We start from the raw sequence: 72,089 nt of genomic DNA, 5'->3' as shown, positions 1-72,089 counted from the left end.
TGTAACTGAATCACTTTGCTGCACATCTGAAATGAACATTTGTAATTAACTATACTCCAATATAAAATAAAATAAAAAATAGCATGACTTCTAGCATAGTTTTGTGCTTGTTTCATGCTAGGACATCTGTACTTTTCCCACCATTGTTTACATACATACTATCAGTACAAATTTTAACTCTTTGAAAGGACAAGAAGTAAAGCTTAGTATTATTATAAAAACAAATTCTGACCTCATCTACACCCTGAGAGGAAACCTTTCCTCTGCCTCACTTCACAGAGGTATCCTGGGGCTGAACTTTAAAAAGTGTTGCTTTAGTTCATGGCAGACGAACCAGAGAGCAAATTTCCAACATGCAAGGATCATGGGGAAAGCAAGGGAATTCCAGAAAAACGTCTGAATCATTGACTATGCTAAAGTCTTTGACTATGTGGATAACAACCAGCTGTGGACAATTCTTAAAAAAATGGAAGTAGTAGACCACCTTATCTGTCTCCTAAGAAACTTGTACGAGGGTCAAGAAGCAACAGTTAGAACTGGACATGGAACAACTAACTGGTTCAAAATCCGGAAAGGAGTATGACAAAGTTGTATACTGTCACCCTGGTTATTTAATTTATATGCAGAGAACATCATGTGAAATACAGGGCTGGTTGAGTAACAAGCTGGAATCAAGATTGCTGGGAGAAATATCAACAACCTCAGATATGCATATTTGTTGTTACTGTTCAGTAGCTCAGTCATGTCTGGCTCTTTGTGACCCCATGGACTGCAGCACCCCAGGCTTCCCTGTCCTTCACCATCTCCTGGAGTGTGCTCAAACTCTTGCCCATTGAGTTGGTGAAATCCAATGGTGAGGTCCATTGAGTCGATGAGATCCAATCATCTTCCTCTGTTGTCCACTTCACCTCCTGCCTTTAATCTTTCCCAGAATCAAGGTCTTTTCCAATGAATGGGCTTTTTGTATCATGTGGCCAAAGTATTGGAGCTTCAGCTTTAGTATCAGTCCTTCCAAAGAATAGTCAGGATTGATTTCCTTTAGGATGGACTGGTTTAATCTCCTCACTGTCCAAGGGACTCTAAAGAGTCTTCTCCAGTGCCACAGTTCGAAAGCATCAGTTCTTCAGCAATCAGCCTTTTTTATTGTCCAGCTCTCACACCTGTACTTGAGTACTGAAAAAACCATAGCTTTGATTATATGGACCTTTGTAGGCAAAGTAATGTCTTTGCTTTCAATACACTGTCTAGGTTTGTCATTGCTTTTCTTTCAAGAAGCAAGCATCTTATAATTTCATGGCTGCAGTCACCATTGACAGTGATTTTTGGGGCCCAAGAAAATAAAGTCCGTCACTGTTTCCATTTTTTCCCCTTCTATTTGCCATGAAGTTCTGGGACTAGATGCTATGATATTAGTTTTTTGAATGTTGAGTTTTAAGCCAGCTTTTTCACTCTCATCTTTACCTTCAACAAGAGGGTCTTTAGCTCCTCTTCACTTTATGCCATAAAAGTGGTGTCATTTGCATATATGAGGTTATTGATATTTCTACCTGTAATCTGGATTCCAGCTTGTGCTTCATCCAGCCTAGCATTTCACATGATGTACTCTGCATATAACTTAAATAAGCAAGGTGACAATATACAGCTTTGATGTATCCTTTCCCAATTTTGAATCAGTTCATTCTTCCATGTCCAGTTCTAACTGCTGCTTCTTGTTCTACATACAGGTTTCTCAGGAGGCAGGTAAGGCGGCCTGAATTCCCATCTCTTTAAGAATTTTCCACAGTTTGCTGTGATGAGTCAAGGGCCTCAGTGTAGTCAATGAAGTAGATATTTTTTTTGGAATTCTCTAGCTTTTCTATCAGAGAAGGCAATGGCACCCCACTCCAGTACTCTTGCCTGGAAAATCCCATGGATGGAGAAGCCTGGAAAGCTGCAGTCCATGGGGTCGCAGAGGGTCGGACGCAACTAAGCGACTTCACTTTCACTTTTCACTTTCACGCATTGGAAAAGGAAATGGCAACCCACTCCAGTGTTCTTTCCTGGAGAATCCCAGGGACAGGGGAGCCTGGTGAGCTGCTGTCTATGGGGTCACACAGAGACGGACACGACTGAAGTGACTTAGCAGCAGCAGCAGCAGCATCTTTTCTATGATCAAATGGGTGTTCACAGTTGGATCTCTGTTCCTCTGTCTTTTCTAAATCCGACTTATACATCTGAAAGTTCTCAGTTAACATACTGTTGAAGCCTAACTTAAAGGATTTTGAGCATTACTTTCTCGCATGTGAGATGAGTGCATTTGATGAGTGCACATGAGTGCATGTGTGGTTGTTTGAACATTCTTGGGCTTCCCTGATAGCTCAGTTGGTAAAGAATTGCCTGCAATGCAGGAGACCCCAGTTTGATTCCTGGGTCAGGAAGATCCACTGGAGAAGGGATAGGCTACCCACTCCAGTATTCTTGGGCTTCCCTTGTGACTCAGCTGGTAAAGAATATGCCTGCAATACAAGAGACCTGGGTTTTATCCCTGGGTTGGGAAGACCTCCTTGAGAAGGGAAAGGCTACCCACTCTAGTACTCTAGCCTAAAGAATTCCAAAGGCTGGATAGTCCATGGGGTCGCAGAGTCAGACACAACGGAGCAACTTTCACTTTCACATTCTTTGGCATTGCCTTTCTTTGGGACTGGAATGACAACTGACCTTTTCCAGTCCTGTGGCCACTGCTGACTTTTCCAAATTTGCTGTCATGTTCAGTACAACACTTTAACAGCATCATCTTTTAGGATTTGAAATAGCTCAGCTTCAATTCCACCACTTCTACCAACTTGTTGATAGTGATGCTTCCTAAGGCCCACTTGACTTCACACTCCAGGATGTCTGCCTCTAGGTGAGTGATCACATCATCATGGTTATTTGGGTCATTAAGATCTTTTCTTTTTCTTGTATAGATATGCAGATGATACCACTCTAATGGCAGGAAATAAGGAGGAACTAAAGAGACTCTTGATGAGGGTGAAAGAGGAGAGTGGAAAAGCTACCGTGAAGCTTAACATTAAAAAAACTAAGATCTTGGCTCTTGTCCTATCACTTCATGGCAAATAGAAGGGAAAATGGAAGCAGTGACAGATTTTACTTTCTTGGGCTCCCAGATCACTGCAGATGGTGACTGCAGTCATGAAATTAAAAGATGCTTGCTCCTTGAAAGGAAAGCTATGAGAAACCTAGACAGATGTCTAACAGAGACATCACTGACAAAGTTCTGTATAGTCAAAGCCATGGTTTTTCCAGTCATGTAAAAATATGAGCGTTTGACCATAAAAAAGGCTGAGAGCCAAATAATTGATGCTTTTGAATTGTGGTGCTGGAGAAGTCTCCTGAGAGTCTTGGATTGCAAGGAGACCAAATAGACAATCCTAAAGGTAATCAATCCTGAATATTCATTGGAAGGACTGATGCTGAACCAAAGCTTCAGTACTTTAGACACCTGATACAAAGAGCCGACTCATTTAAAAAGACCCTGATGTTGGGAAAGATTGAAGGCAAAAGGAGAAGGGGGCAGTAGAGAACAAGATGGTTAGATAGCATCATTTAAAAACTTGCACCATTTTATATGTAAGCATGTAGTGGTGACTGAAGTACTTTCTCATAGCTTGATATATCTAGTACTTTGAAATAATATATAGATATATTTTTAAATTAATTTATTTTTTATTGAAGGATAATTGCTTTACAGAACTTTGCTGTTTTCTGTCAAACCTCAGCATCAATCAGCCATAAGTATACATGTATCCCCTGCCTTTTGAAACTCCTTCCCATCTCCCTCCCCTTTCTACCCCTCTAGGTTGATACAAGCCCCTGTTTGAATTTCCTGAGCCACACAACAAATTCCTGTTGGCTATCTATTTTACATATGCTAACGTCAGTTTCTATGTTACTCTTTCCATACATTTCACTCTCTCCTCTCCTCTCCCCATGTTCATAAGTCTATTCTCTATGTCTGTTTCTCCAATGTTGCCCTGTACATAAATTCTTCAATATCATTTGTCTAGATTCCGTATATATGTGTTAGAATATGGTATTTATCTTTCTCTTTCTGACTCACTTCACTCTGTATAATAGGTTCTAGGTTCATCCACCTCATCCACCTACAGAATGACTCAAATGGGTTCCTTTTTGTGGCTGAGTGTGTATATACCACAACTTCTTTATCCATTCATCTGTCAATGGACATCTAGGTTGCTTCCATGTTCTAGTGTTGCAATGAACAATGGGATACATGTGTCTTTTTCAATTTTGGTTTCCTAGGAGTGGGATTTCTGGGTTATATGGTGGTTTTATTACTAGATTTTCAAGGAATCTCCATACCATCTTCCATAGTGGCTGTACCAATCTACATTCCCACCAACAGTGCAAGAGTGTTCCCTTTTCTCCACACCCTCTCCAGCATTTATTATTTGTAGACTTTTTGATGTAGACCATTCTGATCAGTGTGAGGTGATATCACATTGTAGTTTTGATTTGCATTTCTCTAATAAGTGATGTTGAGCACCTTTTCATGTGTTTGTTAGCTACATGTATGTTTTCTTTGGAGAAATGTCTGTTTAGGTCTTTTCCCCACTTTTTTATTTGGTTGTTTGTTTTTCTGGCATTGAGTTGTGTGAGCTGCTTGTATATTTTGGAAATGAATCCTTTGTCAGTTGTTTCATTTGCTATTATTTTCTCCCATTCTGAAGGTTTTCTTTTCACTTTGCTTATTGTTTCCTTTGCCGTGCAAAAGCTTTTAAGTTTAATTAGGTCCCACTTGTTTACTTTTGTTTTTGTTTCCGTTACTCTAGGAGGTGGGTTATAGAGGATCTTGCTTTGACTTATGTCATTGAGTGTTCTGCCAATGCTTTCCTCTAAGAGTTTTATAGTTTCTGGTCTTACATTTAGGTCTTTAATTCATTTTGAGTTTATCTTTGTGTATGGTGTTAGAAAGTATTCTAATTTCATTCTTTCACATGTAGCTGTCCAGTTTTCCCAGAACCATTCACTGAAGAGGCTGTCTTTGCCCCATTGTATATTCTTGCCTCCTTTGTCAAAAATAAGGTACCCATAGGTGCATGGGTTTATTTCTGGGCTTTCTATCTTATTCCATTGGTAAATTATATATAATTTATGCACTATGCAAAATAGCAATCTCCAATTTTGGAACAACTGGGCAGCTTTTTCCATAATTCTAGATTATGGGACCAGTAGGGCTTACATGTTGTACTATTATTCTTTTGGAAAGACATGGCAATTAGGTGAAACTTCTTTGGTCTTGAGGTAATCTTTCACTATATTAACATTCATAATGAATGTCACTTGTTTATTTTTAAAATATCGGTTGTACAAATTTTTTAATTTAATGTTTTCCAAGTGTGGCTGCATATTTGAATCACTTATATAAAATGACAGTAGTGAGCCCTTACCCTAGGCCAGGGTAAGGGAGACAGGGTTTCAGCATTGGTACTTTTTGTATTAAGGTACATTAACCGATTCTAATGTGCTGACAAGGTTGAGCATTGTTTTAGTTTCTAAGCTACTTTCTGGTAGTATTTTAGGCCTTTGAGGAGCTGCATAAACCTTTTAAGCCTTCATGATTCCATCTAGTGTATCACAGAGGGATTAATAATCGATAAATTAAATTTCAAAAACAATGAAATTAATCAATCTGTAAATGAACAAGGCTGAAAAGAACAGTGTGTCTCTTTGAGAATACCGTAGCCAGGCTGCATAAGGCCACTATCTTAACAATAATATTTACTGTGAAGTATTTTTTCAAAAACAATTTTCTTGATGAAACATTATCCATTTCATTTTTGTCTCCCAGGTAGTTGTCTATAATCAAATCCAAGGGTTCAGTTTCCTTCTTTAAGTAACAGTAATAATCTATATTTTGTTTCCACTTAGCAATAAGAAATGAGGAAAGTATGTTCTGTAAATTATCATTTACTGTACCAAGATTTCCCAGTGGTGACATGGGTTGAAGTATTAAAGCATTAGTAAGCTTGAATAGCCTCTGTTTGTTGTTTTTTTCTACTTCAGGGAGATTTTATGGAAAGTAATTAAGCCCGAACTGTCAAAAGCTTCTCACAAGGATTATTTTCAGCAGGGACTTTAGATATGACAACAGCCTGAAAATTAAACTCACCTTAAACTGGAAATTAAACCCACTAAAATCAATTACACCCAACAGCACTGAACAAACATGTCAAACTTTGTTAGTTTGTCAAATGAGATTTCTTGCAAAGTGAGTGACATTCGAAATAAGGGGACATCAAAATCTCTCCTTGGTAAGTATTTTCCATGCTTGTGGCCATTGGCACCCTGTACTAGATGCCTGATTTGGGTCAGAAGGAGGAGCTCCAGCCTTTAAATGTTTTGATTTTATTCCCCATACACTTTCCAAAATGTGTATCTTAAGTTCCAGTACTGCCTTAGATTTTATTTTGAAATCTGTTGTTTACCCAAATGTTGATCCTAGATGGGCTTCCCAAATGTTGCCCAACTATAAGTAGATGGGTTGGCATACCTTTGCCTCTAGACTCCACCTCACCCAATCTCCCACCCACCCTGCCCACACGCTTCAATACCCCCATTATGAATTTTACTCTTAAAAAAATTGAAGAACAGCATAGACGTCTAATGCCTGCTGTGTTTGAAGTAGTAAGATAGGAATTTTATACAGCTAAGCACTTAAAATCTTCCTAAGAAACATTTAGGTATTGTTTTCTTGCCCCAAATTTCCCATGCAGGGCAGCCGCTAAAAATCTCTACCTTTGCCTTTCTTTCTGCAATATCCTTACCATTTTGCTGCTTCTGCCTCTTCTTTATTTTATTCTTTCTTTTTTTTTTTTTTTAAAGACTTGTTTTTTTAATCGAAGTATGATTAATTTACAAGTTTCAAGTGTACTGCAAGGCGAGTCACATATATTCCTTTTCAGATTCTTTCCCATTAAAGGTTACTACAAGATATTGAATATAGTTCCCCTTGTTAAGAATGCTTATGCCCCACACTCCTGACAATTGTCCCTTTCTATCCCACAGCTCCCTTGTAATCATGGTTTATCACTTGTTTTCCCTGTTCAAACTGAGCCCCCCGACTCTCTGGAATTCTGTTACGTGCATGCAGTTCTCTATCTCATTACATTTTTTCCCTTAACAAAAAAATCTATGTGGTGCTCCACAGAGAGGCACACTGTATATATATTTGCCTCCTAGATCTCTTCCCTTTCACAGTTCAGTATCCCTTTCTTTCTCTTCTCTGAGGTAAATGAGATTTTTCTCAATTTCATCTGAAAGCATTACTAGGCTCAATCTGGTTGCACCAATCAGTTTTTCCTGGCAAGTCTGGGAATCAATATATTCATACTGGGATGTAATTTTCCCTTCCTTTAGGGGTTCTACTTCTATAATTAGGATTCAGTCAGTCAGTCACTTCAGTCACTCAGTCGTGTCCGACTCTTTGCGACCCCATGAATCGCAGCACGCCAGGCCTCCCTGTCCATCACCAACTCCCGGAGTTCACTCAGACTCAAGCTCATCGAATCAGTGATGCCATCCAGTCATCTCATCCTCTGTCGTCCCCTTCTCCTCCTGCCCCCAATCATCAAAATGCAGTTTCCCATGAAATGTCTTTCTGTCACAACCAGAGCCAGTGTACAGCGATCTTCATCCTTGCAGGGGATAATAACATGGCTATAAAATGGCAAGAAAGTATGTGTTGGTTGCTCAGTTGTGTCTGACTCTTTGTGACCTCACCAAGCTCCTCTGTTCATGGAATTCTCCAGGAAAAAATACTGGAGTAGGTAGCCACTCCCTTCTCCAGAGGCTCTTCTTGACCCAGGGGATGAACATGGGCCTCTTGCATTGCAGGAAGATTCTTTACTGTCTGACCCACCAGGATATGGCATATCTGGGTACTAAAAGCCTTGGTCTACCTGCCATAGAGAAAGAACACCAGGGAGTCCCATTTCAAGTTGACCCTCCATCGATTCAGAGAACATGCCAACCACTTTAGCTGAAATCTATGTATTGACTTATCCCTTTCCACTGATGAGCTTCCCTGGTGGCTCAGATGGTAAAGAATCCGCCTGCAATGCAAGAAACCCATGTTTGATCTCTGGAATGGGAAGATCCCCTGGAGAAAGGAATGGCTACCCAGTTCAGTATTCTTACCTGGAGAATTCCATGGACAGAAGAGCTTTGGTGGTTATATAGTCCATTGGGTCGCAGAGTCAAACATGGCTGAGAAACTAACACTTTCACTTTTCCAATGATATCTTTCCTCACGTGGATTTAGCTTTAAGATGATGAGGCATATCTGTGGCACTCTTTTGCTTAGCATCACTGTCATTTTTACTTTTCATTAGTTTAACCAATAGTGAACATATAGGGAACACTTTAGGGCTCAATATGCTTTTTAGTTTCTTAAACAACTCTAACAAATTTTTTACAAATATGCCTGATTTTCCAGGCTGCACTTCATTCAACTGCTTACCAGGTAAGTGGTTCTAATTTGTACATATAGTGGACCATATCTTTCTCTTTGATTCTGGATTATAGGTTTGATGTACAAATCCAGACTACCCCTCTCATTATTATTTAATCTCCCCAAAGAAGTGAGGCTCTCTCCTACCAATGTTGAGGTTCTGAATCCACTCATAGTCACTATTAGTAAACCCTAAAAATCAGAAGGTTTTACACTACAGTGTTTTGTTTTGTTTTTTTTGGATTGCATATCATTTTAAAATAGAAATATTTTACACTCATCCAGAGTTTTAGCTTCACTTGACAAAGTAGTAACAACCAGCACTCCTGGACCTGTCTTCCCACTGAGCAGCAGTTGGTCAATGTAGAGTAATGGTGGCTTCCTTCACATGGAGCATATACTTTCCTGATAGTGACAATCCTTACCATGACTTATTCTTTGACATTTGGCCTCTCTCATTCATTTTTGTTACTGATTAGCCCATGGAAATGTTAGCATTTACCACATATGGTAGAGACTCTTATATAGTCTGCACCATTTCCCTTTAATTTTTTAAATGCAATTCAAGTTTTATCAACATCTTAAAAAATTTTTTCTTAATATTTATTTCATATTATAGTTGATTTACATTGTGATAGTTTCAGATGTATAGCGAAATGATTTAGTTACACATTTATAGACATATGCTCTTTTGCAGATTCTTTTCTGAAAAGATCTGTAATAAGTTATTAAAGAGTATTGAATAGAGTTCTCTGCACTATACAGTAGGTCCTTGTTGATTATCTATTTTATATATAGTGGTGTGTACATATTAATGCTAGCTTCCTAGTTTATCCCTCACCCAACTTTCCCCTTTGGTATCCATAGTGGCTGTGTCAATATAAATTCCCACAGACAATGCAGGAGTGTTTGCTCTTCACACTTCCTCAAGTGTTTACTGTTTGTGGACATTTTGATGATGGCCATTTTGACCAGTGTGAAGTGATATCTCATTGTAGTTTTGATTTGTATTCCTTAATAATTAGTGATGTTGAACATCTTTTCATATGTGTGTTGGCCATCTGTATGATTTCTTTGGAGAAATGTGTATTGGGACCTGCTATCCATTATTTTGATTGGTTTGTTTGTTTGTTTTTTGTTATTGAGCTTAATGAATTGTTTGTATTATTTTGGAGAGTAATCCATTGTTGTTCACATCATTTGATAATATTTTCTCCCATTCTGTGGGTTGTCTTTTGTTTTGTTATGGTTTCCTTTGTTGTGCAAAATCTTTTGAGTTTAACCACGTTCCATTTGTTTGTTTTTGTTTTTATTTTCTTTAGGAGATGGCTCAGAAAAGGTATTTCTGTGATTTATGTCAAAGAGTGTTCTGTCTATGTTTTCCTCTAAAAGTTTTATAGTATGTGTATTACATTTAGGTTCTTTAATTCATTTTGAGTTTATTTACGTACATGGTGTTAAAGAATTTTCTAATTGCATTTTTAATGTGTATCTGTCCAGTTTTCCCAGCACTGTTTATTGAAGAGACTGTTTTTCCTCACCTGTATATTCTTGCCTACTTTCTCACAGATTAATTGAGCATAGGGGCATGGGTTTATTTCTGGACTTTCTATTCTGTTCCATTGATATTTCTGTTTTTGTATCAGTACTGTTCTGTTTTGATGATTGCAGCTTTGTAGTATAGTCTGACGTCAAGAAGCCTGATTCCTCCAACTCTGTTTTTCTTTATTAAGATTGATTTGGCTACTTGGGGTATTCTATATTTCCATAAAAATTTTGAGTTTTTTTTGTTGTTGTTCTAGATCTAAAAAAATGGCCATTGGTAATTTGATGGAGATGGCATTGAATCTGTAGATTGCTTTGGATGATATAGTCATTTTGACAATATTCATTTTTCCAATCCAAGAGCATGGTATATTTTTTCATCTGTTTATGTCAGTTTTTCTTTCTTTCATCAACATCTTATATTTTTTGGAGTACATGTCTTTTGTCTCCTTAGGTATATTTATTTCTAGATGAGATCAACCCTGGGATTTCTTTGGAAGGAATGATGCTGAAGCTGAAACTCCAGTACTTTGACCACCTCATGAGAAGAGTTGATTCATTGGAAAAGACCCTGATGCTGGGAGGGATTGGGGGCAGGAAGAGAAGGGGATGACAGAGGATGAGATGGCTGGATGGCATCACTGACTCGATGGATGTGAGTCTGAGTGAACTTCGGGAGTTGGTGATGGACAGGGAGGCCTGGCGTGCTGTGATTCATGGGGTCACAAAGAGTTGGACACGACTGATCGACTGATCTGATCTGATCTGATTTAATATTTTGCTATATGATGGTAAATGTGATTCTCCCCTTACTTTCTCTTGCTGATATTTCATTGTTAATGTATAGAAATGCAACAGATTTTTATGTATTATTTTTGTGTCTTGCAACGTTACCAAATTCATTGATCAGATCTAGTAGCTTTCTGGTAGTATCTTTAGGATTATCTATATATAGTGTTGTGTCATCTTCACACAGTGATAATTTTATTGCTTTTTCCAATCTTTTTTTTTTTAAAATAATTTCTCTTTCTTCTCTAGTTACTGTGACTAGGATTTACAAAACTATGCTGAATAAAAGTGGCAGCAGTGGATGAGAGTCTTGTTCATGCTCTTAGATGAAATACTTTCAGCTTTTTGCCATTGAGTGTGATGTTAGCTGTGGGCTTGTCATATATGACCTTTATTTTGTTGAGGCATGTTCCCTCTTTGTTCATTTTCTGGAGAGTTTTTATCATAAACCAGCATTGAAAATTGTTAATAGTTATTTCTACATCTATTGAGATTATCTTTATTGAGAGTTTGGAGAAGACTCTTGAGAGTTCCTTGGACTATAAAGAGATCAAACCAGTTAATTCTAAAGGAAATCACCCTGAATATTCATTGGAAGGACTGATGCTGAAGCTGGACCCCCTATACTTTGGCCACCTGATGTGAAGAGCCAACTCATTGGAAAAGACCCTGATGCTGGGAAAGATTGAAGGCAGGAGGAGAAGGGGGTGATGAAAGATGAAATGGTTGGATGGCTTCACTGACTCAATGAACATGAGTTTGAGCAAAATCCATGAGATAGTGAAGAACAGGTAACCCTGTCTCACTGCAGTCTATGGGGTGGCAAAGAGTTGGACATGACTTGGCTACTAAACAACAATAATTGAGGTGATCATATGCTTTGTATTCTTCAATATTAATATGGCTTATCACATTGATTGATTTATCTGTACTGAAACCTTTTATCCCTGGGGTAAATCCCTCTTGATCATGATGTATGGTCCTTTTAATTTATTGTTGAACTTGGGTCTCCTAGCATTGTATTGAGGATTTCCACATTTATGATCAGCAATGATATTGATCTGTAATTTTCTTTTTTATGTGTTATCTTTGTTGGGTTTTGGTATCAGGGTGAAGGTGGCCTCATAGAATGCATTTGGAAGTGGTCATTCAACTGCAATTTTTTTTCAAATATTTTCAGAATTATAGGTGTTAACTCTTCTCTAAATGTGACAGAATCTGTTGATGAAGTCATCTGGTCCTGGGAATTGTTTGAGAATTTTAAATCACAGTTTCAATTTCAGTATTTGTGACTGATTTGTTCCTACTTTCTATTTTTCCCTGGTTCAATTTTGAAAGATTGTATTTTTCTAAGAATTTGTTCATTTCTTCTAGGTGGCCTCATAGAATGTCCATTTTATTGGTGTATAGTTTCTTGGAAGAGTCTCTTTTGATCGTTTGTATTTCTGTGGTGTCTATTGCAACTTCTTTTTCATTTCTAGTTTTACTGAGCCTTCTCCTTTTTTCTTGATGAGTCTAAATGTTTGTCAATCTTGTGTATCACTTCAAAGAATCAACTTTAAGTTTCATTGATCTTTTTATTTTTTTCATCTCTATTTCATTTATTTCTGCTCTAATCTTTATGATATCTTTCATTCTGATAACTTTAGGTTTTCTCTTTTCTCTACTTGCTTTAGGTGTAAGATTAGGTTTTTTATTTGGAATTTTTCTTGTTTCCTGATGTAAGATTGTCTTGCTATAACTTCCCTCTAAGAACTGGCTTTGTTGTGTCCCATAGGTTTTGGACTGTGGTGTTTTCATTGTCATGTGTCACTAGATATTTTTTGATCTCTTTGATTTTTTCAGTGATCCATTGGTTATTTAGTGGCATAATGTTTAGCCTCCACGTGTTTCTGTTGTTTACAATGTTATTTCTTATAGTTGATTTTTGTCTCATAACATTGTGGTAGGAAAAGCTTGATATGATTTAAATTTTCTTAAATTTATTGAGACTTGTTTTACGGCCCAGCAGGTGATCTACCGTGGAGAATATTCTGTATGCACTTGAATACATTGTATATTTTTCTGCTTTAGATGAAATGTACAATAAATAAGTCTGCCTGGTCTAATGTATCACTTAATGCCTGTGTTTCTTATTTCTTAAAAATTATGTATTTTAATTGGAGTCTAATTACTTTACAATGTTGTAGTGGTTTTTGCTATACATTGACATGAATCAGTCATGGGTGTACATGTGTCTCCCCATGCTGAACCTTCCTCTGACATCCATCACCACCCCATCCCTCTGGGTTGTCCCAGAGCACCAGCTTTGGGTGCTCTGTTTCATGCATCAAACCTGCACTGGTCATCTATTTTATCTATGGTAATGCGTAAATTTCAATATTCTTCTCTCAAATCACCCCACCCTCTTCTTCTCCCATATAGTCAAAAGTTTGTTATTTAAAAAATTTTTTTAATTAATTAATTTATTTTAATTGTAGGTGAATTACTTTACAATATTGTAGTGGTTTTTGCCATACATTGACATGAATCAGCCATGGGTGTACATGTGTTCCCCATCCTGGGACCCTCCCACCTCCCTCCTCATCTCACCCCTCATGGTCATCCCAGTGCACTGGCCCTGAGCACCCTTTTTCATGCATTGAACCTGGACTGGTGATCTATTTCACATATGATAATATACACATTTCAATCCTATTGTCTCAAATCATCCCACCCTCGCCTTCTCCCACAGAGCCCAAAAATCTGTTCTTTACATCTGTGTCTCTTTTGCTGTCTCGCATATAGGGTCATTGTTACCATCTTTCTAAATTCCATATATATGCATTAATATACTGTATTGGTGCTTTTCTTTCTGACTTACTTCACTCTGTATAATAGGCTCCAGTTTCATCCACCTCATTAGAACGGATTCAAATGCATTCTTTTTAATGGCTAATATTCCATTGTGTATATATTCCACAGCTTTCTTATCCATTCATCTGCTGATGGACATCTAGGTTGCTTCCATGTCCTGGCTATTATAAACAGTGCTGTGATGAACATTGGGGTACACGTGTCTCTTTCAATTCTAGTTTCCTTGGTGTGTATGCCCAGCAGTGAGATTGATGGGTCATACGGTGTTCCATTTCTAGTTTTTCAGGAATCTCTACACTGTTCTCCATAGTGGCTTTACTAGTTTGCATTCCCACCAACAGTGTAAGAGGGTTCCCTTTTCTCCACACCCTCTCAAGAATTTATTGTTTGTAGACTTTTGGATAGCAGCCATTCTGACTGGCATGAGATGATACCTCATTGTGGTTTTGATTTGAATTCTGACAATGAGTGATGTTGAGCAACTTTTCACGTTTTTGTTAGTCATCTGTATGTCTTCTTTGGAGAAATGTCTGTTTAGTTCTTTGGCCCAATTTTTGATTGAGTCATTTATTTTTCTGGAATTGAACTGCAGGAGTTGATTGTATATTTTTGAGACTAATTCTTTGTCAGTTGTTTCGTCTGCTCTTATTTTCTCCCATTCTGAAGGCTGTCTTTTCACCTTGCTTATAGTTTCCTTTGTTGTGCAAAAACTTTTAAGTTTAATTAGATCCCATTTGTTTATTTTTACTTTTATTTCCATTACTCTGGGAGGTGGGTCATAGAAGATCCTTCTGTGATTTATGTCAGAGAGTGTTTTGCCTATGTTCTCCTCTAAGAGTTATATAGTTTCTGGTCTTACATTTAGATCTTTAATCCATTTTGAGTTTATTTTTGTGTATGGTGTTAGAAAGTGTTCTAGTTTCATTCTTTTACAAGTGGTTGACCAGTTTTCCCAGCACCACTTGTTAAAGAGATTGTCTTTTCTCCACTGTATATTCTTGCCTTCTTTGTCAAAGATTAGATGTCCATAGGTGCGTGGATTTATCTCTGGGCATTCTATTTTGTTCAACTGATCTATATTTCTGTATTGGTGCCAGTACTATACTGTCTTGATGACTGTAGCTGTGTAGTATAGTCTGAAGTCAGGCAGATTGATGCTTCCAGTTTCATTCTTCTTTCATGAGATTGCTTTGGCTATTTGAGGTTTTTTGTATTTCCATACAAATTGTGAAATTATTTGTTCTAGTTCTCTGAAAAATACCATTCATAGCTTGATAGTGATTGCAGTGAATCTATAGATTGCTTTGGATAGTTTACTCATTTTCACTATATTGATTCCTCTGATCCATGAACATGGTATATTTCTGTATTTGTGCATCTTTGATTTCTTTCATCAGTGTTTTATAGTTTTCTATATATAGGTCTTTTGTTTCTTATTTTTTTTCCTTTTTTAATAAAAAAATTTTTTTAACTTTATAATATTGCACTGGGTCTTTTGTTTCTTAAGGTAGATTTATTCATAAGTATTTTATTCTTTTTGTCACAATGGTGAATGAAATTGTTTCCTTAATTTCTCTTTCTGTTTTCTCATTGTTAGTGTATAGGAATGCAAGGGATTTCTGTGTATTAATTTTATATCCTTCAACTTTACTATATTCATTGATTAGGTCTAGTAATTTTCTGTTGGTGTCTTTAAGGTTTTCTATGTAAAGGATCATGTCATCTGTAAACAGTGAGAGTTTTACTTCTTTTTTTTCCAATCTGGATTCCTTTTATTTCTTTTTCTTCTCTGATTGCTGTGGCTAGAACTTGCAAAACTCTGTTGAATAGTAGTGGTGAGAGTGGGCACTCTTGTCTTGTTCCTGACTTTAGGGGAAATGCTTTCAATTTTTCACCATTGAGGATAATATTTGCTATGGGTTTATCATAGATGACTTTTATTATGTTGGGGTATGTTCCTTCTATGCCTACTTTCTGGAGGGTTTTTATCATAAATGGACATTGAATTTTGTCAGAGGCTTTCACGGCATCTATTGAGATAATCATATGGTTTTTATCTTTCAGTTTGTTAATGTGGTGTATCACATTGATTGATTTGCAAATATTTAAGAATCCTTGCATCCCTGGGATAAAAGCCCAATTGGTCATGATGTATGATCTTTTTAATATGTTGTTGGATTCTGTTTGCTAGAATTTTGTTAAGGATTTTTGCATCTATGTTAATCACTGATATTGGCCCATGGTTTTCTTTTTTTGTGGCATCTTTGTCTGGTTTTGGTATTAGGGTGATGGTGGCCCTCATAGAATGAGTTTGGGAGTTTACCTTCCTCTGCAATTTTCTGGCAGAGTTTGAGTAGGATAGGTATTATTTCTTCTCTAAATTTTTGGTAGAATTCAACTCTGAAGCCATCTGGTCCTGGGCATTTTCCTTGTTGGAAGATTTTGGATTACAGTTTCAGTATTCATACTAGTGATGGGTCTTTAAGATTTTGTATTTCTTCCTGGTTCAGCTTTGGAAGGTCCATTTCTTCCAAGTTGTCCATTTTATTGGCATATAGTTGCTGACAGTAGTCTCTTATGATCCTTTGTATTTCTGTGTTGTCTGTTGTGATTTCTCCATTTTGATTTCTAATTTTATTGAATTGATTCTTCTCCCCCCTCCCCTTTTCTTTCTTGATGAGTCTGACTAAAGGTTTGTCTATTTTATTTATCTTCTCAAAGAACCGGCTATTAGTTTTGCTGATTTTTGGTATCGTCTCCATTGTTTCTTTTTCATTTATTTCTGCTCTGATTTTTATTATTTCTTTCCTTCTATTAACTTTGGGATTCTCCTTTTCTTCTTTTTCTAGTTACTATAAAATAAAGTAAGGTTGTTTATTTGAGGTTTCTCTTGAGAAAGGCCTGTATTGATAAGAACTTCCTCTTAGCACTGCCTTTACTGAATCCCATATGCTTTGGGCTGTCATGTTTTCATTTTCATTTATATCTATACATGTTTTGATTTCCTTTTTGATTTATTCCATAACCTGTTGACTATTCAGACTCATGTTGTTTAGCCTCCATAAGCTTATATTTTTAATAGCCTTTTTCCTGTTGTTGACATCTAATCTTACCACATTGTGATCAAAAAAGATGCTTGAAGTGATTTCAATTTTTAAAAATTTACCAAGGCTAGATTTATGGCCCAGGATATGATGTATCCTGGAGAATGTTCCCTGTGCACTTGAGAAAAAGGTGAAATCTATTGTTTTTGGGTGAAATTCCCTATAGCTATCAATTAGTTCTAATTGGTCCACTGTATCATTTAAAGCTTGTGTTTTCTTGCTATTTTTTTTTTTTTTTTTGAGTGTGTGAGTGTGTTTGTTTGTGAGTGTTTGTTTGGTGTGAGTGGGGTATTAACATCTCCAGTATTATTGTGTTATTGTCAATTTCCCCTTTCATACTTGTTTGCATTTACCTTACATATTGAGATGCTCCTATGTTGGGTGCAAATATATTTGTAATTGTATCATCTTCTTGGATTGCTCCTTTGCTCATTATGTAGTATCCTTCTTTGTTTCTTATCACAGTCTTAATTTCAAAGTTTATTTTATCTGATATGAGTATTGCTACTCCTGCTTTCTCCATTTGCATGAAATATCTTTTTCCAGTCCTTCACTTTCAGTCTATATGTTTCCCTTTGTTTGATGTGGGTCTCTTGTAGACAGCATGTATAGGGGTCTTATTTTTGTATCCATTCAGCCATTCTTTGTCTTTTGGTTGGAGCACTTAATCCATTTATATCTAAGGTAATTATTGATAAGTATGTTCCCATTACCATTTCCTTTGTTGTTTTGGGTTCGAGTTTAAAAATCTTTTCTGTGTTTCGTGTCTAGAGAAGATCCTTCAGTATTTGTTGAAGAGCTGGTTTGGTGGTGCTGAATTCTCTCCGTTTTTGTTTGTCTGGAAAGCTTTTGGTTTCCCCTTCATATCTGAATGAGATCCTTGCTGGGTAGAGCACTCTTGGTTGTAGGTTTTTCTTTTTCATCACTTTTAGTATGTTCTTCAATTTCCTTCTGCCTTGAAGAGTTTCTATTGAAAGATCAGCTATTACCTTTATGGGGATCCCCTTGTGTGTTATTTGTTGCTTTTTTTCCCTTGCTGCTTTTTAATATTTTCTCTTTGTGTTTGATCTTTGTTAGTTTGATTAATGTGTGTCTTGAGGTGTTTCTTTTTGTGTTTATCCTGTTTGGGACTCTCTGGGTTTCTTGGACTTGAGTGGCTCATTCCTTCTGCATATTAGGGAAGTTTGTGGCTGTTATCTCAAGTATTTTCTCATGCCCTTTCTTTTTATCTTCTTCTTCTGGGACACCTATAATTTGAATGTTGGGGCATTTAACATTGACCCAGAGGTCTCTGAGGTTGTCCTCATTTCTTTTCTTTGCTCTTTTTTCCTTTCTGCCTCATTTATTTCCACCATTCTATCTTCCACCTCACATATCCTCTCTTCTGCCTCGGTTATTCTATTGTTGGTTCTCTCTAAAGTGCTTTTAATCTCAGTTACTGCATTGTTCATTAGTAATTCACTCTTCTTTATTTCTTCTAGGTCATTGTTAAACATTTCTTGTGTCTTCTCCATCCTTGTCTCTAGTCTATTTATCTCTAACTCCATTTTGTTTTCAAGATTTTAGATAATCTTTAATATCATTATTCTGAATTTATTTTCAGGTAGACTCCCTATCTCCTCTCCTTTTGTTTGCATTGGTGGGCTTTTATCATGTTCCTTCACCCACTGGATATTTCTCTGCCTTTTCATTTTGTTTAGATTGCTGTGTTTGGGGTGCCCTTTCTGAAGGCTGGAAGTTCATAGTTCCTCTTAATTTTGGAGTCTGTTGCCTCTGGGTGGGGTTGGACTAGTGGCTTGTCAAGGTTTCTTGGTTGGGAGAGCTTCCTCTGTGTTCTGGTGGGTGGTGCTGGATCTGGTGGGTGATGCTGAAACCAGTAGTGAGCTTGGTTTCAGTGTAGGTATAGAGACTTTTGGGTGAGCTCTTGTCTATTAATATTCCCCAGAGTCTGGAGTTCTCTGATGTTCTAAAAATTTGGAGTTAAGCCTCCTGTCTCTGACATTCGGTCCTTCTCTTATAGTAGCCTCAAGACTTTTCCATCCATACAGCAGAGATGATAAAATCCCTAGGTTAATGGTGAAACAATTGTCCACAGCCAGGAATACCCAGAGAGATTTACAGAGTTATAGAGAGAAGAGATGAGGGAGTAGGGAGATAGAGCTGATCAGGAGAAGAAATCGGGAAGTCAAAAGGGGAGAGAGTAATCTAGTCAGTAGTCAAATCCCTAAGTGCTCTCCACAGCCCAAAACACCCAGAGAGATTCACAGAGTTATGTAGAGATGAAAAGAGGGAGGAAGGAGGTAGAGGTGACCTGGAGGAGAAAAGAGACAATCAAAAGGGGAGAGAGTAATCAAGCCAGTAATCAAATCCCTAAGTGAAGATGGATAATGAAGATTAGATTCTTAAAGGGACAAAATTGATGACAAATACCAAAAAGCAAAGATTAAAAACCTAGAATAGAGGTTAGATTCTCACAAATACAAAAACAAAACAAAATAAAACAAAAAACAAAATCAATCACAAAAATAAAAATATATATAATATATATAGAATTTGTTTTTAAAAATAGTTTTTTTTTTTTTTTTTTGGAAAGGTAATAGGGTATAAAAATGGAAGTTAAAGGATTAATAATAACTAAAATTTTTTAGAAAATTAAAAAGTAATAATAGTAAAAATATATCTAGGAATTTCTCTGAAGCTGTTGTGGCAGTGTGGAGTCAGTTCAGTGTCAGATATCCCCTTGTTCTGGCTTGCTTGTTCTCAAGCTCTGTAGGTACCTGTCAGATGCACAGTCAGTATTAGCTGCAGGATTTTAATCTGTTGCACCTGTCACTTCCAGCATGGTTCCCTCTTCTTTGTTTATTTTGGCTTCCTCTGTTTTCAAGTCTCTTCAGTGTCTAACTTGCACCTAACACAAGGGGGAGAGGTGGCCACTTACTTAGGCTCAGTTGTTCAGTTGTGTTGTGAGGAGGGAGGGGCACTGCAAGAAAATACTGCTGGTGTGTGGGGAATGCTTGCAGTGGAGGGAGCACACTGGGTTTGCCACAGCCCAAGATGGTGTGTGCGTCCCAGGTCTATACTGTTTAGGCTCCAAGGTTCTCTGAAAGGGTACTGTCCCAAGTGGTCCTGTGTTTCATGCACTTCCCAGGTCTAAGCTGCTAAGGTTCTCAGGTGCTCCACAGGGGCACAGACCCAGATGGGCTGTGCCTTTTGTGCCCTTCCCAGGTCTGAGCAGCTCAGGTGACTGGATGCTTGGCAAGCACACTGTCTCAGGTGGGTTATGTGTTTTGTTCACCTCCCCCATCCTGGCTGCTCAGTTTTCCAGGTGTGCTGCAAGCACACAGTCACAGCTGTTCTGTGTGTCTCTTCTGGGGAGCTGATCTCAGGCTGTGACACTCCTGGCAGATGTCAACCGTCCAGGATCCTAGGAAGACATGGTTAGTGGAAGATCTTTGGTGGAAGATGCAGTCTCTGGGGCCAAGATTGCAGTAGCCCCTTGTCATCCGGCTCTGGCTGTTGCAGGCCTGCCTCTGCCTGTGAGGAGGGGACCCTATAGGGCAGCCGGCTTGCTTTCCTTTGGTGTTTGCTTAATCGTTTGTTCTGTGAGTGATTCAGTGGTCACAGTGCAGCATTAGAGCCTTTGCGGGGGCAGGGGGGAAGGAGGGTAAGGTCTTTTTTTTTTTTTTTTTGTCTCTCTGGCAATCCCATGATTTGGGTTGCTATCTCGCATTAGCTCCCTCAGATTGTCCTCAGGGCATTCAGGCCCAGTCCTTACCCTAAAGACAGATGATACAATCCGTGCCTTCCTGCCCAGCCCCCACTCGCTGGTGGCAGACATGAGCATCTGGGCCACTTCTCTGTCTCCACTTGCAATTGTGGTTAGGTACATGTTCTGTGGGTGTTTTTTCCCCTCCCATTGTGTTACCCTCTGAGATTCCAAAACTCCCTACAGATATGCCTGTGGGAGGGTTTCCTACTGTGTGGAAATGTCTCCTCCTTCACGACTCCCTCCCCAGGATGGGTTTCTGTCCCCAAATCTTTTGTCTCTGTTTTTGTATTTTATATTTTGTCCTACCTCCTTTTGAAGAGATTGGGCTGCCTTTCTGGGTGCCTGATGTCCTTCACCTGCATTCAGAAGTTGTTTTGTAGAAGTTGCTTAACATTCAAATCATCTTTTGATGAATTTGTGGTCTCCCCATCCTACTCCTCTGCCATCTTGGGCTCTCTTCGTATGTTTCTTATTGATTTTCTGGTTGGATCATTGTCATTTGATGTAAGTGGGTTGTTAAATTCCTTCATTATTGTTGTGTTACCATTGATTTCTCTTTTTATGGCTGTTAAAATTTGCCCTACATATTGGGTTGATATCTTTTCCTTGGATTGGTCCCTTGATTATTATGTATTGTCTTTGTCTCTTGTTACAGTCTTTATTTTAATGTCTATTTTTTCAGATATGAGTATTGCTACTCCAGCTTTCTTTAGATTTCCATTTGCATGAAATACCTTTTTCCATCCTCTCACTTTCATTATGTATGTGTCCTTAGATCTCAGCTAGATCTCTTATTGACATATATGCAGTTTTGTTTTGTATTTATTCAGCTAGTCTGTCTTTTGGTTGGAACATTTAATCCATTTACATTTAAGGTAATGATATGTGTGCTCTTATTACCATTTTGTTAATTATTTTGAGCTTGTTTCTGTGGGTCTTTATTCTCCCCTTTTTCTTTTGTTCTCTTGTGGTTTGGTGACACCTTTTAGTAGTTTGTTCAGATTCCTATTTCTTCTCTGTGTATCTAAGGTAGATTTTTAGTTTGTGGTTACCTTGAGGCTTTGATTTAGCAATCTCAGTATACACAAAACTTTTTTACATGCTGGTTTCTTAATTTCAAATGCATTTCTAATATCCTGCATTTTTATTCTTCTCTGTTCATAACTGCTGGTTTTGATATCATATTTGTGTGTGGAGATTTTGTCTCTTTACTGTATGTTTGCCTTGATGAGAGAGCTTTCCCATTCATAATTTTCTTGTTTTTAGTTATGACTATTTCTTTTCAGCCTAGAGAAAGGAAATTTCCTTTAGCCGTTTTTGTAATGCTGTTTTGGTGGTAATGGCTTATCTTTTGCTTGTATGTAAAGCTTTTGATTTCTCCATTAAATATGAACAAGACCCTTGCTGGGTAGAATACTCTTAATTGAAGATTTTTACCTTTCATCACCTTAAATATATTATGCCATTCCTTAATGGCCTGCAAAGTTTCTGCTCAACAATCATCTGATAAGTTTGTATCTTACATATCCTTCCCCTTGTTATTTTTAATATTTTCTCTTTGTCTTTAATTTTTTTCAGTCAATTAATATGTGACTCAGCATATTTCTGCATGGTTTTAATCAAGATAGGACTCTCTGTGCTTCCTGGACTTGGCGGACTGTTTCCTTTCCTATGTTAGGGAACTTTTCAGCTATTATCCCATTATCCCTTGACGTATTTTCTCAAGCCCCTTCTCTCTCTCTTCTCCTCTGGGACCCCTATAATCTGAATGCTGATGTGTTTAATATTGTCTCAGAGGTCTCTAACACTGTTCTCATTTCTCTTCTCTTTTCTCTATTCTGTTCTGTGGCAGTGTTTTTTTTTTTTTTTTTTAATCATTCCGTCTTCCAGTTCACTTATCTGTTCTTTTGCCTCACTTATTCTGCTATTGGTTTTTTCAAGTATATCTTTCATTTCAATTATTGTATTCATCTCAGGTTATTTGTTATTTAAATATTTTTTATCTTTGTTAAACATTTCTCATATCTTCTTAGTCTTTTGTCATCTTTCTTTTTCAGAGATCTGTCTTCATCTTTACTACCATTACCTGAATTGTTTTTCAGGTAGATTGCCTATTTCTACTTCACTTAGTTATTCTTCTAGGGTTTTATCTTATTCTTTCATCTGGAACATATTCTCCTGCCCTCTCATTTTGTTTAACTTTCTGTGTCCCAGGCTTCAGGATTGTAGTTCCTCTCACTTCTGGTGTCTGCTTCCTGGTGTGTAAGGCTGGTCTAAGAGTCTTGTGTAGGCTTCCTGGTGGTGATGGTGGTGGTGGTGGTGGTGGGGGTGGGGGGAACTGATGTCTGCGTATCGTTAGGTGGAGCTGGGTTTTTGTCCCTCTGGTTGTAGAGGCATTCTAAGCCATGTATTTGGAGGTGACTGTGGGTTCAGTTCAGTTTAATTCAGTAGCTCAGTTGTGTCCAACTCTTTGCAACCCCATGGACTGTAGAACGCCAGGCTTCCCTATCCATCACCAACTCCCGAAGGTTACTTAAACTCATGTCCATCGAGTCGATGATGCCATCCAACCATCTCATCCTCTGTCGTCCCCTTCTCTTCCTGCCTTTAATCTTTCCCAGCATCAGGGTCTTTTTCCAATGAGTCAGTTCTTCGCATCATGTGGCCAAAGCATTGGAGCTTCAGTTTCAGCATCAGTCCTTCCAATGAATATTCAAGACTGATTTTCCTTAGGATTGATTGGTTTGATCTCCTTGAAGTCCAGGGAACTCTCAAGAGTCTTCTCCAACACCACAGTTCAAAAGCATCAATTCTTTGGCGCTCAGCTTTCCTTATAGTCCAACTCTCACATCTATACATGACTACTGGAAAAATCATACCTTTGACTAGACAGAACTTTGTTGGACCATTGTTGACAGTGGGTTCAGGAAGACTTTAAGCAGTCTGTCTTCTGATGGGTGGGACTGCATTTCTACATTTCTGTTGATTATTTGGCCTGAGGCATCCCAGCACTGGAGCCAGTGGGTTGTTGGGTGGGGCCAGGTTTTGGCGTCAAAAAATGTTGGCCTCTAAGAGGGCTTATGCCAATGATTATTCCCCAGTACCTCTACCACCAGTGTCCTTGTCCCACAGTGAGCCACAACCACCCCCTCTTTCCCCAGGAGACCCTCCAAAACCAGAAGGTGCGTTTGCTCCAGGCTTCCATGAAGTCACTGCTTTTTTCCTTCAGGTCTTGGTGTGCATGGTATCTTGTCTGTGCCCTCTGTGACTAGTATTTCTGTTTTTCCCAGTCCTGTGGAGTTCCTCTCTCAAGCCCCACTACATTTCAAAGCCAAATACTCTGGGTGTTCCTCTTACTGATGCTAGAACCATAGACTGGGGAGTGTGATGTGGGGCTCAGAATTTCACTCCTGTGGAAGAACCTCTGTGATACAATTATTTTTCATTTTCTTGGTTCCCCATCTGGCAGCTATGGAACATTATTGTATTGCAAGTTCACCCCTTCTACAATCTTGTGACTTCTATGACTTTGAAAATAGGATAACTTTTTTGGTAGGTTTCATTCCTTTTTGGTTGATGGTTGTTCAGCAGATAGCTATTATTTTGGTGTTTTCATAAGACATGAACTAGGTCCTTCTAATTTGCCATCTTGTTCTCATCCACCTCCTCATTCATGTGACATTATTTTCAACCAGCTTTTAAAAAGTCTCTTTCAGCACCCCTAGGCTCAGGGATGGATCCAACTTCATGCTCAGTGGTGGACCTTCTATGCCTCTTCTTAGGAATTCTAGGATCTTTTGATCTTTCTTTAAGATTTTTTTTCTTAATTAGACAGTTGCACTGCAATTTCCAGGAATGAAGAAAGACCTGTGAATGGTCTTCCAGTCAGAATCTGGGCATTTGTCAAGCCCTTGTTTTTTCTTATATTTCCATTTTCCCTGGCTGGAGGGCCAAGGGACAGGGCTGAGTACCATCCCTACTGCTTCCCTGTGTAGACTGGTACACATATATTCACTTGCTGCCTCTACCCTTGAAGGGGCAGCCTGCAACACAAAAGGGGTGTGTGGATATGGTTGTGTGGGAGCCTTACTAGGGTTGCCAGTTGGTCCTGGGAAGCCCCCCAACCTATATCCACCACTTTGGGGGCACTAAGGCCCCCTCTCAGTTGAGCACCAGCTTGGGTGGCTTCCCTGGGTGCAGCCTCAATGCTGCTGCCTTGGGCTGCCACTGTAGAATGAGGTGAAAAGACACTGAGGGAGCATACTCAGTCTGACACATTGGCTTTCACCCTCCTGTTGATGACAAAGGCCAGTTTTCACTTGGAGTTCTACTCCTGCCTTTTTCCAGTCCTTTGACTGTTCTGCTGGATCCACAGGCAATGCATCACATAGGGTGGGCATGCACCTATGTAAGTATGTAATAGCGGGTAGGTAGAAATGATGTTATGAGCTGACTTGTACTCCCTCCACCCCCACATTCATATGTTGAAGTCCCAACCTCTAGTAACTCAGAATGTGACTTGTATTTGGAGACAGTGCCTTTAAGGAATTAAGGTTAAATGATGTCATTGGGGTGGTCCCCAACAAAATATGATTCTTTTCCTTGTAAGAATAAACTAGGACACAAGCACACAGACAGATGGACAACCACGTAAAGACAGAGAGATCAAATGGCCATCTTCAAGACAAGGAAATAGGATTCAGAAGAAATCAAGCCTGCTGACACCTTGATCTTGAACTTCTCTTCTCCAAAAATGTGAGAAAATAAACTTCCATTATCTAAGCTACTCAGTCTGTTTTTGTAGCTCTAGAAAACTAATACAAATGGATATGTGACTCGTTAGTTCAGTCAGAACCAATAAGATCTAATTCTGGAGGTAAATATTTTCCAGTACTGCATTTCAAAATGAGTGTAGGCTGCTTCAGCTCTGTTGTCACTATGAAGCTAGACTTGTAAGAGAATATAATCAACAATGAGGAAGTGGTGTTGAAGGATCACATAGATGAGAGAAATGCAGTGCTTTCATCTGAGCTCTTAAGATTAGGTGAACCTGAAGCCACATTTACTTATGGACTTCTGAGTTAGGCAAGTCAACAAAAATCCTCTTTTAAGCAATATAAATTCAATTTTCTGTATTCACAGCCAAGAAGTTCTAAATAATAAACTTAATATCCAAGAATTCTGAGCCAAGAGTTGTCCAAACGTACAGGTTGTTTTTTTTCTAAGTAGCAAGATCTTTGAAGTGATATAATCCTATGGAATGATATTATGTTCCCCTTTTATGGAAAAATATACAATAATAAAAAATATTATAGGAAAATTTCTTGAAAGATCTATTTATTCTATAAAGTCACTTTCTCTGAAATGTGTGGCTGGTTTCGTAGTAGAAGGATTTTGGGAGGTTTAAGCTTTGATTTTATATAATACTTTATTATTTTATCTTTTAAAACAAAAACACTATTTTAGTAATACTTTGAAATAATGAGACATTTTAAAAAATGAAATAATTCTGGAATCCTGAGTGTTGTGTCCACAAGTTGACTTGGTGTAAATTTTATAATTAACTAAACTTGATAACAAATACCCCCTCTTTTTTTTGCCAGGAAATTAAAGCTGAAAATGAAGACAAATGTCCAGATAATTTCAGTATAGAAAAGGCAAGGAAAAAGGGAGGTGAAATTGCTCAGTTGTGTTCGACTCTTTGCAACCCCATGGACTGCAGCCTACAAAGCTCCTCTATCCATGGGATTTTCCAGGCAAGAGTACTGGAGTGGGTTGTTATTTCCTTCTCTAGGGGATCTTCCCAACCCAGGGATCAAACTCGGGTCTCCCGCATTGTAGGTAGACTCTCTACTGTCTGAGCCACTAGGGGTACTCAAGAAATCAGTCTTTACATGTGAGCTTTTTTCTTTTAAGGCCTTACAGAGACACATCAAATGACTAACCAAAAAGCTAACAGCAGGTAAGATACCTTTTTAATTGATATATAACTGAAGGATAACAACAAATTTAATTCTTGTGTCAAGCAATTCATAGAATATTAGTCACCACCTCTCAAGGTTCATTGTAAACTTTGGTAAAAGAAGTATTCATGTGAAAACTTATTAGTAGAAATGTTTTTCCTCAATGAGATCAGCAACTAGTCACAATGATAATATATGTATTCCTATATTTTTGTTATATAAGAAGATGATTTGTTCTATTTGTTGCTTGAATTGTAATAGATGAAGAAATCTGGACAATTATTGACACTATTTTTTAAAAAGGTTGCAATTTTCATGTAAAATGAGTTTATTGAAAAAATAAGTATCATCACAATGCTCTATTTAAGGACAGAAAGATGATAAAAAAATGTGATATTTTCCCCTAATGTTAAAATAAAATGTAGCCATTATTATGATAAATTTTAGATAAGCAATGTTTATATCATTCTAGAAATTTACATAATTTTCCTAAGAATAAATAAGATTTGAGAAAATATTAGGGTTAAAACAAAAAGGAATTCTCAGTACATGCTGTTCTGTACTATACAATATTTATATGATTGACTTTAATCTAATAAAAAAATATCATCTCTAATGTGCTAAATTCTCTTCAAGACTGACTACTAGCTCAGTTTGGTTATGTTGGTACAAATTTAAAAAATAGATATTTATACTAAACTGAGATATAACTGACTTTTTTTTTTAAATGAACAATTTAGCTCTTTAAAAAAATCATAAAGATGAAAAGTGATGGTGAACAAATCATAAACAATGTTCCAATTTCTCGGCTATAAATACTTGAAAGAGTACTTAAGGTCACTGTTTTTTATTTTCTCCAACTGTAAAAAAGGAATACACCTATTTTATATATAATTGTTATAAGAATTAAATGAAATATTGTGACTAAGACACCAAATATATTACAAAGGTTTTTAAAAACTAATTAGTTTTTTTAATTGGAGGATAATTACCTTATAATACTGGGATGGTTTTTGCCATATATCAACATGAATCAGCCATAGGAATACATGTGTCTCTTCCCTCTTGAATCCCCCTCCTCACCCCATCCCTGTAGGTTGTCACAGAGCACCAACTTTGGGTTTTGCTACGTCATACATCAAACTCCCACTGGCTATCTATTTTATATATGGTAATATGTATGCTATTCTTTCACATTATCCCACCCTTTCCTTTTCATACTGTGTCCACAAGTCTGTTCTTTATGTCTTTGTCTCCTTTGCTGCCCTGCATGTAGGATTGTCAGTAATATCTTTCTAGATTCCATATATAGGTGTTAATATACAATATTTGTCTTCTCTTTCTGACTTACTTCATTCTATATAATAGTCTCTAGCTTCATCCACCTCATTAGAACTCTCAAATGCATTCACTTTTATAGCTGAATAATATTACATTGTGTATATGTACCACAACATCCTTATCCATTCATCTGTTTATTGACATCTAGTCTGCTTCCATGTTCTAGCTATTAAATAGTGCTGCAATGAATATTGGGATACATGTGTGTTTTTCAATTATGATTTCCTCAGGGTATAGGCCTGAGGACAACGGGACTATAGAACTTCTGGGTCGTATTGTAGTTTTATTCCTAGTTTTAAAAGGAATCTCTATACTGTTCTCTAAGTAGTTCTATCAATTTGAATTCCACTAGCAGTGTAAGAGGATTCCATTTTCTCCACACCTGTTCAAGCATTTATTATCTGTAGACTTTTTGATGATGACCATTCTGACTGGTGTGAGATGATACCTCACTGTAGTTTAGACTTGCATTTCTCTAATATGAGATGGTTGGATGGCATCATCAACTCAATGGACATTAGTTTGAGCAAATTCCAGGAGATAGTGAAGGACAGGGAAGCTTGGCATGATGCAGTTCATGGGGTTATAAAGAGTCAGACATGACTAAGCGACTGAACAATAAGAAAAATGAGCAACGTTTAGCATCTTCTCATGTGTTAGCCATCTGTATGTTATCTTTGGAGAAATGTCTGTTTAGGTATTTCACCCACTTTTTGATTGGGTTATTTGTCTTTCTGGTATTGAGTTGTATGAGGTGCTTGTATATACTGGAAATTAATCCTTTGTCTAAAAGAGTCTGAAGTTCAGTACTCTATTGCAATATCAAAAATGATAAAATGATCTCCATTCATTTCCAAGGAAAACCATTCAATATCACAGTAATCCAAGTCTATGCTCCAACCACTAATGCTGAAGAAGTTGAAGTTGAATGGTTCTATGAAGACCTACCAGACATTCTAGAACTAACACCAAAAAAAGAAAGAAAAAAAAAGGTCCTTTTTATCATAGGGGACTTGAATGCAAAAGTAGGAAGTCAACAGATACCTGTTGTAACAGGCAAGTTTGGCCTTAAGAGTTCAAAATGAAGCAAGGCAAAGGCAAACAGAGTTTTGCCAAGAGAATACACTGGTCATAGCAAAAACCCTCTTCCAACAACACAAGAGATGATTCTACCCATGGACATCACCAGTCAATACTGAAATCAGATTGATTATATTCTTTGTAGCCAAAGATGGAAAAGCTTTATACACTCAGCAAAAACAATACTGGGAGCTGACTGCAGCTCAGATCATGAACTCCTTATTGCAAAATTCAGACTGAAATTGAAATAAGTAGGGAAAACCACTAGACTATTCAGGTATGGCCTAAATCATATTCCTTAGGATTATACAGTGGAAGTGACAAACAGATTCAAGGGATTAGATCTGATAGACAGAGTGCCTGAAAAACTATGGATGGAGGTTCATGACACTGTGGAGGAGGTGGGGATCAAAACCATGCCCAAGAAAAATAAAATGCAAAAAGGCAAAATGGTTGTCTGAGGAGGCCTTACAACTAGCTGAGAAAAGAAGAGAAGTGAAAGGTAAAGGAGAAAAGGAAAGATATATCTATCTGAATGTAGAGTTTGAAAGAATAGCAAGGAGAGATAAGAAATCCTTCCTTGGGGATCAATGCAAAGAAATAGGGGAAAACAATAAAATGGGAAAGACTAGAGATCTCTTTAAGAAAATCAGAGCTACCAAGGGAATATTTCATGCAAAGATGGTCATGGTAAAGGACAGAAATGATATGGACCTAACAGAAGCAGGAGATATTTAGATGTGGCAAGGATACACAGAACTATACAAAAAAGATCTTAATGACCCAGATAACCATGATGGTGTGATCCCTCATCTAGAGTCGTACATCCTGGAGTGTGAAGTCAAGTAGGCCTTAGGAAGTATCACTACGAACAAAGCTGGTGGAGGTGATGGAATTCAGGTTGAGCTATTTCAAATCCTAAGAGATGACACTGTTAACGTGCTGCAGTCAATGTGCCAGCAAATTTGGAAAAGTCAGCAGTGGCCACAGGATTGGAAAAATCAGTTTTCATTCCAATCCCAAAGGTAGTACCAAAGAATGTTCAGACTACTGCACAATTACACTCATCTCACATAGTAGCAAAAAAAATGCTCAAAATTCTCCAAGCAAGGCTTTAACAGTATGTAATCTTAGAACTTTCAATTGTTCTAGCTGTGTGTAGAAAAGGAAGAGGAACCAGAGAACAAATTGCCAACATCTGTTGAATCCTAGAAAAAGCAAGAGAATTCCAGAAAAACATCTACTTCTGCTTTTTTAACTATGCCAAAGGCTTTGACTGTGTGGATCACAACAAACTGTGGAAAATTCTTGGAGATGGGAATACCAGACCACCTTACCTGCCTCCTGAGAAATCTGTATGCATGTCAAGAAGAAACAGTTAAAACTAGATATGGAATAACAGACTGGTTGCAAACTGGGAAAGGAGTACATCAAGGCTGTATATTATCACCTTGCTTATTTAACTTTTATGCAGGTTATCATGTAAATGCTTCACTGGATGAAGTACAAGCTGGAATCACAGTTGCTGGGAGAAACATCAATAACCTCAGATAGGCAGATGACACCATCCTTATGGCAGAAAGCGAAGAGGAACTATAGAGCCTCTTGATGATAGTGAAAGAGGAGAGTGAAAAAGCTGGCTTAAAACTCAACTTTCAAAAAACAAAGATCATGGCATCCATGGGCATGGTCCCATCACTTCATGGCAAACAGATGGGGAAACAGTGACAGTGACAGCCTTTATTTTCTTGGGCTCCAAAATCAGTGCAGATGGTAACTGTATCCATGAAATTAAAAGAGGTTTGCTCCTTGGAAGAAAAGTTTTGACGAATCTCGACAGTATATTAAAAAGAGAGACATTACTTTGCCGAAAAAAGTCTGTCTAGTCAAAGCTACGGTTTTTCCAATAGTCATGTATGGATGTGAGAGTTGGGCCTAAAGAAAGCTGAGCATCAAAGAGTTGACACTTTTGAACTGTGGTGTTGGAGGAGACTCTTGAGAGTCCCTTGAACTGCAAGGAGATCAAGCCAGTCAATCCTGAAAGAAATCAGTCCTGAATATTCATTGGAAGGACTGATGCTGAAGCTAAAGCTACAGTACTTTGGCCACCTGATGCAAAAAATTGACTTGCTGTAAAGACCCTCATGATGGGAAACATTGAAGGCAGGAGAAGGAGCAACAGAGGATGAGATGGTTGTATGGCATCACCAACTCAATGGACATGAGTTTGAGCATCTCCAGGAGTTGATGATGGACAGGGAAGCCTGGTGTGCTGCAGCCATGGGGTCACAAAGAGTTGGAAACAACTGAGTGACTAACTGAACTGAATCCTTTGTTAGTTGTTTTGTTTGCTATTATTTTCTTCCTTTCTGAGGATTGCCTTTTTACCTTGTTTATAGTTTTCTTTGCTGTGCAAAAGCTTTTAAGTTTAAATAGGTCCCACTTGTTTATTTTTGCTTTTTATTCCATTACTCTAGCATATCGTTCATAGAATATCTTGCTGTGATTTATGTCATAGAGGGTTCTGCCTATGTTTTCCTCTAAGAGTTTTTAAAAATAGCTTCTGGTCTTACAGTTAGATATTTAATCCATTTTGAGTTTATTTTTGCTAGTTGTTCTAATTTCATTCTTTTACATGTAGTTGATCAGTTTTCCAAGCGCCACTTTTGAAGAGACTCTTTTCTCCATTGCATATTTTTCCTCTTTTGTCAAAGGTAAGGCATTCATAGGTGTATGGGTTTACCTTGGTGCTTTCTGTCTTGTTCCATTGATGAATGTTTCTGTTTTTTTTTTTTTTGCCAGTACCATGCTGTCTTGATGACTATAGCTGTGTAGTATAGTCTGAAGTCAGAAAAGTTGATCCTTCCAGTTTCATTCTTCTTTCTCAAGATTGCTTATACTATTCAGGAGGTTTTGTGTTTCCACAAAAACTGTGAAATTATTTTTTTCTGGTTCTGTGGAAAAATACCATTGATAGTTTCATAGGGATTGCAGTCCAAGAACATGGTATCTCTCTCTGTCTGTTTTACCATCTTTGATTTCTTTCACCTGTGTCTTATAGTTTTCTGCAACAGTTTTTTGTTTCTTTAGGTAAATTAATTCCTAAGTATTTTCTTTTTGTTGCAGTGGTGAATGGAATTGTTTTCTTAATTTCTCCGATTTTTCATTGTTAGTGTATAAGAACAAAAGGGATTTCTGTGTATTAATTTCATATCCTGCTACATTGCTATCCTCATTGATTAGCTCTAGTAATTTTCTGGTCGTGTCTTTAGGGTTTTCTATGTAGGGAATCATGTCATCTACAAACAGTGAGAGTTTCACTTCTTGTTTTCCCATACAGATTCCTTTTATTTCTTTTTCTACCCTGACTGCTGTGTCTAGACCTTCTAAAACTATGTTGAATAATCATAGTGAAAGTGGGCATCCTTGTCATGTTCCTAATCTTAGAAGAGGAAGTGCTTTCAGTTTTTCACCACTGAGAATAATATTTGCTATGGTGCTTATTGACAAATTCAGACTTAAATTGAAGAAAGTGGGGAAAACCACTAGACCATTCAGGTGTGACCTAAACCAAATCCCTTGTGACTATGCAATGGAAGTGAGAAATAGAATTAAGGGACTAGATCTTATAGACAGAGTACTTGATGAACTATGGACAGAGGTTCATGACATTGTACAGGAGACAGGAATCAAGACCATCCCCAAGAAAAAGAAATGCAAAAAAGCAAAGTGGCTGTCTGAGGAGGCCTTACAAAGAGCTGTGAAAAGAAAAGAAATGAAAAGCAAAGGAGAAAAGGAAAAATACATCCATTTGAATGCAGAGTTCCAAAGAATAGCAAGGAGGGATAAGAAAGCCTTCCTCAGTGATCAATGCAAAGAAATAGAGGAAAACAACAGAATGGGAAAGACTAGAGATCTCTTCAAGAAAATTAGAGATATCAAGGAACTTTTCATGCAAAGATGGGCTCAATAAAGGACACAAATGGTATGCACCTAACAGAAGCAGAAGATATTAAGAAGAGGTGGCAAGAATACACAGAAGAACTGTACAAAAAAGAGCTTCACAACCCAGATTATCACAATGGTGTGATCACTCACCTAGAGCCAGACATTCTGGAATGTGAAGTCAAGTGGGCCTTAGGAAGCATCACTACGAACAAAGCTAGTGGAGGTGATGGGATTCCAGTTGACCTATTTCAAATCCTGAAAGATGATGCTGTGAACGTGCCACACTCAATATGTCAGCAAATTTGGAAAACTCAGCAGTGGCCATAGGACTGGAAAAGGTCAGTTGTCATTCCAGTCCCAAAGAAAGGCAATGCCAAAGAATGCTCAAACTACCACACAGTTGCACTCAACTCACACACTAGTAAACTAATGCTCAAAATTCTCCAAACCAGGCTTCAGCAAGTGAACCGTGAACTTCCAGATGTTCAAGCTGGATTTAGAAAAGACAGAGAAACCAGAGGTCAAATTGCCAACATCTGCTGGATCATCGAAAAAGCAAGAGAGTTTCAGAAAAACATCTATTTCTGCTTTATTGACTATGCCAAAGCCTTTGACTATGTGGATCACAATAAATTGTGGAAAATTCTGAAAGAGATGGGAATACCAGATCACCTCACCTGCCTCTTGAGAAACCTATATGCAGGTCAGGAAGCAACAGTTAGAACTGGACATGGAACAACAGACTGGTTCCAAATAGGAAAAGGAGTACGTCAAGGCTGTATATTGCCACCTTGCTTTTAACTTATATGCAGAGTACATCATGAGAAACGCTGGGCTGGAGGAAGCACAAGCTTGAATCAAGATTGTCAGGAGAAATATCAATAACCTAAGATATGCAGATGACACCACCCTTATGGCAGAAAGTGAAGAAGATCTAAAGAGCCTCTTGATGAAAGTGAAAGAGGAGAGTGAAAAAGTTGGCTTAAAGCTCAGCATTCAGAAAACTAAGATCATGGCATCTGGTCTCATCACTTCATGGCAAATAGATGGGGAAACAATGGAAATAGTGGCTGACTTTATTTCTTTGGGCTCCAAAATCACTGCAGATGGTGATTGCAGCCATGAAATTAAAAGACGCTTATTCCTTGGAAGAAAAGTTATGACCAACCTAGACAGTATATTGAAAAGCAGAGACATTACTTTGTCAACAAAGGTCTGTCTAGTCAAGGCTATGGTTTTCCCAGTGGTCATGTATGGATGTGAGAGTTGGACTATAAAGAATGCTGAGTGCCAAAGAATTGATGCTTTTGAACTGTGGTGTTGGAGAAGACTCTTGAGAGGCCCTTGGACTGCAAGGACATACAACCAGTCCATCCTAAAGCAGAGCAGTCCTGGGTGTTCATTGGAAGGACTGATGTTGAAGCTGAAACTCCAATACTTTGACCACCTCATGCGAAGAGCTGACTCATATGGGAAGATCCTGATGCTGGGAAAGATTGAGGGTAGGAGGAGAAGGGGATGACAGAGGATGAGATGTCTGGATGGTATCACCGACTCAATGGACATGGATTTGGGTGCACTCCGGGAGTTGGTGATGGACAGGGAGGCCTGGCGTGCTGCGGTTCATGGGGTCACCGTCAGACACTACTGAACTGAACTGATGCATGTGTTGTTTATATTGTAGATGGTTTTCATTATTTGTTGTGTATGTTGTATATGGCTGAAGTATTTCCTTCTATGCCTACTTTCTGGAGAGTTTTTGTCATAGATGGATGCTGAATTTTGTTAAAGGCTTTCTTTGCATGTATTGAGATAATCATATGGTTTTTATGTTTCAATTTTGAATGTGGTGATCACATTGATTGATTTGCACTTACTGTAGAGTCCTGGGACCTCTGCAAGAAAGCTGAGTTGATAGTGATATATTATCTTTTTAATGTGTTGTAGGATTCTGTTTGCTAGAATTTTGTTGAGGATTTTTGCATCTATGTTCACCAGTGATATTGGCCTGTAATTTTCTTTCTTGTGTCATCTTTGTCTGGTTTTGGCATCAGGTGATGGTAGCCTTGTAGAGTTAGTTTGAAAGTTTGAAAGTTTTCCTCCTGCAATTTTCTGGAAGAGTTTTTCTGGATGGCACAGGAGAGGTGTTAGCTGGTCTCTAAACTTTTGGTTGAATTCTCCCATTAAGCTATCTGGCCCTGGGCTTTTGTTTCTTGGAAGATTTTTTAATTATAATTTCAATTTATGTGCTTGTGCTTGGTCTGTTCATATTTTCTGTCCCTTTCTAGTTCAGTTTTGGAAGGTTATACTTTTCTAAGAATTTGTCCATTTCTTCCAAGTTGTCCATTTTATTGGCAGATAGCTGCCCATTTTATTGGCAGATAGCTGCCCATTTTATTGGCAGATAGCTGCCCATTTTATTGGCAGATAGCTGCCCATTTTATTGGCAGATAGCTGCCCATTTTATTGGCAGATAGCTGCCCATAGTAATCTCTTATGAGTCTTTGTATTTCTGTGTTGTTTGTTATAATTTTGCCTTTTTCATTTCTAATTTTATTGATTTGAGTCTTTCCCCTTTTTTTCTTGATGCGTCTGGCTAACAGTTTGTCAATTTTTTTATCTTCTCAAAGAACCAGCTTTTAGTTTTAATGATCTTTGCTATAGTCTCCTTTATTTATTTTTCATTTATTCAGCTCTGGTCTTCATGACTTCATTTCTTCTACTAACTTTGGGACTATTTTTTTGTTGTTGCTGTTGTTCTTCATTTTCTAGCTGCTTTAGGTGTAAGGTTAGGTTGTTTATTTGATGTGTCTCTTGTTTCTTGAGCTATGTTTGTATTGCTATAAACTTTCCTCTTAACACTGCTTTTACTGCACCCCATAGGCTCTGAGTTTTGTTTCAAGGCGTATTTAGATTTCCTTTTTGTTTTCTTCAGTGACCTATCCAGAAACATGTTGCTTAGCCTCCATGTGTTTGCATTTTTTATGTAGTATTCCCCACCCCCCATAGTTGATATCTAAACTGACAGTGTTGTGATCGGAAAAATGCTTGAAATGATTTCAATTTTCAAAAATTTACCAAGGCTTGATTTGTGGCTCAGCATGTGATATATCCTGGAAAATGTTCCTATGTAGTTGAGAAAAAAGTGAAATCTATGGATGTAATATATGTCCTGGAGATATCACTTAGGTCTAACTGGTCCAACATATCATTTAAAGCTTGTGTTTCCTTATTAATGTCTGTCTGGATGATCTGTCCATTGGTGTGAGTGGGGTATTAACATCCCCCACTGTTATTTTGTTACTCTCAAATTTCCCTTTCCCTTTTAACAGATATTAGCATTTGCCTTATATACTGAGATGCTCCTATGTTGAGTGCATGAAGCTGCTAAGTCACTTGAGTTGTTTCCGACTGTGTGACCCCATAGACGGCAGCCCACCAGGCTCCCCAGTCCCTGGGATTCCCCAGGCAAGAACACTGGTGTGGGTTGCCATTTCCTTCTCCAATGCATGAAAGTGAAAAGTGAAAGTGAAGTCGCTCAGTTGTGTCTGACTCTTAGCGACCCCATGGACTACAGCCTACCAGGCTCCTCCATCCATGGGATTTTCCAGCCAAGAGTACTGGAGTGGGGTGCCATTGCCTTCTCCGTGTTGAGTGCATATATACTTATAATTGTTATGTGTACTTCTTGAACTGATCCCTTGATCATTATGTAGTTCTTTGTCTCTTGTAACAATCTTTATTTTAAAGTCTATTTTATCTGATATGAGCATTGTTACTCCTACTTTCTTTTGGTCTTTATTTGCATAGAATAAGGTTTTCCAGCTCCTCACTTTCAGTCTGTTTGTTTCCCTAGGTTTGAGGTAGGTCTCTTGTAGATAGCATATATAGCGGTCTTGTTTTTGTATCCATTCAGTCAATCTGTGTCTTCTGGTTGGCGCACTTAGCCTATTTACATTTAAAGTAATTATTGATGTTTGATCCCATTACTACTTGCTTTCTTGTTTTGGGCTTGGTTTTATAGGGTTTTTCTGTTTCCTGTCTAGAGAAGTTCCTTTGGCATTTGTTGAAGAACTGCTTTGGTTGTGATGAATTCTCTTAGTTTTGCTTGTCTGTAAAGCTTTTGATTTCTCCTTCAAATCTCAGTCAGGTCCTTCCTAGATAGAGGAATCTCGGTTGTAGGTTTCCCCCTTTCATCACTTTAAGTTTATCCTGCCATTCCCTTCTGGCCAACAGAGTTTCTGTTGAAAGATCAGGTGTTAGCTTTATGGGGATCCCCTGGTATATTATTTGTTGCTTTTCCTTTGCTGCGTTTAATATTTGTTCTTTGTATTTAATTTTTGTCAACTTGATTAATGTCTTTCTCCTTAGGTTTATTCTCTATGCGTTTTCTGGGCTTCTGGGACTTGAGTGGCTATTTGTTCACCATTTTAGGGATGTTTTTGACTATAATCTCCTCTAATATCTCTCTTTTTCTTTTGTCTTCTTCTGGGAACTCTATGGTTCAAACGTTGGGGTGCTTAATGTTGTCCCAGATGTCTCTGAGGCTATCTCCACTACTTTTATCTCTTTTTTCTTTATTGTGTTGTGCCTCAGTTATTTCCACTGTTCTATCTTCCAGCTCACTTATCAGTTCTTCTGACTCAGTTATTCTACTCTTGGTCCCCTCCAATGTATTTTTAATCTCAGTTATTGCATTTTTAATTTTGCTTTTTTATCCTTTAATTCTTCTAAATCTTTAACATTTTTTGTGTCTTTTAAATCCATGCCTCCAGTCTATTTATCCATACTTCCATTTTGTTTTCAAGATTTTGGATCATCTTTATTATCATTATTCTCAATTCTCTTTCACGTAGACACCCTATCTCCTCCTTGTTTGTTTGGCCTGGTGGGTTTTTACCATGTTATTTTACCTGCTACTTGGAGAAGGCAATGGCAACCCACTCCAGTGTTCTTGCCTGGAGAATCCCAGGGACAGGGGAGCCTGGTGGGCTGCCGTCTATGGGTCGCACAGAGTCGGACACGACTGAAGTGACTTAGCAGCAGCAGCAGCAGCAGTTTACGTGCTACACATTTCTCTTTTTCATTTTGTTTAGTTTGCTGTGTTTGGGGTCTCCTTTCTTCAGGATGGAGGGTTGTAGTTCCTCTTAATTATAGAGTCTGCTCCCCACTGCACTGGAACTTGCTGGCTCTTGGATGGAGCTTGGTCTCAGTGTGGGTATGGAAGCCTTTGTGCAGGCTCTCATCTATTAATGTTCCATGGGTTGGGAGTTCTCTGATGGTCCAAAAGCCTGGAGTTGAGTCTCTTGTCTCGCAGTTCAGGCCCAGCCTCTTACAGAAGCATCAAGTCTTCCCAGGCCACACAACACAGTTGGTAAAGAATCCGCCTGCAATGGATGAGACAGACTGCAGTGCAGGAGACCCAGGTTCGATCCCTGGGTCGAGAAGATCGCCTGTGTAAGGAAATGGCAAACATGTCAATATTTCTGCCTACAAAATCTCATGGACAGAGGAGCCTGGTGATCTAAAGTCCATGGGTCACAAAGAGTCAGACATACACAGCTGAATGTATAAAAACTGCAATTGTATATAGTGAATGTAGCAGGAAAAACTTTGTTGTCCGAGAGACTCAGGTGAATCCTTGCCAACTTATGACCTTAGGTAAATTATTTAATTCACCTGAGTCTCCATCTCCTTAATGATGCAATAAGAGCATCTTTATCTACTTACAAATGCTTCAGGAAACACTGAAATTCTGGGCTATGATATGTGCTTAATACATTTTAAAAATTTTAGATACTCATTTATTTTAAAAATAAAGATAAATATTTGTGGTACCACTACACACAAGAAATTTTGACTGAAAGGTATACATATTTTAAATGCAATTAAATTGTAAATGGTCTAGCATAGGCTTGGAATCCTTTACATACTCATTAAGATTGCAAAAGTATCATATACTTTATTCAAAATATTTCTGAGCACTTCATATACCATATATGTGCTTGGTATTAGAAGCCAATATCTCTGATGAGAAAAAAATGGGAGTTAGTGCCTTAAATCCTTTCTTTTCAGCTCAGTTTTGTACTATAAGAGACTTAATAAAGGCTAAATGCTTGTGGGACTTAAAGCTGTGTTTCAGGAATAAATAAATAAATTAATAAAATAAAATACTACAGGGGTCCAACTGGCAGGCTTATTGTGCCAGTTGTCTTGCCAAACTTCTCTCTGCAGATTCATTCAAGCCACTCTCCAACTCTTCAATGCTCTCCGGAACATTAAGTTTATTCTGTTACTTTAAGTACAGAGTACAATAAAGCAGGAAACATTATTCTATTCAAAGCTTCAAGACTTACCTCCTTAAGACAACAGAGAAAACAATGAGATTACAAAGAAAAAGTAAAAATCTCTCAAGGGTGAAATGATATTTTTAGGTCATGCAAGTAAATACGCTTGCTGATTTTCATTTCAGGAACAAAATGTAATTGTGTTGACAATGAATGTTGTCTTAACTTTTTTCATATCATGACTGCTAAAATGTAACTATACATTCAATAATTTTCTTTGACAGCTCAGATCTTTTAAAATCAATGTTTGCTATACCCAACTATGATTGCCTTGGGTGACCACACTAAAATATTTACAGCACAGTGCTCTCTGTTATGCTATGTAATAAATATTGATATTCTGAACATTATCATGTTTAATATAAAGGATTTAAATGAAACAAGAAGAAAATCAAAGACCTTCCCCTGGACAACATTGTGTTGATACAGTTTCTCAACACCATTTATTATACTATTGATCCAAAAGTCCTAACCCAGATCTGTATGTTTGAAGGGAAGAAGTTTTAGACACCAATTTGTCAAACTCTATCAGCTCATCAGTGAACACTCAGAACAGTGTTTGTTTCACCACATAACTTTTAACTGCAGAGGTGAGATAATAAATGTTTATTTGATTACTTTCTCCCATATATCATCCATGTGTAAATCTAGAGTGTGAAAAACTTCATTCAAAATCCTATCCTGGTTCTGTCTTGTGGTTACATAATTTTTCTGGATTTCAATTTCTTCCTTGGTAAAAATATTGATAAAATCGAATTTATAACATTGCCAAGAATCTTCATAATAATATGAAGTTATTATTGAATCTTCATAATAATATGAACCAAAATGACTTATTTAAAGTTGTAGAACACGATAGAACCTAGTAACTAGTACTACCTATTTTGAAGAATGGTTCATGAGATATCTTTGCCACCAGGAATAATAGTTAGGAAGGGGCTAATTACATCCAGAGCATCCAGGGTCCTCCTGTGGACTGAGGTTTGAACTTTGCCAAGCTTAGCTGTAAAGAAGTAGCTAAACAAATCAGAAAATTAGATGGGCATATTCAAAGACATAACTAATTGCAAACATTAACACTTTTTATTTTTCTAGATTTTCTAGCTAACTTTATATTCCATTTTCCCCTCAGAATAGCTTCTTAGCCCTCTCACCCCTCCAGGGGATAATAAAGATCCCTTTAATGATGCATAGCTATTTGGCTGATAATACTTAAATACTTAAATAAATACTTAAATGTTGCTACAAAATTAAAAAAAGTGTTTACTTTATGAAAATATCCACAAATTAGGTTATTATAATCCAAAAATCATTTCTCCACTGTCAGAACATTGAAGTCTCTCAATACATATGGAAAAATAAAAGGAGTAAAACAGATCATAAATCAAGGCTCATCTTGATTGATATAGAGTATATTAAAGGTCACAGCTTAATATCATACCTAAAATGGCTTGCTAGCTGATCCCAGTGTTATACAGATACCTATCCCCTCACAGGCATTTCTGATAAAACTTAAATCACAGAGGAGCTGAGGAGAACAACTCCATGAAGAGAGCCTTACTGAAAGAGAAAAGGGAGGTGAACTGAATATACCCAGTTGATCCTTCTCAAATGTATGTGAGTTTGTTCTGGAGAAGAGTAAAAGGGATGGAGAGGCATCAACATTATTGCATTAACACTGTGTTCCTTTGTTGTTGTTCAGTTGCTAGGTCATGTTCAACTCTTTTGCAACCCCATGGACTGTAGCCTGCCAGGCTCCCCTGTCCATGGAATTTCCCAGGCAAGAATACTGGAATGAGTTGCCATTTCCTTCCCCAGGGGTTCTTCCTGACCTAGGGACTGAACCCACATCTCCTACATTGACAGGCAGATTCTTTACCACTGACCCACCAAGGAAGTCCTTGAGTTCTTGAAACTGGGAGAAAATTACAGGAATGAGAGAGGAAATATTCTCCCCTAATAATCAAAATCAGAAAATAAACAGAAATAAACTGAAGACTGAGAGCAAAGAAAATTCCCATTGCTTTCACACAGAACGAGATGTAGGACAGGACAAATTGTTAGAAAGACGTTTAACTCCGTATTCCTACTCAGAGAGGAAAGCGAACACATTATCCTTGCCATCTCATCAAGACAGAAATCATTCCTCTTTGCGTGTAGGGGAGTTAGTGAAAATTGCGAGGGATTGTAGAGGCCCACAACTCCATGGTTTCATGTGGAGAGAAGGAAAAAGTTATCTCTTTTACACAGTCTATTATAATGGCTGGTAGAAACTTAGTCCCAGTCAATACATCAGTTCAGTTCAGTCGCTCAGTCGTGTCTGACTCTTTGCAACCCCATGAATCACAGCACGCCAGCCCTCCCTGTCCATCACCAAATCCCGGAGTTCACTCAGACTCACGTCCATCGAGTCAGTGATGCTATCCAGCCATCTCATCCTCTGTTATCCCCTTCTCCTCCTGCTCCCAATCCCTCCCAGCATCAGAGTCTTTTCCAATGAGTCAACTCTTCGCATGAGGTGGCCAAAGTACTGGAGTTTCAGCTTTAGCATCAGTCCTTCCAAAGAATACCTAGGACTGATCTCCTTCAGAATGGACTGGCTGGATCTCCTTGCAGTCCAAGGGACTCTCAAGAGTCTTCTCCAACACCACAGTTCAAAAGCATCAATTCTTCTTCGCTCAGCCTTCTTCACAGTCCAACTCTCACATCCATACATGACCACAGGAAAAACCATAGCCTTGACTAGATGGACCTTTGTTGGCAAAGTAATGTCTCTGCTTTTGAACTTGCTATCTAGGTTGGTCGTAACTTTCCTTCCAAGGAGTAAGCGTCTTTTGATTTCATGGCTGCAGTCACCATCCGCAGTGATTTTGGAGCCCCAAAAAACAAAAGCTGACACTGTTTCCACTGTTTCCCCATCTATTTCCCATGAAGTGATGGGACCAGATGCCATGATCTTCGTTTTCTGAATGTTGAGCTTTAAGCCAACTTTTGCACTCGCCACTTTCACTTTCATCAAGAGGCTTTTTAGTTCATCTTTACTTTCTGCCATAAGGGTGGTGTAATCTGCATATCTGACATTATTGATATTTCTCCCAGCAATCTTGATTCCAGCTTGTGTTTCTTCCAGTCCAGCATTTCTCATGATGTACTCTGCATATAAGTTAAATAAGTAGGGTGACAATATACAGCCTTGACATACTCCTTTTCCTATTTGGAACCAGTCTGTTGTTCCATGTCCAGTTCTAACTGTTGCTTCCTGACCTGCATATAGGTTTCTCAAGAGGCAGGTCAGGTGATTTGGTATTCCCATCTCTTTCAGAATTTTCCACAGTTTATTGTGATCCACATAGTCAAAGGCTTTAGCATAGTCAATAAAGTAGAAATAAATATTTTTCTGGACCTCTCTTGCTTTTTCCATAATCCAGCGGATGTTGATAATTTGATCTCTGGTTCGTCTGCCTTTTCTAAAACCAGCTTGAACATTAGGAAGTTCACGGTTCACATATTGCTGAAGCCTGGCTTGGAGAATTTTGAGCATTACTTTACTAGCGTGTGAGATGAGTGCAATTGTGCGGTAGTTTGAACATTCTTTGGCATTGCCTTTCTTTAGGATTGGAATGAAAACTGACCTTTTCCAGTCCTGTGGTCACTGCTGAGTTTTCCAAATTTTCTGGCATATTGAGTGCAGCACTTTTACAGCATCATCTTTCAGGATTTGGAATAGCTCAACTGGAATTCCATCACCTCCACTAGCTTTGTTCATAGTGATGCTTTCTAAGGCCCACTTGACTTCACGTTCCAGGATGTCTGGCTCTAGGTGAGTGTGAGTGATCACACCATTGTGATTGTTGTGAAGCTCTTTTTGTACAGTTCTTCTGTGTATTCTTGCCAGCTCTTCTTAATATCTTCTGCTTCTGTTAGGTGTCTACCATTTGTGTCCTTTATTGAGCCCATCTTTGCATGAAGTGTTCCCTTGGTATCTCTAACTTTCTTAAATAGATCTCTAGTCTTTCCCATTCTTGTTTTCCTCTATTTCTTTGCATTGATCGCTGAGGAAGGCTTTCTTATCTCTCCTTGCTATTCTTTGGAACTCTGCATCCAAATGGGTATATCTTTCCTTTACTCCTCTGCTTTTCGCTTCTCTTCCCATTACAAACAGCTTTTCTCTGAGTCTTTGGAAATGGAATTTTTTGTTTGTTTTTAAAGATATACTTATGTAACAATAAAACTCCCTTCTTTTTGTGTTGTGGGATAGAAATCTTAATTCATTATCAAATATAAAAAAATTATTACTGTTGTTTTTATAATTCATTTAATATTTTGTGTTACATTCTGATATTGGAAGAGAAACATAGTCCCCATAAATTAGAATTTTTCTTCTTTCCAGTGATATATATAATACCCCTTGAGAAGAGCATGTTTATGGCATCCAATCTTTGATACCTGTTGGAGGGAAAAGAGGTCTGGATCTTATTTTAAATGTCACATAACCCCAACAATATGTATATTGACATATGTCATACCATCTCATCCTTAATATTCAATCAATTTATATTACCTTGCCACAACCCTTGATTCTGTTTGGTCCTTTCAGGAATTTTGATTTCTCTAGTTCATCAGTGACATACCTGAGGTCCTGGAATCTCTTCAAGGCTCACAATTTCCCCAGAGATTACTCTGCTACCTCTGTCCCCAGGGCTCTTCCCAGAAAGATGAGTGTGGGGTCCCTCTCTGTCAGGTCTACCATTTTCAATACATTTATCAGTTCCTGGTCACTCTTCTTTCTGCTAGCTTAGCAGAAACTCATCTGTCCTAAGTTGCTCTTCACAAATATTTGTGCTTTTTAAAAAGTTGTTGAACTACTTCCCACTCTCACACAGGTGTGTGAACTTTTGGAACAAATATTTGCTTGCAACCTCAGGAGTTTCCCAGGTGACAACTGAAACTGGTCCGCATACATGGAGGGCAATGAGAGATCAAAGAGGCAGACTACTTCAGATTGATAAGTGGCAGGTTTAATAAGCAAGGGAACTTACCCTATGAGGATTGTCTTGGGGGCCACAAGAGGAATAGTTCTCCACACTTCCCTGCCAGAATCTTAAAAGTTTATATACAGGTCTTAGTGGGGTTCAGTTACACATATAGTCCAAATAGTTTCAACAACACCTTATCCTCTTAAGGTTGCATCCTTGATATAGCTGCTAGTATGGGAATAGTAGGCAAAATGTACATTCCAATATAGGAGAGGGTATAATGAGCCTCTGATTGACCTGTTTATAGGTCAGCTGGTGAGATCTCAATAATTTCCTCTCTGTAACCTCCTCCAAGGACATGAAAACCAAGAGGCTTCAGGTTCCTCAGGGCACAGATGCTAAGATGGAGATGTGAGGAATGCTCTTGAAAACAATGCCTGTAAGGGACAGAGGTGAGCAGGGCTGAGTAAATCAGGAAATTCTACAGGATGCGACAGAGGCAGTACAGATCTGGTAGAGAGTTTGGAGAAGCAGGTACAACTCTTCAAAGGTGGCCCAAATTGAAGTAAAGGCTGAACTTCATGTCCCTTCACCAATAAATCACTGGACAAGTGCTGCCCCAGAGAAGGACATAACCTTGGATAAGGCTGCTCTTTTTAGTTATGGCAACTCCTGAAGCTATAGGTAAGCTATACTCCTAGCACCTGAGGTAAAAAGGATCTCAGTCTTAAAGTGGAGAGTCTGCTTCATTCACTGAGGTTTGAAATTCTCAAACTTCAGCTGCATCAGAATCACCTGGAAAAAGTATAAGTGAAAGTGTTAGTCGCTCAGTCATGTCCAACTCTTTGCAATCCAACGGACTGTAGCCTGCCAGTCTCCTCTGTCCCTGGAATTCTCCAGGCAAGAATACTGGAGTGGGTAGCCATTCTCTTCTCCAGGGGATCTTCACAAATCACTTGGAGGTGATTGTTAAAACACAGATTGCTAGGGCTAACCCCAGAGTCTGATTTATTAGATCTGGATTGAGAATGGAGCATCTGGACAAGTTTCCAGGTGCTGATGCTGCTTCTGGGTGCAGAATCACTGCACTTATTTTCCCAAGTTTACTCCACTTATTTAAACTATCCCAAGTTTAATCCACTTATTTTCCTTCAACAGAGTGAAGAACACCTTTAAACTTAAGAAGCCCAAAGAAGACAAAATAAGGGTAAGTGAAGAATGAAAATCTGTTAATAATTTTTTCAAATACTATCTTGTCACAATACTTTTTTTTTACTCTTAACTTTGGAATTCTTTATTCTGTATTTATTAATAGTCCTTTTCCCTTCCTTGTCTGTCAATAATCACATGTTATCTGTGATTATTTCCAACATTTCCCTGTCAACTTATCCCCACTCTTGCAGTAACATTGTCCCATTCTGATTCACCCATTTGTTCAGAAATTATTACTCTGTGCCCATATTCATTTGTTATGTATAATTTATCAATGTAAAAAAAGTGTAGTGCAAATTAACTATTATCCTCACCAATGTGAGTTACAGTGGCACACACATACAGGAAAATGCCCAACCACAAACCCTGTACAGAAGAGGTTAGGTGAACTGTAAGCATGGCTATACATGATAGAATGACCCTTAAACTGAAAGATAACAAAGTTTATAAACAAGCACATAATAGTACATAACATGAAATGTAGAGTAGGGGCCTTGACATACATTTCTTATTATACCAGAATTAATTAGATTATAATTATTCTGATAGGTGACAGGAGGGTTTCTTGGAGGAGGAGTTTTCTTCAATTTCCCTACTAAACACACCCAACTGACTGAAGCACATTTAGTACCCAGTGCTCATGCTTATGGTGATTGCAGCCATGAAATTAAAAGATGCTTACTCCTTGGAAGGAAAGTTATGACCAACCTAGATAGCATATTATAAAGCAGAGACATTACTTTGCCAACAAAGGTCCATCTAGTCAAGGCTATGGTTTTTCCAGTGGTCATGTATGGATGTGAGAGTTGGACTGTGAAGAAAGCTGAGTGCCGAAGAATTGATGCTTTTGAATTGTGGTGTTGGAGAAGACTCTTGAGAGTCCCGTGGACTGTAAGGAGATCCAACTAGTCCATCTTAAAGGAGATCAGTCCTGGGTATTCATTGGAAGGACTGATGCTAAAGCTGAAACTCCAGTATTTTGGCCACCTCATGCGAAGAGTTGACTCATTGGAAAAGACCCTAATGTTGGGAGGGATTGGGGGCAGGAGGAGAAGGGGACAACAGAGGATGAGATGGCTGGATAGCATCACTGACTCGATGGACATGAGTTTGAATGAACTCTGGGAGTTGGTGATGGACAGGGAGGCCTGGCATGCTGTGATTCATGGGGTCGCAAAGAGTCGGACACGACTGAGTGACTAAACTGAACTGATCATGCTTAGACAAGACAAAGCTTGTGAAAATTCTTAGTTCTCCTTTTATCAGCCCAATTTATTGTACACTCTTCTTCATGAAACTGTTTATTTGTGACATTCACCTTGTTGTTGCCTCTTGTGACTGTCTTTTGTCATCCTTTTTAATATGACTTCAGCACATAAAACTTTAGTGATGGCAGCAAATTATAAATTTTCCTTTTATCTTCCTCTGCAAAGGTCCAAAAGCCTCCAACTTCATATATATAATCTTGGAGTATACCTTGGCATCATGTCTAATGAAAGATGTGTGAAACTTTTAAATGTTTTATTTTTAATTGAAAAAGATGTTTTAAAAGCAGAAAAATATTGTCTGTAAAGAAATATTAGAAATACTAGAATTATTTAGGATGCAAATTAAAGTTTAAGGATTAACAATCAACTTCAAAGTTGTAAAGGGCATCTGATGGGTATGATTGAGGGAAGGAGGAGGAAAGCAAGGCATTGAATTTCTGCTAAGAGACAATTGAAACTAGAATGAAAGGTTTTCCTACCTAGCAGACAACTTGACATTAACTGGGAACCTGAAAAAGTTTTATTACCTATTTTCTTAGGAGTCTTAAAAAACAAACAATGTCATATTTCAAAACAGGATTAGGTGTGGTCCTATAAGGAGACAGATTAGTGGAATAGATGAACTCCTAAATTCCCTTCCTACTTAAGATTTTATCTTTTATTATGGCAGTCAGACACACACTTCTGGGCAAAATTGATTTCTGGCAAAGGGCATATTTCCAAAGAATCATTTTTCATGGCTTTTTGTATAATTTTTATTGATAGCATAATCTACAAAGGCTGAAGGGATGTCTCCCATGTAATGAAAACCCTTAGTCGGTGCTAGCTATTTGCTTAGAAAGATTTACATTTTTATGATTTCTTAAAATTCTTAACTTATTGTGACCCTAATCTAATATTTATATTGTGTATATGGAACCTAGTTAGCGATAAGAGTATGAGATTAGAATAATATCAATTTAGAGCATAACTCTCCCCTGCAATATTTGAAAACATATCTTTATGAATTTTACTTTTCTCATATTAATTTATTTTTATTCATAAGGTTTTATAAAGATCAGAATAATCAGGTTGGGGAAAAATAACCTGAGATGGATGGACTCACTTTAGAGAGTATTTATAGGGTGCAAACTATATAATTTTGCCATCCTAAAATATAGTCATCTATGTATGGATACTAGAGTAGGGTATAGAAAATTGAAGTGAGAGAAGCACCAAGGATATAAGTTACCTCAAGTTGGAAATTGCCTTGAGATTTTCCTATGTATCAAATTCTATTGTACATTAAATCCCAGCTAAATATCACCTTGTCTTGGAAACCCATAGTCTTATGGTAGAACCACTCAGTTATCCCTGAGTTTAAATCAAAATTCTGACAAATATTATCTATAAAAACTTGAACATTTTCCTCAGTACCACTTAACCTCAAAATAAATCTGATACATGAATGTTTGTGAAAACTTCAAGGTCAGTGTCATACAGAATAGGGTATTCATCCATCATCACTTTCCACTCCAAAACTGTTATAATGGGTCATTTTTATGTTTATGATTACAATTGTTTTATTCTTCTTGGTGAATAACTGTTAATCATATTTATCTATCCTACATCCATTAGATGTAATTACCTTAAGACCAGGTACTGTGTCTTAGTTGTATTAGAAATCCTTGATGCCTAATGTGGTACTGACATACAATGGATACCCTAAATGTAAATGTATTAAACACGTTTTTACTAGTTTCCAACGTTCAAAAAGCACTACGTCAAGCATCTTAAAAGATATTAGAAATATTTTTAATAGAAAAAATGTCCAACATATTCTTAAATTCTGGTATAATGGAAAATTTTAAAGAAAGAAAAAAATATCAGTAAAGGCTGAAGACAATCTGTGATTTTCTAAAATTTACTGTCATATCATACTCTGAACTGATTTTTGGGAAACTGTGGGCCTAAGGGAAAATGAAAGTACAATACAATGAATGTTTGTTTCCAAAATTCATGAGTTGAAACTCTAATTGCAATATGATGATATTTGAAGGTGGGGCCTTTGGGAAATCATGAGGTGGAGCCCTCATGAATAAGAAAAGTGCTCTTATAAGAAGAGATCAGAGGACCTTCACCCATTCTGCTGTGTGAAAACATAGAGAGAGGATGGCCCTCCAGAAAGAGGGCAAGAACCTTACTAGTCAGCCATTCTCATCTTGGACATTTAGACTCTAGAACTGTGAGAAATAAATGCTTATTGTTTAATTCACACAATTTATAGTAATTTTCTATAGCATCCCAAGCTAAGATAAAAGGCATAGAGTGTTAAGATCAAATAAATGGAAAAAAATCACTGATTATTATGATTATTTCAATATAATACCTAACATAAATTAGGTATGAATGATCAAAATTTTAAAGCTAGGGCAATGGTGGGGAAAAAACTCACAACACAGAGATGAAATACCTTTACTCTTTTGGTAAACTTCTCTCAGTGTTTTCAATGTGATTTGCATATTTCTGATTATACTATATAACAATATTTGGCTATTTAGTTATAATTTATTTAACTATATATAGTAAGAAAATTTCAATGTGATTACTAACTTAAAAAAAAAAACATCTTATTTGCTATCTGATGTACCATGTATAGATAAATAATAGTCATTCCTATTTATTTGGGTTGTAACTTCTTATATTTCATAATACTCATTTAAAGAATTTTTTAAATAGAATTGATTTACTGTGTTGAAATTTAAAATAATAGATCAGAGGTTCAAGATGTCAGAGTAGGAATACCCTGAAGTCACCTCCCATGCATGTTAAGTCACTTCACTTATGTCCAACTCTGTGCGACTGTATGGACTGTAACCTGCTAGGCTCCTCTGTCCGTGGAATTCTCCAGGCAAGAATATTTGAGTCAACTGCCATGCCCTCCTCCAGGGGATCTTCCCAATGTGAGGATCGAACTCATATCTCTTATGGCCCCTGCAATAGCAGGTGGGTTCTTTACCACTAGCACCATCTAGTAAGGTATAAATATGTACTCAGTCATGTCGGACTCTTTGTGATCCCATGGACTATAGCCTACCAGGCACTTCTGTCCATGGGATTTTTTTCAGGCAAGAATACTGGAGTGGTTGCCATTTCCTTCTCCAGCAGATCTTCCTGACCCAGGGATTGCATGTGCATTTCCTGTGTCTCCTGCATTGCAGGCAGATTCATTACCTGCTGAGCCATCGGGGAAGCCCATAGGCACACCAAAACTGCAACTATTTACAGAGCAACTATCAATGGAATGATAGAAAACTAGCGGAAAATATTTTGCACAACTAAAGATCATGCAATATAATGAAGAAGCCAATGACATTTTTGCATGAAGACCTGGCCCCACTTAACAGCCTATTGTCTCCAGTGCTGGGATGTCTCAGGCCAAGCAACAAACTAGGAGGGACACAGTTTTCCACCTATAAGCAGACAGGCTTCCTTAAGACTTCCTGAGCCCATGGCCACCTCTAGACATGCCCCAAGACACATATCTAGCAGAGGGCCAAAACTGAGCCCCATCCATCAGTGGAAGGCACTGGCCCCTCCCACCAAGAAACTTGCACAAGCCTCTAGACCAGCCTCAAGCATCAGGGGGAAGACACCAGAGCAAGAAAATGAAAGTCATGTAGCTCACATATTTAGTCCAAAAACTCAGGCCAGAAACAACACTGGGATGACCTGGTCCCTGGCCACTGTGTGATGAGAGGGGAGTATAATGCTGAGATGCATAGGATGTCTCCTACACAGGGACGCTTCTCCAAAGTCAAGAAAGGTAACTAACATGCCACATACATAAAAGTGCAAATAGCAATTTAGACAAAATGAAGTAATAGGGGAATATCTTTCAGAAGACAGAATGTAAAACCCCAGAAGAAAAAATAAGTGATGTGGAAATATCTGAGAAAGAGCTCAGAGTAATGATCATAAAGATGATCAAAGAGCTCAGGAAAATAATGGATGCATAGAACGAGAAGTTATGAGAAGTTTAAAAAATATAAAGACCAATTGAGCAGAACTGAAGAATACAATAGCTGAAATGAAAAATACACTAGAAGGAATCAATAGTAGATTAAATGAGGGGGAATAAAGGATCAGTGAGCTTAAAGAGAGTAGAGGAAATCACAGAAAAAAGCAAACATAATTCAAAGAAATGAGGACTACTTAAGAGATCTCTGGGACAACATCAAGCACAATAATATTAACATTATAGGGGTTCCAGAAGGAGAAGAAAGAGAAAATAGGCCTGAGAAAATATTTGAAGAGATAATAGTGGAAAATGTCCCTAACCTGGGAAAATCCAGGAGTCATGGATTAACCCACATGCAGGATTAACCCACAGAAGAAAACAATACCATATAGTAATCAAAATGACAAATATTATAGATAAAGATAGAATATTAAAAGCAAAAAGGAAAAGGAACTGATGACATACAAGGGAATTTCCATAATCCTATCAGGTGATTTTTCAGCAGAAACTCTGCCAATCAGAAAAGCGTGTCGGAATACACATAAAAAGATGAAATGGAAAAACTTAAAATCAAGAATAATCTATTCAATAAGGCTGCTGTTTAGATTTGAGGGAGAAATCAAAAGCTTTACAGACAAGCAAAAGCTAAAAGAATTCAGAACCACAAAACCAGATTTAAAACAAATGCTAAAGGAATTTCTCTATGCAGAAAAGAAAAAGCCACAACTAGAAACAAGATTACAAAATGGAAAAGTCCACTGGCAAAAATCCAATAAAGGTAGGAAAACATTCACATAAATGAACAACTAGTAGGGGGGTTAAAAGATAAAAGTGTAAAATCATCTGCATCCAAAATAAGTATTTAATGGGTACACAATACAAATAGATGTAAAATATAGTATCAAAAGCAGTAATCATGAGTGCAGCATGAGTACAAGTGCAAGATATCTAAGATGCATTTGAGATTAAGATATCAACAACTTAAGGCAAACACAGATATATAGACTGCTATGTAAAAACCTCATGGTAATCACTATAATAGATGTATTACACAAAAAAGAAAAAAAAAAACACAACATGAAAGTTAGCATAAAATCACAAGAGAAGGAAACAGAAGATGAAAAGAGGAAAAAAGATCTATAAAAGCAAATTTAAAACAATTAACAAAATGGCAATAGGAGCATGCATATTAATAATTACCTTAAATGTAACCACACTAAATGCTCCCCCCAAAAAAATACTTAATGAAACAAAATAGACTTTAAAATAAAGACTATTACAAGGAACAAAGAAAGAAACTACATAATGATCAAATGATAAATCCAAGAAAAAGGCATAGCTTTGTAAATATACATGAACAACATAGGAGCACCTCAGTGTATAAGACTATATAAGTATATAAAAGGAGAAATTGACAGTAATACAATAACAGCGGAGGCATTAACACCCATTTTACATCAATGGATGGGTCATTCAGATAAAAAATCAATAAGGAAACACCACAGGCCTTAAATAACACATTAGACCTGATTGGACTTAGTTGACTTTTGTACAGCATTCCATTCGAAAGCATCACAGTAATAATTCTTTTCACATGAACATGGAATACTCTCTAGGATAGATCACATGATGGGCCACAAAACAAGACTTGGTAAATTAAATTTTAAAAAGTTGAAATCATATCAAGCATCTTTTTTGACTATAGTGCAATGAAGCTAGAAATCAATTATAAGGAAAAAAAACTGCAAAAACACAAACATGTGGAGGCTAAACGAAATGCTACTAAGCATCCAATGGATCACTGAAAAAATGAAAGATGAAATTAAGAAAATAACTGCAGACATATGAAAATGAAAACACAACAATTAAAAGTCTATGGGATGCAGCAAAAGGAATTCTAAGAGGGATGTGTATAGTGATAAAAGCTTACCTCAGGAAATAAGAAAAACCTCAAGCAAAGAATCTAACCTTATATATAAACTAGAGAAAAAAGAACAGGCAAAACATGAAGTTAGTAGAAGGAAAGAAGATCAGAGAAGAAATAAATGAAGTAGAGATGAAAACAAACAAACAAAAAAATCAATGAAATTAAAAGTCGGTGTTTTTTTTTTTTTAAATTTTATTTTTTAACTTTACAATATTGTATTGGTTTTGCCATATATCAAAATGAATCTGCCACAGGTATACATGTGCTCCCCATTCTGAAACCTCCTCCCTCTTCCCTCCCCATACCATCCCTCTGGGTCGTCCCAGTGCACAAGCCCCAAGCATCCAGTATCGGGCATCGAACCTGGACTGGCGATTCATTTCACATATGATAATATACATGTTTCAATGCCATTCTCCCAAATCATCCCACCCTTGCCCTCTCTCACAGAGTCAAAAAGACTGTTCTATACATCAGTGTCTCTTTTGCTGTCTTGTATACAGGGTTATTGTTACCATCTTTCTAAATTCCATATATATGCGTTAGTATACTGTATTGGTGTTTTTCTTTCTGGCTTCCTTCACTCTGTATAATAGGCTCCAGTTTCATCCACCTCATTAGAACTGATTCAAATGTATTCTTTTTAATGGCTGAGTATTATTCCATTGTGTATATGTGCCACAGCTTTCTTATCCATTCATCTGCTGATGGACATCTAGGTTGCTTCCATGTCCTGGCTATTATAAACAGTGCTGCGATGAACATTGGGGTACACGTGTGTCTTTCAATTCTGGTTTCCTCAGTGTGTATGCCCAGCAGTGGTATTGCTGGATCATAAGGCAGTTCTATTTCCAGTTTTTTAAGGAATCTCCACACTGTTCTCCATAGTGGCTGTACTAGTTTGCATTCCCACCAACAGTGTAAGAGTGTTCCCTTTTCTCCACACCCGCTCCAGCATTTATTGCTTGTAGAAAAGTCGGTGTTTTAAAAAGATAAATGAAACTGATAAACATTTAACTAGATTCATCAAGAAAAAAAAGGAAGAGAACACAAATCAATAAAATCAGAAATGAAAAAGGAGAAGTTACAATGGACATCACAGAAATATAAGCGATCATACTATGAACAAATATGCCAGTAAAATGGACAACTTTAAAGAAATGGACAAATTGGTACAATCTTCCAAAAATGAATGAAGAAGAAATGGAATATATGAACAGATCAACTGTCAGTAATGTAACTGAATCAGTTATTTAAAAACTTTGAACAAACAAAATCCAGGACCAGATGGTTTCAGAGGTGAAGTCTACCAAATATTTAGAGAATTAACACCTATCTCTCTGAAGTTATTCCAAAAAATTGCTGAGGAAGTTATACTTTTGAGTTTATCCTATAAGGCCACCATCACCTTGATACCAAAAACAAGCGAAAGCTACCTCAAAAAAAAAAAAAAAGGAAAATTATAGCTCAATAACATTGATGAACATAGATGTAAATATTCTCAACAAAATACTAGTAAACCTACTCAAATATATGTAAAGCATCATAACCTTGATCAAATGGTCTAAGGATGTAAGGAATTTTCCATATGTGCAAATTAATCCATATGACATACCACATTAACAAATTGAAGAACAAAAATCATGTGATCATGTCAATAGATACATGAGGGAACAGGTGAAAGTGAAAGTGTTAGTCATTCAATTGTGTCTGACTTTTTGTGACCCCATGGACTGTAGCATAGAATTGTCCAGGCAAGAATACTAGAGTGGGTAGTGATTCCCTTCTCCAGGGAATCTTCCTGACCTGGGGATCAAGGCCAGATCTCCTGCATTGCAGGCAGATTTTTTACCATCTGAGCCACTAAGGAACATATCTCAACATTATAAAGGTTGCATATTACAAACACACAGCTAATATCATACTCAATGGTGAAAAGCTGAAAGCATTTCCTTTAAGAGCAGGAACAAGACAAGGATGTCTAATGTCACCACTTTTTTATCAGCATAGTTTTGAAAGTCCTAGCCACAGTAATCAGAGAACAGAAGCAAAAGGAATCCAAACTGGAAAAAAGTTAAATCTGTGTTTGTGGCTGACATGATATTATACATAGAAAATCCTAAAACCTTTACTAGAAAACTGCTAGAACTCAACAATGAATTTAATAAAAATTGCTGGAAACAAAACTGATACACAGAAATCTGTGGCATTTCTACACATTACCAATGAATCATCAGCAAGAGAAATGAAGGAAACAACCCCACTTATCATTGCATCAAAAAGAATAAAACACCTAGGAATAAATCTACCTAAGGGGACAAAAGAAGTATACTCCAAAATCTTTAAGATGCTGATAAAATAAATTGAAGATGAACAAATAGATGGAAAGATATACTAATGTTCCTAAATTGGAAGAATCAATGCTGTCAAAATGACTCTACTGCTCAATGCAATCTACAGATTCAGTGCAATTCCTATTAAACTACCAATTGCATTTTCAAAGAACTAGAACAAAAAATTTTTTAATTTGTTTGGGAAAAAAAAGACCCCAAATAACCAAAGCAATTTTGATAAAGAACTGGAGGAATAAGTAAGTATCCTTAATTTTGGACTATACTACAAAACTACAGTAATCAAGAGTATGGTACTTGCAAAAATATAGACATACAGGTCAATGGAATAGGATAGCAAGTCCAGAAATAAATCCATGCATCTATGATCAACTAATATATGACAAATTAGGTAAGAATATACAATGGAGAAAAAGCAGTCTCTTTAGTGTGGTTCTGGGAAAGCTGGACAACTGCTTGGAAAAGGATGAAATTAGAACATTCTCTAACAGCATATTAAAAGCAAATTCAAAATTGGTTAAAGACCTAAAGGTAAGACCTGAAAGTATAAAACTCATGGAGGAAAACATAAGCAGAACACCCTTGGACATAATTTGCAGCACTGTACTTTTGGATCCATCTCCTAGAGTAATGGAAATAAAAACAAAATAAACAAATGGGACCTAATTAAACTTAAAAGCTTTTTCATAGCAAAGGAAACTGCAAACAAAATGAAAAGACAACCCACAGAATAGGAGAAAATATTTGCAAATTATACAACCAAAAAGGGATTAGTTTCCATAACATATAAGCAGCTCATACAGCTGAATATCCAAAAAAACAAACAACTCAATCAAAAAAATGGGCAGAAGAAGTAAACAGACACTTCTCTGAGGAAGACATATGGATGGCCAACAGACACATGAAAAATGCTTAGTATCATTAATTATTAGCCAAATGCAAATGAAAACTACAATGTGGTATCACCTGAAAGAGTCAGACTGACCATCAATAAAAGTACAAAAAGAAAATGCTGGAGAGGGTATGGAGAAAAGGAAACTCTTTTTACTCTTTGGTGGGAATGTAAATTGGTGTAGCCACTATGGAGAACAGTACAGAGTTTCCTTAAAATACTAAAAATAAGTTGCCTATGATTCAACAATCACTCTCGCTGGCATATATACATAGAAAACTGAATCAAAAATATAAATACTCTCCAATGTTTATAGCAACACTATATATAATAGCCAAGACGTGTTGTTGTTGTTCAGTTCCTAAGTCATATGCGACTCTTTGTGACCCCATTGACTGCAGCATGCTAGACTTCCCTGTACTTCACTGTCTCCTGAGGTTTGCTCAAATTCATGTCCACTGACTTGATGATAATGCCATTCAACAGTCTCATCCTTGATTGCCCCTTCTCCTCCTGCCTTCAATCTTTTCCAGCATCAGGGTCTTTTCCAATGAGTCAGGTCTTTTCCAATGACTCAGCTCTGCATCAGGTGGCTAAAATACTGGAGCTTCAACTTCAGCATCAATCTTTTCAATGAATATTCAGAGTTGGTTTCCTTTGATTCACTGGTTTAATCTCCTTGCTGTTCAAGGAACTCTCAGAAGTCTTCTCCAGCACCACAATTCAAAAGCATCAATCTTCAGTACTTAGCCATCTCATATTTTCAGTCCAAATCTCATATCTGTAATGACTACTGGAAAAACCATAGCTTTGATTATATGGATCCTTGTTGGCAAAGTGATGTCTCTGCTTTTAAATAAGCTTTCTAGGTTTTTCATAGCTTTTCTTCCAAGGAGTCTTTTAATTTTATGGCTGCAGTCACCATCCTCAGTGATTTTGCTGCTGCTGCTGCTAAGCCGCTTCAGTCGTGTCTGACTCTGTGTGACCCCATAGACAGCAGCCCACCAGGCTCCCCCATCCCTGGGATTCTCCAGGCAAGAACACTGGAATGGGTTGCCATTTCCTTCTCCAATGCATGAAAGTGAAAAGTGAAAGGGAAGTCGCTCAGTCGTGTCTGACTCTTTGCGACCCCATGGACTGCAGCCTTCCAGGCTCCTCCGTCCATAGGATTTTCCAGACAAGAGTACTGGAGTTTGGAGCCCCCCAGAATAAAATCTGTCACAAATTCCATTTTCCCCCCATCTATTTTCCTTGAGGTGATGGGACCAGATGCCATGTTTTTTGTTTTTTGAATGTTGAATTTTGAGTTTTTTCACTTTCGTCTTTAACTTTCATCAGGAGGCTCTTTAGTTTCTCTTTCCTTTCTGTCATTAGAGTGGTGTCATCTGCATATCTGAGGTTATTGACATTTCTAACAGCAATCTTGATTCCAGCTTGTGATTCATCTAGCCCAGCATTGTGCATGATGTACTCTGCATAGAAATTAAATAAACAGGGTGACAATATACAGCCTTCTTGTGCTTCTTTCCCAATTTTGAACCAGCAAGTTGTTTCATGTCTGGTTCTAAATGTTGCTTCTTGACCTTCAAACAGGTTTCTCAGGAGGCAGGTTAGATGGTCTTGTATTCCTATCTCTTTAAGAATTTTCCACAGTCTGTTGTGTTCCTCACAGAGACTTTGGCATTGTTCCATAGTTTGAATATGCTTTGATATCACCCTTCTTGGGCAGTGGAAGGAAAACTTACCTTCTCCAGTCCTGTGGCCATTGCTGAGTTTTCCAAAAGTGCTGGCATATTGAATGCAGCACTTTAACAGCATCATCTTTTAGGATTTGAAATTTCTCAGCTGGAATTCCATCACCTCCACTAGCTTTGTTCATAGTAATGCTTCCTAAGGCCAAATTGACTTCATACTGCAGGATGTATGGCTCTAAGTGATTGACCACATCATCATGGTTATCCAGGTCATTAAGACCGTCTTGTATATTTCTGTGTATTCTTGCCACCTCTTAATTTCTTCTGCTTCTGTTAAGTCCTTGCAATTTCTGTCCTTTATTGTGCCCATCTTTGCATGAAATGTTACCTTAGTAGCTCGAATTTTCTTGAAGATATCTCTATTCTTCCCCATTCTATTGTTTTCCTCTATTCTTTGCATTGTTCACCTAAGAAATCTTTTTTTTACTCTCTCCTTGCTATTCTCTGGAACTCTGCATTCAGTTGGGTATATCCTTCCCTTTCTCTTTTGCCTTTCCCTTCTCTTCTTTCTCAGCTATTTGAAAGGCCTCCTCAGACAACATTTGCATTCTTACATTTCTTTTCTGGGGAAGGTTTTGGTCACTGCTACCTGTTGAGAACTTTGTGTGCACTAGGACCCACGAGAAAGAAGCAGTGACCCCACAAGGGACTGATCCAGACTTGCCTGTGAGTGTCAAGGAGTCTCCAGCAGAGGCATGGGTCCGTGGTGGCCTGCTGCAGGGTTGGGAGCAATGAGAGTAGCAGTACATGCATGGGATCTTTTGAAGGAGGTCGCCATTATCTTCATTACATCCACCATAGTTTGGCCCCAGGTAAATAACAGGGAGGGAACACAGCTCCACCCTTCAACAGAAAAATGGATAAAAGATTTGCTGAGCATGGCCCTACCCATCAGAACCCAGTTCCTCCTCAGCCAGTCACTCCTATCAAGAAGCTTGCATAAGCCTCTTATCCTTCTCCAGTGGAGGGCAGACAGACTGAAAACCACCACAACAGAAAACTAATCAATCTAATCACATGGACCACCATCTTATCTAACTCATTGAAACTATGAGCCATGCCCTGTAGGGTCACCTAAGACAGACAGGTCATGGTAGAGAGTTCTGACAAAACGTAGTCTACTGGAGAAGGGAATGGCAAACCAGTTCAGTATTCTTGCCTTGAAAACTCATGAACAGTATGAAAAAGCAAAAAGATAGGACACTGAAAGAGGAACTCCTCAGATAGGTAGGTGCCCAATATGCTACTGGAGATCAGTGGAGAAATAACTCCAGAAAGAATGAAGAGATGGAGCCAAAGCAAAAACAACACCCAGTTGTGGATGTGACTGGTGACGGAAGCCAGGTCTGATGCTGTAAAGAGCAGTATTGCATAGAAACCTGGAATGTTAGGTCATGAATCAAGGCAAATTGGAAGTCGTCAAAGAGGAGACAGCAAGAGTGAACACTGACATTTTAGAAATCAGTGAACTAAAAAGGACTGGAATGGGTGAATTTACTCAGATGACCATTATATCTACTACTGTGGGCAGGAATCCCTTAAAAGAAATGGAGTAGCCATCATACTCAACAAACGAGTCTCAAATGCAAGACCTGGATGCAATCTCATAAACAACAGAATGACCTCTGTTCATTTCCAAGGCAAACCATTCAATATCACAGTAATCCAAGTCTATACCTCGAACAGTAATACTGAAGAAGCTGAAGTTGAACGGTTCTATGAAGACCTACAAGACTTTCTAGAACTAATACCCCCAAAAGACATCCTTTTCATTATAGAGGACTGGAACGCAAAAATAGGAATTCAAGAAACACCTGATATAACAGGTAAATTTGGCCTTGGAATACGGAATGAAGCAGGGCAAAGGCTAACAGAGTTTTGCCAAGAGAACACACTGGTCATAGCAAACACCCTCTTCCTGAAATACAAGAGAAGACTGTACATATGGACATCACCAGATGGTCAACACCGAAATCAGACTGATTATATTCTTTGCAGCCAAAGATGGAGAAGCTCTATCAGTTCAGTTGAGTTCAGTCGATCAGTTGTGTCCGACTCTGCGACCCCATGAATTGCAGCACGACAGGCCTCCCTGTCCATCACCAACTCCCGGGGTTCACTCAGACTCACGTCCATTGAGTCAATGATGCCATCCAACCATCTCATCCTCTGTTGGCACCTTCTCCTCTTGCTCTCAATTCCTCCCAGCATCAGAGTCTTTTCCAATGAGTCAACTCTTCGCATGAGGTGGCCAAAGTACTGGAGTTTCAGCTTCAGCATCATTCCTTCCAAAGAAATCCCAGGGCTGATCTCCTTCAGAATGGACTGGTTGGATCTCCTTGCAGTCCAAGGGACTCTCAAGAGTCTTCTCCAACACCACAGTTCAAATCATCAATTCTTCAGTGCTCAGCCTTCTTCACAGTCCAACTCTCACATCCATACATGACCACAGGAAAAACCATAGCCTTGACTAGATGGACCTTTTTTGGCAAAGTAATGTCTCTGCTTTTCAATATGCTATCTAGTTTGGTCATAACTTTTCTTCCAAGGAGTAAGCGTCTTTTAATTTCATGGCTACAGTCACCATCTGCAGTGATTTTGGAGCCCCCCCCCAAAAAAGTCTGACCCTGTTTCCACTGTTTCTCCATCTATTTCCCATGAAGTGATGGGACCAGATGCCATGATCTTCGTTTTCTGAATGTTGAGCTTTAAGCCAACTTTTTCACTCTCCTCTTTCACTTTCATCAAGAGGCTTTTTAGTTCCTCTTCACTTTCTGCCATAAGGGTGGTGTCATCTGCATATCTGAGGCTATTGATATTTCTCCCAGAAATCTTGATTCTGATTTGAGCTTCTTTCAGCCCAGTGTTTCTCATGATGTACTCTGCATATAAGTTAAATAAGCAGGGTGACAATATACAGCCTTGACGTACTCCTTTTCTTTTGGAACCAGTCTGTTGTTCCATGTCCAGTTCTAACTGTTGCTTCCTGACCTGCATACAAATTTCTCAAGAGGCAGGTCAGGTGGTCTGGTATTCCCAGCTCTTGAAGAATTTTCCACAGTTTATTGTGATCCACACAGTCAAAGGCTTTGGCATAGTCAATAAAGCAAAAACAGATGTTTTTCTGGAACTCTCTTGCTTTTTCCATGATCCAGTGGATGTTGGCAGTTTGATCTCTGGTTCCTCTGCCTTTTCTAAAACCAGCTTGAACATCTGGAATTTCACAGTTCACGTGGTGCTGAAGCCTGGCTTGGAGAATTTTGAGCATTACTAGTGTGTGAGATGAGTACAATTGTGCAGTAGTTTGAGCATTCTTTGGCATTGTGTTTCTTTGGGATTGGAATGAAAACTGAACTTTTCCAGTTCTGTGGCCACTGCTCAGTTTTCCAAATTTTCTGGCATATTGAGTGCAGCACTTTCACAGCATCATCTTTCAGGATTTGGAACATCTCAACTGGAATTCCATCACCTCCACTAGCTTTGTTCGTAGTGATGCTTTCTAAGGCCCACTTGACTTCACATTCCAAGATATCTGGCCCTAGGTGAGTGACCACACCATCGTGATTATCTGGGTTGTGAAGATTTTTTTGTACAGTTCTTCTGTGTATTCTTGCCAGCTCTTCTTAATATCTTCTGCTTCTGTTATGTGCACACCATTTGTGTCCTTTATCGAGCCCATCTTTGCATGAAAATTTCCCTTGATATCTCTAATTTTCTTGAAGAGATCTCTAGTCTTTCCCATTCTGTTTTTTTCCCTCTATTTCCTTGCAGTGATCGCTGAGGAAGGCTTTCGTATCTCTTCTTGCTATTCTTTGAAACTCTGCATTCAGATGCTTATATCTTTCCTTTTCTCCTTTACTTTTTGCTTCTCTTCTTTTCACAGCTATTTGTAAGGTCTCCTCAGACAGCCATTTTGCATTTTTGCATTTAACTGGTTAGTGATTGTGGTTCAGATCATAAACTCCTTATGGTCATATTCAGACTTAAATTGAAGAAAGTAGGGAAACCCAATAGACCATTCAGGTATGACCTAAATCAAACCCCTTATGATTATACAGTGGAAGTGACAAATAGATTTAAGGGACTATATTTGAGAGACAAAGTGTATGATGAACTGTGGATGGAGGTTCATGACATTGTACAGGAAACAGGAATCAAGACCATCCCCAAGGAAAAAAAATGCAAAAAAGCAAAATGGCTGTCTGAGGAGGGCTTACAAATAGCTGTGAAAAAAAGAGAAGTGAAAAGCAAGGAGAAAAGGAAAGATATGCCCATTTGAATGCAGAGTTCCAAAGAGTATCAAGGAGGGATAAGAAAGCCTTCCTCAGTGATTGGTGCAAAAAAAATAAGGGAAAACAAGAATGGGAAAGACTAGAGAGCACTTCAAGATAATTAGAGATACCAAGGGAAAGTTTCATGCAAAGATATCCTCAATAAAGAACAGAAATGGACCTGTTATGGACCTAACAGAGGCAGAAGATATTAGGAAGAGGTGACAAGAATACACAGAAAAGCTATACAAAAAAGATCTTTATGACCCAGATAATCATGAGGGTGTGATTACTCACCTAGAGCCAGACTTCCTGGAATGTGAAGTCAAGTGGGCCTTAGGAAGCATCATTACGAACAAAGCTAGTGGAATTCCAGTTAAGCTATTTCAAATCCTAAGAGATGATGCTATGAAAGTGCTACACTCAATATGGAAAACTCAGCAGTGGCACAGAACTGGAAAAGGTCAGTTTTCATTCCTGTCCCTAAGAAAGGCAATTCCAAAGAATGCTCAAATTACCAGACAATTGCACTCATCTCACACACTAGTAAAGTAATGCTCAAAATTCACTAAACCAGGATTCAATAATACATGCACTGTGAACTACCAGATGGTCAAGCTGGTTTTAGGAAAGGCAGAGGAACCAGAGATCAAATTGCCAACATCTGTTGGATCATCAAAAAAGCAAGAGAGTTCCATAAAAACATCTATTTCTACTTTATTGACTATGTCAAAGCCTTTGACTACATGGATCACCACAAACAGTGAAAATTCTGAAAGAGATGGGAATACCAGACCACCTGATCTGCCTTTTGAGAAATCTGCATGCAGGTCAGAAAACAACAGTTAGAATTGGTCATGGAACAACAGACTGGTTCCAAATAGGAAAAGAAGTATGTCAAAGCTGTATATTGTCACGCTGCTTAACTTATGTGCAGAACATCATGAGAAGCGCTGGGCTGGATGAAGCACAAGCTTGAATCAAGATTGCTGGCAGAAATATCAATAACCTCAGATATGCAGATGACACCAACCTTATGGCAGAAAGCAGAGAAGAACTAAAGAGCTTCTTGATGAAAGTGAAAGAGGAGAGTGAAAAAGTTGGCTTAAAGCTCAACATTTAGAGAAAACTAAGCTCATGGCATCTGGTCCCATCACTTCATGGGAAATAGATAGGCAAACAGTGGAAACAGTGGCAAACTTCATTTTTGGGGGATCCAAAATCACTGCCGATGGTGACTACTGCCATGAAATTAAAAGACTTGCTCCGTGGAAGAAAAGTTATGACCAACCTAGACAGCATATTGAAAAGCAGAGACATTATTTGCCAACACACTCCATCTAGTCAAGGCTATGGTTTTGCCAGTAGACATGCATGGATATGAGAGTTTGACAATAAAGAAAGCTGAGCTCTAAAGAATTGATGCTTTTGAACTGTGGTATTGAAGATGACTCTTGAAAGTCCCTTGGACTGCAAAGAGATCCAACCAGTGCATCCTAAAGGCAATCAGTCCTGAATATTCATTGGAAGGGCTGATGTTGAAACTTAAACTCCAATACTTTGGCCACCTGGTGCAAAGAAAGGAATAATTTGAAATGACCCTAATGCTGGGAGAGATTGAAGCTCGGAGGAGAATGGAATGACAGAGGTTGAGATGGTTGGATGGTATCACCAACTCAATGGACATGAGTTTGAGTAAACTCCATAGTTTTGATGGACGGGGAAGACTGGCATGCTGCAGTCCATGGCATTACATAGAGTTGGATATGACTGGGAGACTGAACTAAACTGAACTGAACCCTACAGTGTTACGAACTTTTGTCCATAGTTCTTCAGGCACTCTGTCTATCAGATCTATTCCTTTGAATCTATTTGTTACTTTTACTGTATAATCATAAGGGGTTTGATTTAGGTCATATCTGAATGGCTTGGTAGTTTTAACTACTTTCTTCAATCTAAGTCTGTATTTTGCAGTAAGGCCATTCAGGTATTTGAATAAGACCATTTGGGTGTCATCTAAATCAAATCCCTTATGATTATACAGTGAAAGTGACAAATAGTTTCAAGGGATTAGAACTGATAGACAGAGTGCCTGAAGAACTGTGGACAGAGGTTCATGCCATTGTACAGGAGGCAGTGATTAAGACCATCCTTCAGAAAAAGAAATGCAAAGTGTCAAAATGGTTGTCTCAAAAGGCCTTACAAATAGCTGAGAAAAGAAGGGAAGCTAAAGGCAAAGGAGAAAAGGAGAGATATACCCATCTGAATGCAGAGTTCCAAAGAATAGTGAGGAAAGATTAGAAAGCCTTCCTCAGTGATCAATGCAAAGAAATAGAGGAAAACAATAGAATGAAAAAGACTAGAGATCTCTTCAAGAAAATTATACATAGCAAGGGAACATTTCATGCAAATATGGGCACAATAAAGGACAGAAACTTTATGAACCTAACAGAAGCAGAAGATACTAAGAAGATATGGCAAGAATACACAGAACTATACAAAAAAGAGCTTAATGACACAGATAACCATGATAGTATAACCACTCACCTAGAGCCAGACATCCTGGAATGCAAAATCAAGAAGGCCTTAGGAAGCAACGCTATGGTCAAAGCTAGTGGAGGTGATGGAATTCCAGTTGAGCTATTTAAAATCCTAAAAGATGATCCTGTGAAAGTGCTGCACTCAATATGCCAGTAAATTTGGAGAACTCAAAAGAGGACACAGGACTTGCAAAGGTCAGTTTTCATTCCAATCCCAAAGAAAGGCAATGCCAAAGAATGTTTAAACTACTGAAATTACACTCATCACACATGTTAGCAAAGGAATGCTTAAAATACTCCAATCTTGGCTTCAACAGACGTGAACTGAGAAATTCCACTTGTTCCAGCTGGATTTAGAAAAGGCAGAGGAACCAGAGAGCAGATTGCCAACATCTGTTGGATCATAGAAAAGGCAAGAGGGTTCCAGAAAAAACATCTACTTCTCCTTCATTGATTATGCCAAAGCCTTTGACTGTGTGGATCACACGAAATTTAGGTAATTCTTCAAGAAATGGGAATACCAGATCACCATACCTACCTCCTGAGAAATCTGTATGCAGTTCAAGAAGCAACAATTAGAACTAGACATAGAACAAGGGACTGGTTCCAAATTAGGAAAGGAGTACGTCAAGGCTGTATATTGTCACCCTGCTTATTTAACTTCTATGCAGAGTACATCATGCAAAATGACAAGCTATATGAAGCACAGGAGGGGCTGAGAGGAGCTATCCCATGTCCAAGGTCAGGAGCTGTGGCTGTGAGGAGATACCCCATGTGCAAGATCAAGAGCAGTGGCTGTGAGGAGATACTCCACATCCAAGGTAAGGAACAGCAGCTGCACTTTGCTGGAGCAGCCGTCAAGAGATACCCAATGTCCAAGGTAAGAGAAACCCAAGTAAGACATTAGACACTGAGAGAGGGCATCAGAGGGCAGACAGACTGAAACCACAATCACAGAAAACTAGCCAATCTGATCACATGGACCACAGCTTTGTCTAACTCAATTAAACTAAGCCATGCCATGTGGGGCCACCCAAGACAGATGGGTCATGATGGAGAGGTCTGACAGAATGTAGTCCACTGGAGAAGGGAATGGCAAACCACTTCATTATTCTTGTCTTGAGAACCCCATTTACAGTATGAAAAGGCAAAAAGATAGGACATTAAAGATGAACCCCCCATGTCGGTAGGTGCCCAATATGCTACTGGAGATCAGTGGAGAAATAACTGCAGAAAGAATGAAGGGATGGAGCCAAAGCAAAAACAAAACCCAGTTGTGGATGTGACTGGTGATAGAAGCAAGGTCTGATGCTGTAAAAAGCAATAAAGCAATATTGCATAGGAAACTGGAATGTTGGGTCTATGAATCAAGGCAAATTGGAAGTGGTCAAATAGGATATGGCAAGAGTGAACGTCAAGATTTTAGGCATCAGTGAACTAAAATGGACTGGAATGGGTGAATTTAATTCAGATGATCACTGTATCTACTACTGTGAGCATGAATCCCTTAGAAGAAATTGAGTAGCCATCATAGTCAACAAAAGAGTCTCAAATGCATTACTTGGATGCAATCCCCAAAACAACAGAATGATCTCTATTCATTTCCAATGCGAACCATTCAATATCACGGTAATCCAAGTCTATGCCCTGACCAGTAACACTGAAGAAGCTGAAGTTGAATGGTTCTATGAAGACCTACAAAACCTTTTAGAACTAACACCCAAAAAAGATGTCCTTTTCATTATAGGGGACTGGAATGCAAAAGTAGGAAGTCAAGAAATACCTGTAGTAACAGGTAAATTTGGCCTTGGAGTACAGAACGAAGCAGGGCAAAGGCTAACAGATTTTTGCCAAGAGAATGCACTCATCATAGCAAACACAAACACCCTTGTCCAACAACAAAAGAGAAGACTGTACATATGGGCATCACCAGATGGCCAACACTGAAATCGGGTTGATTATGTTCTTTATAGCCAAAAATGGAGAAGCTGTATACGGTAAGCAAAAACAAGACTGGGAGTTGATTGTGGCTCAGATCATGAACTCCTTATTACCAAATTCAGACTTAAGTTGAAAAAGTGGGGAAAACCACTAGACCATTCAGGGATGACCTTGAGAATCGCTTGGACAGGAAGGAGAACAAACCAGTGAATCTTAAAGGAAATCATTCTTGAATATTCATTGGAAGTATTGATGCTGAAGCTGAAGCTCCAAAATTTTGGCCACCTGTTGCGAAGAGCCAACTCATTGGAAGAGACCCTGATGCTGGGAAAGATTGAGGGCAAGAGGAGAAGGGAACAACAGAAGATGAGATGGTTGGATGGCATCACTGACTGAATGGACATGAGTTTGAGCAAACTAGGGGAAATAGTGAAGGACAGGGAAGCCTGGTACACTGCTGTCCTGGGGTCACAGAGTAGGACATACCTGAGTGACTGAACAACAAGTGCTGTTCTAGGATAACTTTGAGTTTAGACTGCACAAGAAACTTAATTCAGGCTGAATACAACATGAGGCTTGTATAAATTCTTAGTGCTTTTTTCCCCCTGGCTTCTACTCAGCACCAGCTTCAAAGTAGTTACTTTTTCTTGTCACAAAATGAAGAAACAAATGTTTGACTTATTTCTAGTTCACCCTTATGCTGAGGTTGTACTCTGTGGAATCTCAATCATAAGAGAGGAATTATTCTATTAAACTCACCAGCTTGGTTCAGCTCTTTATTTCATCTCACTTATCAGGCAACCGGTGAGGCCATGAAAAGCAAAACTCAATTATATTTAATTAAAGCTATCGTATCCTGATCGCCGAAGCCGTCTCCCCTTTGAATTCCCTGGATCCGCCAGGGCTGGACCCCGGCAGTGCAATGTTCAGCAAATGTTTTCATGGTAAAAAATAAGCTTCTGTCCTCCACTATCCTTTCTTAGATCTTACTTTGATTGGTTTCTCTGGTACAAAAAATTATTCACTTCCTTGCAAGATGACCAATTCTTTTATGATTATTGAAATTATTTTATTCATAATTTTGAGAATTTTTCAGCAAAAGGATCAATTAGGGGCATAATGTGCCACATAAGCAAAAACATAAATCTTCCACTCAGTTTTCCTACATCCTTCCTCAACAATGGGCTTCCCTGGTGGCTCATGGGTTAAAGCGTCTGCCTGCAATGCGGGAGACCTGGGTTCAATCCCCTGGAGGGAAGATCCCCTGGAGAAGGAAATGGCAACCCACTCCAGTACTCTTGCCTGGAGAATCCCTTGGATGGAGAAGCCTGGAGGGCTACAGTCCACTGGGTCGCAAAGAGTCAGACACTACTGAGTGACTTCACTCACTCACTCACTCACTCCTCAACAGGATCCTAGCATGAAGAACAAATTCTAGAGAAATGGAATACATCTACCTTCCAAAAGTCCCCACTCCCTAAATGCTCCCTGGAATTCTCCAGGTGAGAACACTGGAGTGGGTTGCCATTTCCTTCTCCAATGCATGAAAGTGAAAAATGAAAGTGAAGTCTCTCAGTCGTGTCTGACTCTTTGCGACCCCATGGACTGCAGCCTACCAGGCTCCTCCATCCATGGGATTTTCCAGGCAAGAGTACTGGAGTGGGGTGCCATTGCCTTCTCCTTGGCATCAGAAGCATCCCATTAAGATTTTCTGAAAGCTTTAAGCTATCTCACTTTCCCCTACTATTTACTCTGCTTTTTCACTCTAGAAAAGTGATCAACATTTCTTCAGTTTCATTTGTTTCATGGCATCTGCAATATATTGCAGATTTTTACAGAACCTACTATTTTAAAGAACACTGAAACAGAACATAAAAATATTTCTTAACCTATAAAAATAATTTCTTTTAAGGCTAAAACAGTGCTGACAATTGGTCTGAAAACATAAACAGATAAAAATGATTACTTAATGATCTTGTGTAAAGAAACATTTAAAAAGAAAACCCAATATTTATCATAGCACTTTCCCCTCACTTATCTGAAATGGCTTCAAAGTAAGTCTGCATCATTCTTCTCATTTTTGTTTTGCTTTAAATAAGAATAATCCCATGGATTTCAAAGTTATTTTAGCAGGACTATTAGTCATTTTATTTGTCAAACAGAAACTGGAACTTTAAAATCTTTATGTTCTGCTTCTTAGAAAAATTACTTAGCACAATTATTATTTCTGAGCAGCTATCAACAATCCATTTGAGAACAGGCTTGTTGAAGAACTAGTTAGGATATGGCTATTTTTGCTAAGCTCTAGAGGAGTTGATGTATTTTGACAGATCTATCTAGGAAGCTAAATATGGCCATCAGCTCATTACTCTAATGACAACTTCACAGCCTACCAGAAAATTGTTGTTCCCATTTATCAATCCCCAAGCCAACCAAAGAAAACAAAGTTGAAAGCCAGACATAATAAAACTCTTTTAAAAATCACAAAAAATAACCAGTTTCATGATTTTATGTGACATAAGACTTGAAGTAAAATTTGACAGACAGTAAGCCGTCCATCAAGGTATATGTCTTGAGTCCATTGGCAAGAACTAGTGAGAGCAGCTAAGATGAGGAAGGAATGACAGAGAGATGAAGGAAATTATCAGAGCAAGGAGATTTTAGGTAATGGTGGAAGGGGAAAAATATGAAATAGCCATAAAATAAATGGTGGCAGTTTAGTGCTGTTGCTGTTGTTTACTTAGTTGATTGTCACTCTTTTTTTTCTTTTTTTTTCCTCCTGGTGGGCTTCACTTACGTCCAACCAGTCAAATGTGTTTTATTTTACTGAAGCAAGGTAGCTGAAGTCGCTAACAAGGATCCTCTTGGTATTGACTTTTAAATCAAAAAGTTCACACCACTGTGGGAGAGAAAATGTCTCTAAGTATTTTTTAAGTTTGTAAGGAGCAGCCATAGAGCAGAAGAGAGCCCCTTAAATGAAGAAACGTTTCCCATGAGCCAGAAGTAAGAGGACAGACCTGGGAGAATACCTGTAACTATATATATATATATATATATAGATAGATAGATAGATAGATAGATAGATAGATCTCAGAGAGAGGAACAGAGGAAGAGAGAGAGGACCTGCATCCGCTTTCTGGGAAGATCACTGAGAGCAAAGAGGCAGGATCACATCTGAAGAAACAAGAACTAAAACAGTCTTGCAGAGACTCCCATGACCTCAAGTGTGATACTGATGAAATCTCAAGAGGTCAGGCAATAAAAGAGTGTGCATGGATTGATGACAGAGAATCAGAAGAGATGACACACATCTCAAGAGATATCTTTGTGGGACCTGCTACTGAAAGTAAGATGCAACTCTCCTTCACACTCATCCTATCAGCCATCAAAAATTGGACATAACAAGAACCACCTTCCCATTCCATCTTATCTGTAACTTATTAAAAGGACAAGAACTGTACATTTATGGAGGCTAAATTTCTTTTCCTATGTCAGAATGGGGCATGAACTAAATTAAAATATATTGTACTTTTAAAAACAAAATTATGTATTTTCCTCATATCTGAGTTGATAAAATTGTATCTCCACTGCTGTAAAAATAGATTTTAACCTTTTAAAACATAAATTATATAATAAACAAACTCTACACCAAAAGATAAATCACTTTATAAATGGCAGTAATAATTAGCAGTAATAATTGAGCAGCTTTTGATGTCCCTGTTAGTTATCTGTATATCAATGAGATATGACCTCACACCTGTCAGAATGGCTATCTATAAATAACAAATGTGGGAGAAAATGTGGAGAAAAGGAAGCCCTTGTACGCTGCTGGTGGGATCATAAATTGGCACAACCACTGTGAAAAACAGTATGGAGGATCCTCAAAAAAAAAAAAAATTGAAAATAGAACTACCATATGCTCCAGCATTTCTACTACTGGGCATATATTCTGAAAAAAAAAACCAAAAATACTAATTTGAAAAGATACATGAATCCCAATGTTCATAGCAGCACTATTTACAATAATTAAAACATGAAAGCAACCAAAATGCCCATCAACAGACAATTGGATTAATAAGATCTTATATATAATGGAATATTGCTCAGCTTTTTTAAAAAAAGGATGAAATTCTGTCATTTGCAGCATCATGGATAGACCTGGAGAATATTATGCCTAGTGAAATAAGTCAAACACTGTATGATATCAAATATATATAGAATAAAAAATAATACAAATGAATGTATATGCAAAACAGAAACAGATTCACAATGCAGAAACATAGTTATTACCAGAGAAGAATGGCAAGAGGAGAGGAACAAAGTAGGACAATTATTAATAGTAGGTACAAACCACCATGTATTAAAAAAAAAAACACCAATAATATATTGTATAGCAAAGGTAATTATAGCCATTATTTTACAATAACTTATAATGGAATATAATCTGCAAAAATGCTGAATCATTATGCTGCATACTTGAAATTAATGTATTATTATAAATCAACTATTATTCAATAAAGAATAAAGAGTAGTGAAAGATAATTATCACCATCATTTCATCAGCACACTGGTATCTTTTGTACCAAAAGAAACAGAAATAGAATGACAGCTGAGGAAGTTTCTCATTGTGATAGAATTTTAAATAATTGTGAACATAGACTAATTTCAGAGTACCCGGATAATGATAATTATGGTACAAAGAAAAAGTAGCTTGAAGTGAAAAAAAAAAGTGGGTCACTAGAATGAAGTTCAAGAAAGTTATAAATATACCTGTTTGTATATAAGATAGATATTTCCCTTGACAGTTCTAGTTACAAACTTAATATTTTAAAGAGGAAGAATTAGTTATCATTACAGTAGGTGCTGTATGTACATGAAATACTGAGAATAATAAAAGTTCTACATTTGTTGTATAACTGCTGTGCCAGGACAATGGTCCAAAGTTAAAATTGTATGTCAACTATTTGTTACAGCTCTCTGAATCACGTGGACTCACCTCTCAGGTATAATTACTACAATGATATTCAAACTAAGTAAACACTTAGAGCATCATCTTTACAAAATCCGTAAACATACATCACCTTTTCTATTTTATATGTCTGAGTTATTTATTAGCTGAATGATCATAAATTTCTCCTGCATAGAAAAAAATATGCAGAACCCCAAATTTCATTTGGGAGTCCAAATAGACTCTGAGTCCATTTGATATGACTCAGAAATGTCATCAAAAGTAAATGTAACTGTGTGGACAAGATGGTGGAGTGGAAAGACCCTGAGTCCACCTCCTTCCCATGGAAACATCCAAATTACAATTATTTAAAGAGCAACTATCTTTAGATAGAATGACATGAAGAGAATGAGCTGAAGTCTATCGGAAAAGATTTTTCACTAAAGAAGGAACCACAGTGAGACAGGTAGGAAGGGCAGAGAGTCAGTTTAGTATGATTCACACCCTAGGTAAGCAGGTCATAAATGGGAGCAGCTCATAAATAGCCACAATTGCAAAGGTTCTCCTCAAGGAACAAGGAGTCCAAACCCCATGTCAGACTCCCCAGCCTTGGGGTCCTGCACTAGGAAGACAGGCTCCCATAGCATCTGGCTCTGAAAACCTGCCAGCCTTGGGGACAGGAGAGTCAGAGGGCTATAGAAAAGAGACTCCCCTCTTCAAGGGTAGATAAAATCTCACACAGTCTGAGTTCCAGT

This window comes from Bos taurus, chromosome 5 (genome assembly GCF_002263795.3).
Source record: "Bos taurus isolate L1 Dominette 01449 registration number 42190680 breed Hereford chromosome 5, ARS-UCD2.0, whole genome shotgun sequence".
Lineage (NCBI taxonomy): Eukaryota > Metazoa > Chordata > Mammalia > Artiodactyla > Bovidae > Bos > Bos taurus.
This window is presented reverse-complemented; position numbering follows the sequence as displayed.